This window comes from Colias eurytheme, chromosome 32 (assembly GCF_061535395.1).
Source record: "Colias eurytheme isolate Ceu_HAF_F1 chromosome 32, ilColEury1 Martin Lab GWU primary, whole genome shotgun sequence".
Classification (NCBI taxonomy): Eukaryota; Metazoa; Arthropoda; class Insecta; order Lepidoptera; family Pieridae; genus Colias; species Colias eurytheme.
This window is the reverse complement of record NC_143011.1, coordinates 1,743-64,018: the sequence shown is the minus strand read 5'-3', so window position 1 is coordinate 64,018 and position 62,276 is coordinate 1,743. Positions and strand designations below refer to the sequence as shown.

General features: G+C 38.3%; 1 protein-coding gene across 1 annotated transcript; it reads left to right on the top strand.

The window, feature by feature from the left end:
• Positions 1–47,215: 47,215 nt before the first annotated feature.
• On the top strand, positions 47,216–56,128 carry LOC149895079 (uncharacterized; the record flags this gene model as incomplete). The annotated part of the gene is made up of 5 exons (XM_090119141.1): positions 47,216–47,276; positions 51,749–52,477; positions 52,802–52,914; positions 53,053–54,425; positions 56,030–56,128. Coding segments are annotated over exons 1-5 (2,375 nt in total), but the record flags the coding sequence as incomplete, so codon positions are not given.
• Positions 56,129–62,276: the final 6,148 nt, after the last annotated feature.

Below are 62,276 nucleotides of genomic sequence, written 5' to 3'. Positions count from 1 at the left end.
AAATGCTCGGAACTGGTGGCGATTACCAGGGGTGGTGGAAAAATGGCGATTTTCGCGAAAACAAGATGGCCGCCGTACTTTGCCAAAATCGCCGTTTATGAATCCTTACGTCTCAAATTTGGCACACGTGCTCTGTTCGAGCCGGCGAATCGATCGGTGCCCCGTTCGAGTGGCTCCGGGCCCCAGTTTCCGACTTCCATACAACGTAAAATCCAACGGCCCGCGGAAACGGTGCGAGTTGGGTGGGGGGTGTCGGAACTAAAAATGATCACCACCCTGGGACGCTACCAGGGAGTCATAGTGGGTCGCTCGATTTTGAAATTTTTCCATTTTTGGCGCAAACATAAAAACGTAAATTTAGACGAGGTGGCGCAACGGAGAAACACACCAATGATGCATTCATACTCGCCCAGCTCCCAGGATATCCAGAAAAATCCGAAATCTTGAACTTTCTCACAGCCCGCGGAGACGGTCAACGGCCCGCGCAAACGGTAGCAGCTACATCTGGGGTGCTCAAACTAAACTTGTAGTAGACCTCGAGCAATTACCACAGATAGTGAAAAAAATTCAAAATGGCGGAAAAAATGGCCGCCGCCATACAAATGCTAAAATGGCCATCGCTGGTCCGATCGCGCTGAAACTTGGCACAGGGTCTTTAATCGAGCCGCACATTAAGTTGGCATACTCATAATCGAGTTTCCACCTCTGGTTTCCGAGTTTCATACAACGCGAAATTCGACGGCTCTCCGAAACGGCGCCAGATAGGTGGGGGGTGTAGAACTAAAAAATGATCAGAAACATGGGGCGCTACCAGGGCAATCGAGAAATTTCAAATTGGACGCAATTTTTTTTTCAAAAATGGCCAATTTTTCAAAGCAAGATGGTGGCGCCGGTTACTTTACGATCGGTCTGAAAATTGATTTCTGTGCTCTAATCGGCCAGATTTACAAAACTGCATACTCAGAATTTCTCTCCGACCCTCGGTTTCCATTTTCCATACATCACGAAATTCAACAGCTCTCTGAACGGGTGGCAGGTAGGTCGGGGTCGCCGAAGTAAAAAATGCTTCAAAACCTGGTCCGCTTCCAGGCATATAAAAATTTTTGGTAAAAAGCGAAATTTTTTTTTTCGAAAATTTTATATGGAAATTTCCATAGTAGGAAGGGTAATTGAATAGCAACGGCAAAAGACGGCGCCGCGGGCTGCTTGCTGCCCGCGCACCGCGCAACCTCGAAGGTCGACAGCCTCCCGGAGTAGAAAATATTTATTAACTTTTGAACTACCGCACGAGCCAAGCGAGCGAAGCGAGCGAATCACGGCAGCGGCTGGCGTAAATTTTCAAATAGGTAGCGAGGAGCGAAGCGACGAGCGAGTTAGGTTAACTTTTAAACTACTGCACTAGCCAAGCGAGCGAAGCGAGCAAGTCACGTCAGCGGCCGGCGTAAATATTCAAAGAAGTAGCGAGGAGCGAAGCGACGAGCGAGTTAGGTTAACTTTTGAACTACCACACTAGCCAAGCGAGCGAAGCGAGCAAGTCACGTCAGCGGCCTGCGTAAATATTCAAAGAAGTAGCGAGGAGCGAAGCGACGAGCGAGTTAGGTTACTTTTGAACTACCGCACTAGCCAAGCGAGCGAAGCGAGCAAGTCACGTCAGCGGCCGGCGTAAATATTCAAAGAAGTAGCGAGGAGCGAAGCGACGAGCCAGTTAGGTTACTTTTGAACTACCGCACTAGCCAAGCGAGCGAAGCGAGCAAGTCACGTCAGCGGCCTGCGTAAATATTCAAAGAAGTAGCGAGGAGCGAAGCGACGAGCGAGTTAGGTTACTTTTGAACTACCGCACTAGCCAAGCGAGCGAAGCGAGCAAGTCACGTCAGCGGCCGGCGTAAATATTCAAAGAAGTAGCGAGGAGCGAAGCGACGAGCCAGTTAGGTTACTTTTGAACTACCGCACTAGCCAAGCGAGCGAAGCGAGCAAGTCACGTCAGCGGCCGGCGTAAATATTCAAATAGGTAGCGAGGAGCGAAGCGACGAGCGTGTTATGTAAACTCTTTAACAGTTTATTATGAAAAGTCACTGCCCACTATCGATTAGACACCTCAAAATGATGAAATTCGGGGATCACGTTTCAAGAATTTAACCAATATTTGAATAAGTAATTTATAAACAGTTTCGACTGACTGTAGAATCGCTGTTAGCAGATGTAACAAATGGACAGGAAATTCAAATGCATTTTCAAATGACTGAAGATTTCTGCCCTGGGATGAGCCGCGAGCTGCTTGCAGCTCGCGCACCACGCACCCTCGAAGGTAGACAGCCCCCCGGAATAGAAAATATTTGAATGGGAAATTTATAAGCACTTCCGATTGACTGTGGAATCGCTGTTAGCAGATATTAACAAATTGACGGGGAATTTTTATGCATTTTCAACTGACTGAAGATTTCTGCCCTGGGATGCTTCGCGGGCTGCTTGCAGCCCGCGCACTATGCACCCTCGAAGGTGGGCAGCCTCCCGAAGTGGAAAATACTTGAATGAAGAATTTATAAGCATTACCGACTGACTGTAGAATCGCTGTTAGCAGATGTAACAAATGGACAGGAAATTCGAATGCATTTTCAAATGACTGCCCTATTGCTTAAACCCAGAGGCAAAAGAGGCTCGCGGGCTGCTTGCAGCCCGCGCACAACGCACCCTCGAAGGTCGACAGCATTCCAGAATAGAAAATTTATGAATTGGGAATTTATAAGCACTTCCGATTGACTGTGGAATCGCAGTTAGCAGAAAATTATAAATGGACTTGGAATTCTAACACATTTTCTAATGACTGCCCTATTGCTTCAACCCAGGGGCAAAAGGGGCTCGCGGGCTGCTTGCAGCCCGCGCACAACGCACCAGCTAGTTATAATATATAAAGCTACACTACCACTGACTGACTGATTGACATCGGGTTTCTCGGAAACTACGGGGAAAGTTGGGGGGATTTCGACGTGGACGTGTAGAGGTGCTCCCAGTGACCACCGGAAAAATATTGACATCTCCAACACCCTGGACAAGAGAGTGGACCCCTGGAGGTGCGCAAAAACGGTGGCACCTGGAGGGGGGGTGTCTGAACAAAAAATGCTCGGAACTGGTGGCGATTACCAGGGGAGGTGGAAAATGGGGATTTTCGCGAAAACAAGATGGCCGCCGTACTTTGCCAAAATCGCCGTTTATGAATCCTTACGTCTCAAATTTGGCACACGTGCTCTGTTCGAGCCGGCGAATCGATCGGTGCCCCGTTCGAGTGGCTCCGGGCCCCCGTTTCCGACTTCCATACAACGTAAAATCCAACGGCCAGCGGAAACGGTGCGAGTTGGGTGGGGGGTCCGGGAACTAAAAATGATCACCACCCTGGGACGCTACCAGGGAGCTATAGTGGGTCGCTCGATTTTGGAATTTTTCCATTTTTGGCGCAAACATAAAAAGGTGCCTATAGCCGAGTTGGTGCAATGGAGAAACACACCAATGACGCATTCATACTCGCCCAGCTCCTATGATATCCAGAAAAATATGAAACCCTGAACTTTCTCACAGCCCGCGAAGACGGTCAACGGCCCGCGCAAACGGTAGCAGCTACATCTGGGGTGCTCGAACTAAACTTGGAGTAGACCTCGAGCAATTACCACAAATAGTGAAAAAAATTCAAAATGGCGGAAAAAATGGCCGCCGCCATACAATTTCTAAAACGGCCATTTCTGGGCCGATCGCGCTGAAACTTGGCACAGGAGCTTAAATCGAGCCTCACATTACGTTGGAATACTCATCATCGAGTTTCCATCGCTGGTTTCCGAGTTTCATACAACGCGAAATTCGACGGCTCTCCAAAACGGCGCCAGATAGGTGGGGGGTGTAGAACTAAAAAATGATCAGGAAGATGGGGCGCTACCAGGGCAATGGAGAAATTTCAAATTGGACGCAATTTTTTTTTCAAAAATGGCCAATTTTTCAAAGCAAGATGGTGGCGCCGGTTACTTCATGATCGGTCTGAAAATTGATTTCTGTTCTCTAATCGGCCAGATTTACAAAACTGCATACTCAGAATTTCTCTCCGACCCTCGGTTTCCATTTTCCATACATCACGAAATTCAACGGCTCTCTGAACCGGTGGCAGGTAGGTCGGGGTCGCCGAAGTAAAAAATGCTTCAAAACCTGGTCCGCTTCCAGGCATATAAAAATTTTTGGTAAGAAGCGAAATTTGTTTTTTTCGAAAATTTTGTATGGAAATTTCCATAGTAGGAAGGGTAATTGAATAGCAACGGCAAAAGACGGCGCCGCGGGCTGCTTGCTGCCCGCGCACCACGCAACCTCGAAGGTCAACAGCCTCCCGGAGTAGAAAATATTTATTAACTTTTGAACTACCGCACTAGCCAAGCGAGCGAAGCGAGCAAGTCACGTCAGCAGCCGGCGTAAATATTCAAAGAAGAAGCGAGGAGCGAAGCGACGAGCGAGTTAGGTTAACTTTTGAACTACTGCACTAGCCAAGCGAGCGAAGCGAGCAAGTCACGTCAGCGGCCGGCGTAAATATACAAAGAAGTAGCGAGGAGCGAAGCGACGAGCCAGTTAGGTTAATTTTTGAACTACCGCACTAGCCAAGCGAGCGAAGCGAGCAAGTCACGTCAGCGGCCGGCGTAAATACTCAAAGAAGTAGCGAGGAGCGAAGCGACGAGCGAGTTAGGTTACTTTTGAACTACCGCACTAGCCAAGCGAGCGAAGCGAGCAAGTCACGTCAGCGGCCGGCGTAAATATACAAAGAAGTAGCGAGGAGCGAAGCGACGAGCCAGTTAGGTTAATTTTTGAACTACCGCACTAGCCAAGCGAGCGAAGCGAGCAAGTCACGTCAGCGGCCGGCGTAAATACTCAAAGAAGTAGCGAGGAGCGAAGCGACGAGCGAGTTAGGTTACTTTTGAACTACCGCACTAGCCAAGCGAGCGAAGCGAGCAAGTCACGTCAGCGGCCGGCGTAAATATTCAAATAGGTAGCGAGGAGCGAAGCGACGAGCGTGTTAAGTAAACTCTTGAACAGTTTATTATGAAAAGTCACTGCCCGCTATCGATTAGATACCTCAAATTCGGGGATCACATTTCAAGAATTTAACCAATATTTGAATAAGTAATTTATAAACAGTTTCGACTGACTGTAGAATCGCTGTTAGCAGATGTAACAAATGGACAGGAAATTCAAATGCATTTTCAAATGACTGAAGATTTCTGCCCTGGGATGAGCCGCGAGCTGCTTGCAGCTCGCGCACCACGCACCCTCGACGGTAGACAGCCCCCCGGAATAGAAAATATTTGAATGGGAAATTTATAAGCACTTGCGATTGACTGTGGAATCGCTGTTAGCAGATATTAACAAATTGACGGGGAATTTTTATGCATTTTCAACTGACTGAAGATTTCTGCCCTGGGATGCTTCGCGGGCTGCTTGCAGCCCGCGCACCATGCACCCTCGAAGGTGGGCAGCCTCTCGAAGTGGAAAATACTTAAATGGAGAATTTATAAGCATTACCGACTGACTGTAGAATCGCTGTTAGCAGATGTAACAAATGGACTTGGAATTCTAACACATATTCTAATGACTGCCCTATTGCTTCAACCCAGGGGCAAAAGGGGCTCGCGGGCTGCTTGCAGCCCGCGCACAACGCACCAGCTAGTTATAATATATAAAGCTACACTACCACTCACTCACTCACTGACATCGCTTTTCTCGGAAACTACGCGGAAAGTGGGGGGGATAACGACGTGATCGTGTAGAGGTGCGCCGAGCGACCAGAGGAAAAATATAGCGATCTCGATCACCTTCGAAAACCGAGTGGACCCCTGGAGGTGCGCAGAAACGGTGGCACCTGGAGGGGGGGTGTCTGAACAAAAAATGCTCGGAACTGGTGGCGATTACCAGGGGTGGTGGAAAAATGGGGATTTTCGCGAAAACAAGATGGCCGCCGTACTTTGCCAAAATCGCCGTTTATGAATCCTTACGTCTCAAATTTGGCACACGTGCTCTGTTCGAGCCGGCAAATCGATCGGTGCCCCGTTCGAGTGGCTCCGGGCCCCAGTTTCCAACTTTCATACAACGGAAAATCCAACGGCCCACGGAAACGGTGCAAGTTGGGTGGGGGGTCCCGGAACTAAAAATGATCACCACCCTGGGACGCTACCAGGGAGCCGTAGTAGGACGCTCGATTTTGGAATTTTTCCATTTTTGGCGCAAACATAAAAACGTAAATTTAGACGAGGTGGCGCAACGGAGAAATACACCAATGATGCATTCGTACTCGCCCAGCTCCCAGGATATCCAGAAAAATACGAAATCTTAAACTTTCCCTCATCTCTCGAAGACGGTCAACGGCCCGCGCAAACGGTAGCAGCTACATCTGGGGTGCTCAAACTAAACTTGTAGTAGACCTCGAGCAATTACCACAGATAGTGAAAAAAATTCAAAATGGCGGAAAAAATGGCCGCCGCCATACAAATGCTAAAATGGCCATCGCTGGTCCGATCGCGCTGAAACTTGGCACAGGGGCTTTAATTGAGCCGCACATTAAGTTGGCATACTCATAATTCAGTTTCCACCGCTGGTTTCCGAGTTTCATACAACGCGAAATTCGACGGCTCTCCGAAACGGCGCCAGATAGGTGGGGGGTGTAGAACTTAAAAATGATCAGGAAGATGGGGCGCTACCAGGGCAATGGAGAAATTTCAAATTGGACGCAATTTTTTTTTCAAAAATGGCCAATTTTTCGAGGCAAGATGGTGGCGCCGGTTATTTCACGATCGGTCTGAAAATTGACATTTGTGCTCTTATCGGCCATATTTACAAAACTGCATACTCAGAATCTCTCTCCGACCCCTGGTTTCCATTTTCCATACATCACGAAATTCAACGGCTCTCTGAACCGGTGGCAGGTAGGTCGGGGTCGCCGAAGTAAAAAATGCTTCAAAACTTGGTCCGCTTCCAGGCATATAAAAATTTTTGGTAAAAAGCGAAATTTTTTTTTTCGAAAATTTTGTATGGAAATTTCCATAGTAGGAAGGGTTATTGAATAGCAACGGCAAAAGACGGCGCCGCGGGCTGCTTGCTGCCCGCGCACCGCGCAACCTCAAAGGTCGACAGCCTCCCGGAGTAGAAAATATTTATTAACTTTTGAACTACCGCACGAGCCAAGCGAGCGAAGCGAGCGAATCACGGCAGCGGCTGGCGTAAATATTCAAATAGGTAGCGAGGAGCGAAGCGACGAGCGAGTTAGGTTAACTTTTGAACTACCGCACTAGCCAAGCGAGCAAGTCACGTCAGCGGCCTGCGTAAATATTCAAAGAAGTAGCGAGGAGCGAAGCGACGAGCCAGTTAGGTTAACTTTTGAACTACCGCACTAGCCAAGCGAGCGAAGCGAGCAAGTCACGTCAGCGGCCGGCGTAAATATTCAAAGAAGTAGCGAGGAGCGAAGCGACGAGCCAGTTAGGTTAACTTTTGAACTACCGCACTAGCCAAGCGAGCGAAGCGAGCAAGTCACGTTAGCGGCCGGCGCAAATACTCAAAGAAGTAGCGAGGAGCGAAGCGACGAGCGAGTTAGGGTACTTTTGAACTACCGCACTAGCCAAGCGAGCGAAGCGAGCAAGTCACGTCTGCGGCCGGCGTAAATTTTCAAAGAAGTAGCGAGGAGCGAAGCGACGAGCCAGTTAGGTTAACTTTTGAACTACCGCACTAGCCAAGCGAGCGAAGCGAGCAAGTCACGTCAGCGGCCGGCGCAAATACTCAAAGAAGTAGCGAGGAGCGAAGCGACGAGCGAGTTAGGGTACTTTTGAACTACCGCACTAGCCAAGCGAGCGAAGCGAGCAAGTCACGTCAGCGGCCGGCGTAAATATTCAAATAGGTAGCGAGGAGCGAAGCGACGAGCGTGTTAAGTAAACTCTTTAACAGTTTATTATGAAAAGTCACTGCCCACTATCCATTAGACACCTCAAAATGATGAAATTCGGGGATCACGTTTCAAGAATTTAACCAATATTTGAATAAGTAATTTATAAACAGTTTCGACTGACTGTAGAATTGCTGTTAGCAGATGTAACAAATGGACAGGAAATTCAAATGCATTTTCAAATGACTGAAGATTTCTGCCCTGGGATGAGCCGCGAGCTGCTTGCAGCTCGCGCACCACGCACCCTCGAAGGTAGACAGCCCCCCGGAATAGAAAATATTTGAATGGGAAATTTATAAGCACTTCCGATTGACTGTGGAATCACTGTTAGCAGATATTAATTAACAAATTGACGGGGAATTTTTATGCATTTTCAACTGACTGAAGATTTCGGCCCTGTGATGCTTCGCGGGCTGCTTGCAGCCCGCGCACCACGCACCCTCGAAGGTGGGCAGCCTCCCGAAGTGGAAAATACTTGAATGGAGAATTTATAAGCATTACCGACTGACTGTAGAATCGCTGTTAGCAGATGTAACAAATGGACAGGAAATTCGAATGCATTTTCAAATGACTGCCCTATTGCTTCAACCCAGAGGCAAAAGAGGCTCGCGGGCTGCTTGCAGCCCGCGCACCACGCACCCTCGAAGGTCGACAGCATTCCAGAATAGAAATTTTTTTAAGTGGGAATTTATAAGCACTTCCGATTGACTGTGGAATTGCTGTTAGCAGAAAATTACAAATTAACTTGGAATTCTAACACATTTTCTAATGACTGCCCTATTGCTTCAACCCAGGGGCAAAAGGGGCTCGCGGGCTGCTTGCAGCCCGCGCACAACGCACCAGCTAGTTATAATATATAAAGCTACACTACCACTGACTGACTCACTGACATCGGGTTTCTCGGAAACTACGGGGAAAGTTGGGGGGATTTCGACGAGGACGTGTAGAGGTGCTCCCAGTGACCACCGGAAAAATATTGACATCTCCAACACCCTGGACAAGAGAGTGGACCCCTGGAGGTGCGCAAAAACGGTGACACCTGGAGGGGGGGTGTCGGAACAAAAAATGCTCAGAACTGGTGGCGATTACCAGGGGGGGTGGAAAAATGGGGATTTTCGCGAAAACAAGATGGCCGCCGTACTTTGCCAAAATCGCCGTTTATGAATCCTTACGTCTCAAATTTGGCACACGTGCTCTGTTCGAGCCGGCGAATCGATCGGTACCCCGTTCGAGTGGCTCCGGGCCCCCGTTTCCGACTTCCATACAACGTAAAATCCAACGGCCCGCGGAAACGGTGCGAGTTGGGTGGGGGGTCCGGGAACTAAAAATGATCACCACCCTGGGACGCTACCAGGGAGCCATAGTGGGTCGCTCGATTTTGGAATTCTTCCATTTTTGGCGCAAACATAAAAAGGTGCCTATAGCCGAGGTGGTGCGATGGAAAAACACACCAATGACGCATTCATACTCGCCCAGCTCCCAGGATATCCAGAAAAATATGAAACTCTGAACTTTCTCACAGCCCGCGAAGACGGTCAACGGCTCGCGCAAACGGTAGCAGCAACATCTGGGGTGCTCGAACTAAACTTGGAGTAGACCTCGAGCAATTACCACAGAAAGTGAAAAAAATTCAAAATGGCGGAAAAATGGCCGCCGCCATACAAATTTCTAAAACGGCCATCGCTGGTCCGATCGCGCTGAAACTTGGCACAGGGGCTTTAATCGAGCCGCACATTAAGTTGGCATACTCATAATCGAGTTTCCACCGCTGGTTTCCGAGTTTCATACAACGCAAAATTCGACGGCTCTCCGAAACGGCGCAAGATAGCTTGGGGGTGTAGAACTAAAAAATGATTAAGAAGATGGGGCGCTACCAGGGCAATGGAGAAATTTCAAATTGGACGCAATTTTTTTTTTCAAAAATGGCCAATTTTTCAAAGCAAGATGGTGGCGCCGGTTATTTCACGATCGGTCTGAAAATTGACTTTTGTGCTCTTATCGGCCATATTTACAAAACTGCATACTCAGAATTTTTCTCCGACCCCCGGTTTCCATTTTCCATACATCACGATATTCGACGGCTCTCCGAAACGGCGCCAGATAGGTGGGGGGTGTAGAACTAAAAAATGATCAGGAAGATGGGGCGCTACCAGGGCAATGGAGAAATTTCAAATTGAACGCAATTTTTTTTTTTCAAAAATGGCCGATTTTTCGAGGCAAGATGGTGGCGCCGGTTATTTCACGATCGGTCTGAAAATTGACTTTTGTGCTCTTATCGGCCATATTTACAAAACTGCATACTCAGAATCTCTCTTCGACCCCTGGTTTCCATTTTCCATACATCACGAAATTCAACGGCTCTCTGAACCGGTAGCACTTAGGTCGGGGTCGCCGAAGTAAAAAATGCTTCAAAACCTGGTCCGCTTCCAGGCATATAATAATTTTTGGTAAAAAGCGAAATTTTTTTTTCGAAAATTTTGTATGGAAATTTCCATAGTAGGAAGGGTAATAGGAATAGCAACGGCAAATACGGCGCCGCGGGCTGCTTGCTGCCCGCGCACCGCGCAACCTCAAAGGTGAACAGCCTCCCGAAGTAGAAAATATTTGAATAAGTAATTTATAAGCAGTTTCAACTGACTGGGGAATCGCTGTTAGCAGATACTTAATAACAAATGGATAGGGAATTGTAATACATTTTCAAATGACTGAAGATTACTGCCCTGGGACGCGCCGCGGGCTGCTTGCTGCCCGCGCACCACGCAACTTCGGTGGAAGATGGCCTCCCGGAGTAGAAAAAAAACTTGAATAGGGAATTTATAAGCATTTCGGACTGACTGTGGAATCGCTTTTAGCAGATAGTAACAAAATATGCACAGGAAATTTTAATGCATTTTCAAATGACTGAAGATTTGTAGATAGGTATTTATCTGTCTTTAATCCTCACGTTTATGGGACCATACTTCATAAGCTTTCATTATATGAATTTTAAAATAAAATTGGAGAAAAAGACGCCAATAAGTAGTTAGATATCTACAAAGGCTATTCAAATTCAATACGATACAGACACAATTCCAAATTTTGAACCAATTCGACCTTGGGAAGTTATTAACCGACTTCCTAAAAAAAATTAGCCAATTAGGTAATTTCTTAGTTAATTTTTGATAATGATGATGTCAATATAGACCTGCCTACCTAAATTGTTACTTACATCAAAAGTTTTAATGAAACTTGAAAACACTTGAATGTGATTTGTGAATAATTATAGTTAGGTATAAATTTTTATACTAGCTCTCCGCGCGCCAGCGTAGTTGAAGAATCCGCATAGTTGCGAATAATAATATAGGTAACGAACCGAGATGAGTAATTTCTATTGATGTTATTAAAACAAATGGTAAAAAATCGAGGTTAAACAACCATATTTTTATACAGATTCTCTACGGACGGTTCTCACACAACACTAAGATTTAAAGTTTAAGTATGAAACTTCAATATAAGACCTTGCCAAGATTGCTAATCTACGGTTTTTATTATTTTTGTTGTTGAAGCGACATCGACATCATGATCTCTGAAATTTTCAAATGTAGGTATCAAGGTTCATGAGACACAGCCTGGTGGCAGATGGACAAACAGTCAGCCAGTCAGCAATAGGGTCCCCTTTTTACCCTTGGGGTACAGATTCTTAAGAATAGAACATTTTTATTTTTAATTATAAATTTTTAAATCATTAATATTCAAGATCTGTAGAATAAGTGTGAAACCTATACTATCACATTAAACATGTATAGTAATAAGTATTTATCTATTAATAATTATTCATACAGATTTTTTATTTCATTTAGCTTTCACCAATGTTGTAATAAAAATTAAGTGTGAATAAAATGTACCTACCCACCCTCTTCAAATATTTATATGATTTCAAATCAAATTGGAATAATAAAAATTCATAATCAACAAGCATTCAATGAGAATTTTATAAATCAATACAGTTTACTTTAACATACATGCTATATGCAAATTTAACATTAAAATAAAGGTATTTTAAAAAATTATATGAAAGCAATTTAAATTATTTTTTTCTACTTTATGAATATTACTAAGAGACACTAGAGATTAATAAGAAAATGAAACACATTAAAAAGTTTTCGTTATAATATATTTACACTGAAAACATAATATCAAAACCATATGATAACTATTTATTTTATTTAATTTAATTATAAACATGACTTGGTGTAGGTATAGGTATTAGGTACTATGTTTAAATTAATATTTTAATGATACAGTAACTTTTATTTCATATTTTCGTCAAGACTTCTGCAGGGATCCCGAGTTACATTGTTCTTGAAAGATATTTTTTGGATAGATATATTAAATTTATGATGTTTGGTGAATTAAAATTGATAAAGACTAAAGAGTATGGCCAAATTAATATACTCGGTTCCTTTTTTCTTATAGCAAACAATGTTGTTTAAAATGTAGACGGCTTTCACTTATTAGGTATATTTTGTATAATATTATAGTAAGAAGTATAAAATGTACAGTAGCAATAGCTATCAAGTTTTCAGAGATATCATGGTTATTCAAATTGAAGTTTATACACTTTATTACTATTTTTCATCTATAATACAATGGGTCAATATAATAATAATGAGTTATTCAATATTAATAATACATAACTTTCTGGAATCTTAGACAGACACCTCAAATAAATGAAATTCGGGATCACGTTTCAAAAATTTAACCAATATTTGAATAAGTAATTTATAAGCAGTTTCGACTGACTGTAGAATCGCTGTTAGCAGATGTAACAAATGGACAGGAAACTCGAATGCATTTTCAAATGACTGAAGATTTCTGCCCTGGGATGAGCCGCGAGCTGCTTGCAGCTCGCGCACCACGCACCCTCGAAGGTGGACAGCCTCCCGGAATAGAAAATATTTGAATAGGAAATTTATAAGCACTTCCTATTGACTGTGGAATCGCTGTTAGCAGATAATAACAAATTGACGGGGAATTTTAATGCATTTTCAAATGACTGAAGATTTCTGCCCTGGGATGCTTCCGCACCACGCTCCCTCGAAGGTGGACAGCCCCCCAGAGTAGAAAATATTTGAATGGGGAATTTATAAGCACTTCCGATTGACTGTGGAATCGCAGTTAGCAGAAAATTACAAATGGACTTGGAATTCTAACACATTTTCAAATGACTGCCCTATTGCTTCAACCCAGGGGCAAAAGGGGCTCGCGGGCTGCTTGCAGCCCGCGCACAACGCACCAGCTAGTTATAATATATAAAGCTACACTACCACTCACTCACTGACTGACATCGGTTTTCTCGGAAACTACGCGGAAAGTGGGGGGGATAATTATGTGATCGTGTAGAGGTGCGCCGAGTGAGCAGAGGAAAAATATAGCGATCTCGATCATCTTCGAAAACCGAGTGGACCCCTGGAGGTGCGCAAAAACGGTGGTACCTGGAGGGGGGGTGTCTGAACAAAAAATGCTCAGAACTGGTGGCGATTACCAGGGGGGGTGGAAAAATGGGGATTTTCGCGAAAACAAGATGGCCGCCGTACTTTGCCAAAATCGCCGTTTATGAATCCTTACGTCTCAAATTTGGCACACGTGCTCTGTTCGAGCCGGCGAATCGATCGGTGCCCCGTTCGAGTGGCTCCGGGCCCCGGTTTCCAACTTTCATACAACGCAAAATCCAACGGCCCGCGGAAACGGTGCGAGTTGGGTGGGGGGTGCCGGAACTAAAAATGATCACCACCCAAGGACGCTACCAGGGAGCCATAGTGGGACGCTCGATTTTGGAATTTTTCCATTTTTGGCGCAAACATAAAAACGTAAATTTAGCCAAGGTGGCACGACGGAGAAACACACCAATGATGCATTCATACTCGCCCAGCTCCCAGGATATCAGGAAAAATCCGAAATTTTGAACTTTTTCACAGCCCGTGGAGACGGTCAACGGCCCGCGCAAACGGTAGCAGCTACATCTGGGGTGCTCAAACTAAATGTGTAGTAGACCTCGAGCAATTACCACAGATAGTGAAAAAAATTCAAAATGGCGGAAAAAATGGCCGCCGCCATACAAATGCTAAAACGGCCATCGCTGGTCCGATCGCGCTGAAACTTGGCACAGGGGCTTTAATCGAGCCGCACATTAAGTTGGCATACTCATAATCGAGTTTCCATCGCTGGTTTCCGAGTTTCATACAACGCGAAATTCGACGGCTCTCCGAAACGGCGCCAGATAGGTGGGGAGTGTAGAACTAAAAAATGATCACAAACATGGGGCGCTACCAGGGCAATCGAGAAATTAAAAATTGGACGCCATTTTTTTTTTCAAAAATGGCCAATTTTTCAAAGCAAGATGGTGGCGCCGGTTACTTTACGATCGGTCTGAAAATTGACTTCTGTGCTCCAATCGGCCAAATATACAAATCTGCATACTCAGAATTTCTCTCCGACCCCCGGTTTCCATTTTCCATACATCACGAAATTCAATGGTTCTCTGAACCGGTGGCAGGTAGGTCAGGGTCGCCGAAGTAAAAAATGCTTCAAAACTTGGTCCGCTTCCAGGCACATAAAAATTTTTGGTAAAAAGCGAAATTTTTTTTTCGAAAATTTTGTACGGAAATTTCCATAGTAGGAAGGGAAATTGAATAGCAACGGCAAAGGACGGCGCCGCGGGCTGCTTGCTGCCCGCACACGGCGCAACCGCGAAGGTCGACAGCCTCCCGGAGTATAAAATATTTATTAACTTTTGAACTACCGCACGAGCCAAGCGAGCGAAGCGAGCGAATCACGGCAGCGGCTGGCGTAAATATTCAAATAGGTAGCGAGGAGCGAAGCGACGAGCGAGTTAGGTTAACTTTTGAACTACCGCACTAGCCAAGCGAGCGAAGCGAGCAAGTCACGTCAGCAGCCGGCGTAAATATTCAAAGAAGTAGCGAGGAGCGAAGCGACGAGCGAGTTAGGTTAACTTTTGAACTACAGCACTAGCCAAGCGAGCGAAGCGAGCAAGTCACGTCAGCGGCCGGCGTAAATATTCAAAGAAGTAGCGAGGAGCGAAGCGACGAGCGAGTTAGGTTAACTTTTGAACTACCGCACTAGCCAAGCGAGCGAAGCGAGCAAGTCACGTCAGCGGCCGGCGTAAATATTTAAAGAAGTAGCGAGGAGCGAAGCGACGAGCGAGTTAGGTTACTTTTGAACTACCACACTAGCCAAGCGAGCGAAGCGAGCAAGTCACGTCAGCGACCGGCGTAAATATTCAAATAGGTAGCGAGGAGCGAAGCGACGAGCGTTTTAAGTAAACTCTTTAACAGTTTATTATGAAAAGTCACTGCCCGCTATCGATTAGACACCTCAAAATGATGAAATTCGGGGATCACGTTTCAAGAATTTAACCAATATTTGAATAAGTAATTTATAAACAGTTTCGACTGACTGTAGAATCGCTGTTAGCAGATGTAACAAATGGACAGGAAATTCAAATGCATTTTCAAATGACTGAAGATTTCTGCCCTGGGATGAGCCGCGAGCTGCTTGCAGCTCACGCACCACGCACCCTCGAAGGTAGACAGCCCCCCGGAATAGAAAATATTTGAATGGGAAATTTATAAACACTTCCGATTGACTGTGGAATCGCTGTTAGCAGATATTAACAAATTGACGGGGAATTTTTATGCATTTTCAACTGACTGAAGATTTCTGCCCTGGGATGCTTCGCGGGCTGCTTGCAGCCCGCGCACCACGCACCCTCGAAGGTGGGCAGCCTCCCGAAGTGGAAAATACTTGAATGGAGAATTTATAAGCATTACCGACTGACTGTAGAATCGCTGTTAGCAGATGTAACAAATGGACAGGAAATTCGAATGCATTTTCAAATGACTGCCCTATTGCTTCAACCCAGAGGCAAAAGAGGCTCGCGGGCTGCTTGCAGCCCGCGCACCACGCACCCTCGAAGGTCGACAGCATTTCAAAATAGAAAATATTTGAATTGGGAATTTATAAGCACTTCCGATTGACTGTGGAATCGCTGTTGGCAAATAACAAATTGACGGGGGATTTTGATGCATTTTCAAATGACTGCCCTATTGCTTCAACCCAGGGGCAAAAGGGGCTCGCGGGCTGCTTGCAGCCCGCGCACAACGCACCAGCTAGTCATATATATATAAAGCTACACTACCACTCACTCACTGACTGACTGACATCGGGTTTCTCGGAAACTACGCGGAAAGTGGGGGGGATAATTATGTGATTGTGTAGAGGTGCGCCGAGTGAGCAGAGGAAAAATATAGCGATCTCGATCATCTTCGAAAACCAAGTGGACCCCTGGAGGTGCGCAAAAACGGTGATACCTGGAGGGGGGGTGTCTGAACAAAAAATGCTCGGAACTGGTGGCGATTACCAGGGGTGGTGGAAAAATGGCGATTTTCGCGAAAACAAGATGGCCGCCGTACTTTGCCAAAATCGCCGTTTATGAATCCTTACGTCTCAAATTTGGCACACGTGCTCTGTTCGAGCCGGCGAATCGATCGGTGCCCCGTTCGAGTGGCTCCGGGCCCCAGTTTCCGACTTCCATACAACGTAAAATCCAACGGCCCGCGGAAACGGTGCGAGTTGGGTGGGGGGTGTCGGAACTAAAAATGATCACCACCCTGGGACGCTACCAGGGAGTCATAGTGGGTCGCTCGATTTTGAAATTTTTCCATTTTTGGCGCAAACATAAAAACGTAAATTTAGACGAGGTGGCGCAACGGAGAAACACACCAATGATGCATTCATACTCGCCCAGCTCCCAGGATATCCAGAAAAATCCGAAATCTTGAACTTTCTCACAGCCCGCGGAGACGGTCAACGGCCCGCGCAAACGGTAGCAGCTACATCTGGGGTGCTCAAACTAAACTTGTAGTAGACCTCGAGCAATTACCACAGATAGTGAAAAAAATTCAAAATGGCGGAAAAAATGGCCGCCGCCATACAAATGCTAAAATGGCCATCGCTGGTCCGATCGCGCTGAAACTTGGCACAGGGTCTTTAATCGAGCCGCACATTAAGTTGGCATACTCATAATCGAGTTTCCACCTCTGGTTTCCGAGTTTCATACAACGCGAAATTCGACGGCTCTCCGAAACGGCGCCAGATAGGTGGGGGGTGTAGAACTAAAAAATGATCAGAAACATGGGGCGCTACCAGGGCAATCGAGAAATTTCAAATTGGACGCAATTTTTTTTTCAAAAATGGCCAATTTTTCAAAGCAAGATGGTGGCGCCGGTTACTTTACGATCGGTCTGAAAATTGATTTCTGTGCTCTAATCGGCCAGATTTACAAAACTGCATACTCAGAATTTCTCTCCGACCCTCGGTTTCCATTTTCCATACATCACGAAATTCAACAGCTCTCTGAACGGGTGGCAGGTAGGTCGGGGTCGCCGAAGTAAAAAATGCTTCAAAACCTGGTCCGCTTCCAGGCATATAAAAATTTTTGGTAAAAAGCGAAATTTTTTTTTTCGAAAATTTTATATGGAAATTTCCATAGTAGGAAGGGTAATTGAATAGCAACGGCAAAAGACGGCGCCGCGGGCTGCTTGCTGCCCGCGCACCGCGCAACCTCGAAGGTCGACAGCCTCCCGGAGTAGAAAATATTTATTAACTTTTGAACTACCGCACGAGCCAAGCGAGCGAAGCGAGCGAATCACGGCAGCGGCTGGCGTAAATTTTCAAATAGGTAGCGAGGAGCGAAGCGACGAGCGAGTTAGGTTAACTTTTAAACTACTGCACTAGCCAAGCGAGCGAAGCGAGCAAGTCACGTCAGCGGCCGGCGTAAATATTCAAAGAAGTAGCGAGGAGCGAAGCGACGAGCGAGTTAGGTTAACTTTTGAACTACCACACTAGCCAAGCGAGCGAAGCGAGCAAGTCACGTCAGCGGCCTGCGTAAATATTCAAAGAAGTAGCGAGGAGCGAAGCGACGAGCGAGTTAGGTTACTTTTGAACTACCGCACTAGCCAAGCGAGCGAAGCGAGCAAGTCACGTCAGCGGCCGGCGTAAATATTCAAAGAAGTAGCGAGGAGCGAAGCGACGAGCCAGTTAGGTTACTTTTGAACTACCGCACTAGCCAAGCGAGCGAAGCGAGCAAGTCACGTCAGCGGCCTGCGTAAATATTCAAAGAAGTAGCGAGGAGCGAAGCGACGAGCGAGTTAGGTTACTTTTGAACTACCGCACTAGCCAAGCGAGCGAAGCGAGCAAGTCACGTCAGCGGCCGGCGTAAATATTCAAAGAAGTAGCGAGGAGCGAAGCGACGAGCCAGTTAGGTTACTTTTGAACTACCGCACTAGCCAAGCGAGCGAAGCGAGCAAGTCACGTCAGCGGCCGGCGTAAATATTCAAATAGGTAGCGAGGAGCGAAGCGACGAGCGTGTTATGTAAACTCTTTAACAGTTTATTATGAAAAGTCACTGCCCACTATCGATTAGACACCTCAAAATGATGAAATTCGGGGATCACGTTTCAAGAATTTAACCAATATTTGAATAAGTAATTTATAAACAGTTTCGACTGACTGTAGAATCGCTGTTAGCAGATGTAACAAATGGACAGGAAATTCAAATGCATTTTCAAATGACTGAAGATTTCTGCCCTGGGATGAGCCGCGAGCTGCTTGCAGCTCGCGCACCACGCACCCTCGAAGGTAGACAGCCCCCCGGAATAGAAAATATTTGAATGGGAAATTTATAAGCACTTCCGATTGACTGTGGAATCGCTGTTAGCAGATATTAACAAATTGACGGGGAATTTTTATGCATTTTCAACTGACTGAAGATTTCTGCCCTGGGATGCTTCGCGGGCTGCTTGCAGCCCGCGCACTATGCACCCTCGAAGGTGGGCAGCCTCCCGAAGTGGAAAATACTTGAATGAAGAATTTATAAGCATTACCGACTGACTGTAGAATCGCTGTTAGCAGATGTAACAAATGGACAGGAAATTCGAATGCATTTTCAAATGACTGCCCTATTGCTTAAACCCAGAGGCAAAAGAGGCTCGCGGGCTGCTTGCAGCCCGCGCACAACGCACCCTCGAAGGTCGACAGCATTCCAGAATAGAAAATTTATGAATTGGGAATTTATAAGCACTTCCGATTGACTGTGGAATCGCAGTTAGCAGAAAATTATAAATGGACTTGGAATTCTAACACATTTTCTAATGACTGCCCTATTGCTTCAACCCAGGGGCAAAAGGGGCTCGCGGGCTGCTTGCAGCCCGCGCACAACGCACCAGCTAGTTATTATTATTATAATATATAAAGCTACACTACCACTGACTGACTGACTGATTGACATCGCTTTTCTCGGAAACTACGTGGAAAGTGGGGGGGATTTCGACATGCTCGTGTAGAGGTGCGCCGAGTGACCAGAGGAAAAATATAGCGATCTCGATCACCTTCGAAAACCGAGTGGACCCCTGGAGGTGCGCAACAACGGTGATACCTGGAGGGGGGGTGTCTGAACAAAAAATGCTCGGAACTGGTGGCGATTACCAGGGGGGGTGGAAAAATGGGCATTTTCGCAAAAAAAAGATGGCCGCCGTACTTTGCCAAAATCGCCGTTTATGAATCCTTACGTCTCAAATTTGGCACACGTGCTCTGTTCGAGCCGGCGAATCGATCGGTACCCCGTTCGAGTGGCTCCGGGCCCCCGTTTCCGACTTCCATACAACGTAAAATCCAACGGCCCGCGGAAACGGTGCGAGTTGGGTGGGGGGTCCGGGAACTAAAAATGATCACCACCCTGGGACGCTACCAGGGAGCCATAGTGGGTCGCTCGATTTTGGAATTTTTCCATTTTTGGCGCAAACATAAAAAGGTGCCTATAGCCGAGGTGCTGCAATGGAGAAACACACCAATGACGCATTCATACTCGCCCAGCTCCCAGAATATCCAGAAAAATATGAAACCCTGAACTTTCTCACAGCCCGCGAAGACGGTCAACGGCCCGCGCAAACGGTAGCACCTAAATCTGGGGTGCTCATACTAAACTTGGAGTAGACCTCGAGCAATTACCACAGATAGTGAAAAAAATTCAAAATGGCGGAAAAAATGGCCGCCGCCATACAATTTCTAAAACGGCCATTACTGGGCCGATCGCGCTGAAACTTGGCACAGGGGCTTTAATCGAGCCGCACATTAAGATGGCATACTCATAATCAAGTTTCCACCGCTGGTTTCCGAGTTTCATACAACGTGAAATTCGACGGCTCTCCGAAACGGCTTGAGATAGGTGGGGGGTGTAGAACTAAAAAATGATCAGGAAGATGGGGTGCTACCAGGGCAATCGAGAAATTTCAAATTGGACGCAATTTTTTTTTCAAAAATGGCCAATTTTTCAAAGCAAGATGGTGGCGCCGGTTACTTTACGATCGGTCTGAAAATTGACTTCTGTTCTTTAATCGGCCATATTTACAAAACTGCATACTCAGAATTTCTCTCCGACCCCCGGTTTCCATTTTCCATACATCACGAAATTCAACGGCTCTCTGAACCGGTGGCAGGTAGGTCGGGGTCGCCGAAGCAAAAAATGCTTCAAAACCTGGTCCGCTTCTAGGCATATAAAATTTTTTGTTAAAAAGTGAAATTTTTTTTTTTCGAAAATTTTGTATGGAAATTTCCATAGTAGGAAGGTTAATGGGAATAGCAACGGAAAAAGACGGCACCGCGGGCAGCTTGCTGCCCGCGCACCGCGCAACCTCGAAGGTCGACAGCCTCCCGGAGTAGAAAATATTTGAATGGGGTATTTATAAACATTACCGACTGACTGTTGAATCGCTGCTACCAGATAGTAATAAATGGACAAGATATTCGAATGCATTTTCAAATGACTGAAGATTTCTGACCTGGGATGGGCCGTGGGCTGCTTGCAGTCCGCGCTCCACGCACCCTCGAACGTGGACAGTTTCACGGAGTAAAAAAACCAGCACGCTCACCAAGTGCCGGATTACCTCACGATCTTCTCTGGTTGAAAGGCTGAATAGTGTGCAGAAAAGATTGATTTTGTTGCATTGGTACTTAGGCAGTTGCTATTCTATCTGGAATTTATCTTAAATTTGTTTAATGTATTCATGTATTCCTCACGTAGGGACCATACATCATAAGCTTTTAATATATGAATTTTAAAATATTATTGGAGAAAAAGACGCCAATAAGTAGAATGCTATTCAAATTCAATACGATACTGACACAATTCAATTTTTGAACCAATTCGACCTTGCGAAGTTATATATGTAAAAAGTATATAAACAGACTTCCTAAAAAATTTTAGCCAATTAGGTAAATTCTTAGTTAATTTTTAGGCGTTACGTAAACTACAAAATATTACATATATCAATATAGACCTGTCTACCTTAATTGTTACTTACATCAAAAGTTTACCTACATGAAACTTCATAATACTTGAATGTGATTCGTGAAAAGGTATATATTTTTTATACTAGCTTTCCGCGCGCCAACGGCTTCGCCAGCGTAGTTGAAGAACCCGCATAGTTGTGAATAATATAATATAGGTAATTAACCGAGAAGAATGATTGCTATTGATGTTATTAAAACAAATAGTAAAAAATCGAGGTAAAACAACCATATTTTTATACAGATTTTCTACCGACGCATCTCACGGATACCAGTTGCAGTGTTGAGATTTCGTCTCGACATAACGTAAATGACACAGTTATACACGACGTATAAAATATATATGTAGGTACCTACTGAGTTACTGACTATTGCCACACCATTGCTATGGGGTCTATAAAACCAGCGTATATTCGCAAAACAATAATTGTTCTTTGTAATAAATATTAAATGTGTAGAAATGGACAGTTGATTTACTATGAAAGTTGGTATAGATTTAAATTAAAATGAGTTAAGTGCGAGTTGGACTCACAACACTAAGGTTTCCGTATAGGTACCTACATATGCAACTGCAATACAAGACCTTGCCAACATTACTTATCTACGGTTTTTTTTATTAAGCTATTGATGCTATTGCATAGCTTCTATCGCGGGCCTTGAGCGCGGGGACCGAATCGAGAAATTCCGTAACGAAAAGACCTCACGCTCCCCACTCCGACGGGCTCAGAGGTGTGGCTTGAAGGCATGCTATTTACCGCGGCAGTCACCGAGTGCTACACGTTATTTTTGTTGTTGTACCCTACCCTACCCTACCTATACTATTCCTTTATTTAAACGTGTACCTGTACATAGTAATAAGTATAGATCTATTACATAATAATAATTATACTGGTTTTTTATTTCATTAAACTTTCGCCATTGTTGTAATAAAAATTAAGTGTGAATAAAATGGAGGTACCTACCTACCCTCTTCAAATAAGTAACTATGATTTCAAATTAGAATAATAAAAATAAACGTGAAATAATAATAATTATCAACAGGCATTCAATGAAAATTTAATAAATGAATACCTACTCACTTTAACATATTGTGCAATACATATGCAAAGTTATCTAACAGTAAAATATATTAAAAAAATTATAATATGATTTGTATAGCAATATAAATCATTTGTTTCTACTTTATGAATATTATCACTAACAGACACTAGATTAATAAGAAAATGAAACACATGAATAACTTTTTTTAACATATATTTATTTACACTGAAAACATAATATTCAAACCATATTTATTTAATTTAATTATTGACATAACTTGGTGTAGGGATAGGTAAGTACCATGTTTAAATCAATATTTTAATGACAGTAACTTTTATTTCATATTTTTGTCAAGACTTTTGCAGGGATCCCGAGTTACATTGTTCTTGAAAGATATTTTTTGGATAGATATTAGATATATTAAATTTATGATGTTTGGTGAATTAAAATTGATAATCAGTATGGCCAAATTATTATACTCGGTTCCTTTTTTCTTATAGCAAACAATGTTGTTTTTAAAATGTAGGCTTTCACTTATTAGGTATATTCTGTATATTATAGTAAGAAGTATAAAATGTACAGTAGCAATAGCTATCAAGTTTTCAGAGATATCATGGTTATTCAAATTGAAGTTTATACACTTTATTACTATTTTTCATCTATAATATAATACCATCAATGGGTCAATCAGTCTGAGTTATTCAATATTAATAATACTAATAACTTTCTGGAATGTTCAATAAATGTAAAATGTGAGCATCTGCAAATCATAAAACATTTCCTTTATGTTGGGCAAATTAAACTTATTATGTTTTTCTTCATCTTCATACTCTCTGATCTTATTAGATTTCACTTGTTTTACACTTGGCATTGTAGTGTTCTTTCATCACAAAAATATATGTTTTAATTCATTGTTAATCGTTGTTTTATTTTTATAATAACTTATTGGAAACAAACGTTATTAGTATCGACACGTCTTATTAGAATTACATAATATAATAGTAAAACGAGTAAGTACATAGATCAATTATTACATGAAAACTTCTTATCCTCTTCTTACTTTTGGACTTTGGAGTGATAAATTTACAAAACATATTTTTGATATGCATAAAAAACACTTAATATTTTACATTCTATACAAGAAGCCGTTTTCTTATTTGTTTTCGGAAAGTTGTTTGTTGACATAAATATTCATTTGACGTTACAATGATCATTTAAAATTTGACATTGACATTAGTATCAATAGTAAAAAAGTACATTAAATTAACAATTGAAAGACTTTAATTCATTCAATCTTTAAAAGAAATATAATGACATAAAAATAAAACAGATTTAATGAAATGAAAAATTACGAGCACATATAACTTTTATTCAAGTGCATTAAAATTAAAATCATTGCTATTATGACCAAAATAAATATAATGTTGGCAGCATTGGATATGTTTTTCTTAGATTAGAAAAAACTTGAATAAAATTAATTATTAAGCAATTTAATCAAGACGTTACATTTTTTGTCTACTTTAGAATAATTTCATAAACATTATAGTTGTGTTTAATAATTATAAAAATATTGAATTCTTGATTATGTTTATAAAAGGCATTAATTGACTTTGATATTTATTATAGGTATAGACACAATCTTCTATAATTATTTGAATAATAATTGTATAAATTAAATTAAACATTAGTTACTACCTATTTATTTAAAAAATATTATTAGTACTCATTAATAATAATACATAGGTATTATAATATATTTTCGTAAAAAAACTTCTAAATATGAAAAAAAATAGGTATGAATTATATTTATACCATTAGCTTAACGGTTACAATATATTAATATTAAACAGATGTTTTGAAATTATTTTTTTGTTATAATATATAATAAACATAAGAGATATTCAAAATACCTACGTAATCACAAAATATTAATTGAATTTTTAATTATGAAAAAATTACAAAACTGTGAAATTGTCTATTCCCACTTTTTCGTAATGTTTGCAATATGTCGCGTCTGGATTTTTACTTCCGGTGAATTTCGCGCTTTCCCCTGAGTATATATTCTGTGCCCGCGCCATTCCTCCTTCTTTACCATTTCGCCTGTTCTCAGGGTAAGTCGATTTACATATTATCATTAATTATTGCTCAGTGCTCTCATATTGTACTTGGAGTGAATAATGATTTGAGTTTGTTTTCTTTATATATTTTACTAACTAACGATTAAATATATTAATTAGTTTATTTATGTAATTAGGTACCAAAAGTCTTCACTCTTATTCATAACGATTTATTCTTTTGTTTTTTCTATGGATTTAATGAATTGATGATTAAGTATTTTAGTGAAAACAATTGATGTTTGTTTAATGCTTTGTTTTTAAATATTCATGTATCGTTTTCAGTAACTTTTCGAGATTCTACGTGATCTCGTGCCCTCGACATGTTCCAAGCATCTTCTTGCAATAATGGCGGCAACGCAGCGGCAATGGCGTGTATCGCTACCGGTAAGCTTTATTCAATTTATTAGAACTAATTATTAACATAGGTACATATTTTCATAGGGCTCTATTAGGTAATCAGGTTAATCTTTTTTGTGCAAATTGAAATGTTCTAAATAAGTAGGCAAGTAGATATTTCTTATTCTTATTCAAAGATTTTTTATGAAATTGGTACCTATCTAATGCTTATGATCCTAATACGTAATTGCCGTTGTCAAGTAGTGTTAAAAAAACATTTTTCATTATGTAGTTGCGTATGTACCTAATCGATAACAGAATAAAGTAATTTTCTTTAACAAGTATAAATATAGTAGGTACTAGGTAGGAAAGTCAGTACTATATTTTTTCCTAATTGTAAAAAAAATGCGCGGGAATCGTAGACCGGCAATGTCGCGCGATGAGCGGGCGCAGCCGCGGTTGTCGGCGTCGGTCGCCATTTTGTGTTCGGTATATTAATAATTGTGAAAATAAATTAAATATTAGGTAATTCCTTCAATATTATATTCAAAATTGTAAATATCCTTAAATATTAAAAATAATGATTATTATAAATCATGATAATATTGTCTCTGACATGTTACGTAGGTACTGTTCTGTATTAACTTGCGTTATAAGTACTGAATTAGTGATACATACCTACCTATTTTCTTTTAATGGAATTGAACGTAGGTATAATATTTATTTTGTAATGTAATGCTTATATGTATAGGTAAGATAGCTTTCAGCCCGCGGCTTCGCCCGCGTTTTCAAAGAAACAGTAGGTACTATATTTTTTTTCCCTAATTCGTTGTAAAAAAAATGTGCGGGAATCGATCGAGGACCGGCAATGGCGTGCGATGAGCGGGCGCAGCCGCGGTTGTTGGCGTCGGTCGCCATTTTGTGTGTTAGGTATATTGTGAAAATAAATTAAATATAAGGCAATTCCTTCAATATTATATTCAAAATTGTAAATATCCTTAGATAGTAAAAATAATGATTATTATAAATCATGATAATATTGTCTCTGACATGTTACGTACTGTTCTGTACTAACTTACGTTATAGTGATATATACCTACCTTTTTTCTTTTTATGGAATTGAACGTATTATATGTATTTTGTAATGTAATGCTTATATGTATAGATAAAATAGCTTTCCGCCCGCGGCTTCGCCCGCGATTTCAAAGAAAAACCCGCATAGTTCCTGTTCCCGTGGGATTTCCGGGATAAAACCTATCCTTTGTGTTTATCCAAGTTACCTCTTGGCTCTTATATGTGAGCTAAATTTCATTGTAATCGGTTCAGTAGTATTTGCGTGAAAAAGTAACAAACTCACACACATCCTCACAAACTTTCGGATTTATGATATTAGTAGGATTATTGAAATTTTCGGTTAAATTTCAATTGTTTAATAATAATTAAATAAAATCAAATAATTTCAATTCATTTTTCTCATTCTTCAAATTTTGTAGCGAAATTAATTTACACTTAGATCAATAATTATTGTAGAAGCAAGATTTATATAAACAATATTTTAGAATAGTATTGGAGGCGGAAGAAAGACTTTAAATTGTATCGTATAGTACCTATAACTACTAGAATTTTAATTGCTAGGTAATAATTAAGAATTGATTTTGATTTCATACGGTTAATTATACCTATATTATGACTTAATAAAAGAATAGGTACACCATATTACGTAAGTACATAGTTTTAAAATTAACATGTCAAATAATTCTAGATATGTTTGATTATTTATACGAGTATAATATTATATCATAACTGCTACGTCTCAGTATCGTTGCGAGTATTTTTTATAGATTGCGGGGTAGGTACCTAAATGACGCCACATTTTCTTGTAGCGAGTTACGTATTTTTTTTTTATTTTTCGTATGTTTATGTTTCGACTCCTTGGACATCTTGGATCTCAACCGATAGTTACCTATCTAATCGATTTGATATTTTTGTGTTAAGAAATTTAAGAGAATGGTAATTTCTCTAGATACTTGTTGTACCTATGTCATAAGGATTGTTATTTTATAATCATACAATGCATTCTTTGTTTGGAACATTTCAATTTGCTTAACATATAATATTATAAATATGTTTCTACTTTCTATATTCATATAAATGTTTTTTCTGACCTGATAAAATGTCATTTTGTTTTTATTATTATTTTAATCGGTTAAATTATTCTTAAAGGGTCAACGCATCAAGCCGATCCCAGGTTTAAGGGTAATAACGCACAATGTGTCGCGATGGCAACATGCGCGGCTGTTTATTCTTCTATTCTAAATAGGGCCGTATTTTCTCAGGAAAATATAGACACTATTTTAGACTTTGGTGATATGTTATATATTCAAATAAGACCACTTGGGGTTGCGCACAATCACCCTCATTTATACCCTGAAGAATTGCCTTCTGATATACGTGTAGGGACCTATTTGGCTAAAATTAAATCGATGGCAGACAACGATAGTTGGATCGACAACGGGCTGTTTCCCACATGTGACAGTGACACAGCCACTTACACTTTACAATTAAAATTAATCCTAAAAAATAAAATATTTCACACTTCACACAATGACTCCACACATAGCTACCTCTTCACCGGCGCTAATAATACAATATCTTTTTGGAGGTCAAATAATAAATATTTTATTTTTAATAGCCATAACGTAGACGCGAATAATAAATACGTACATAACCCGCATTCGGTAGGAGCCGCACGTCTTTTTCAGTGCAACAATTTAGATACTCTTGCAAAATTTTTGTTTTGGAATCCGTCGTTTGGTAGTCAATATCAAATTCATAAAATTATTTTAAATCATTTCCATAGTGTAGATATTATTAATGAATTAGTTAGTGTAGACGACCAATTAGTTAGTGTAGACGACCAATTAGTTAGTGTAGACGAACAATTAGTTAGTGTAGACGACCAATTAGTTAGTGTAGACGACCAATTAGTTATTGTAGACGACCCTAAATTATCTATTTTAAAGCCAGTCGTTTTAGTTAATAAAGGTATACCCCCAAAATATGACCCTAAATTAAATTCCCTCAAACCAATAATTTTACTAAAAAATATTCGCGACCCTAAACTAACAACACTCACACCCGTTGTCTGCATCACAAAATTACCCGACGTTAGTAATGTAGGTAGGAAACGACGGTCCCGAGATTCATAGGCAGGCAGTTCAAAAATATAACGAGAGCAATCCCGAGATTCATAGGCAGGCAGTTCAAAAATATAACGAGAGCAATCCCGAGGTTCATAGGCAGGCCAGTCAGAAGTTTAGTCAAAGTAATCCAGAAGTTAATAGGCAAGCGGTAGACAAGTACAATAAAATTAATCGAAATCTAGACGTTGAATTGCGGAATTCAAATAATTTAATAGGTACAAAGAGTGGCGACGGCTTAACTGTCGTCAAATTGTATAGTTTTAAAAACATTTCATTATTAGATAGGGAAGCGTTTTTGTGTAGGTACTGTAATGCTAGATTGTTCTTTGAGGAAAAGAATCGTATTAAGTGGTGTTGTGGGGCTGGCGCTTATAACGTTCAGAATTTCCCGCCTTTAAATGAACCATTTTATAGCTTCCCTTCCTTTTTGCATAAACCAAGGGCTTATAATAATTTATTTGCTTTTAGTGCGTTAGGTGTTTCACACGGATTTCAACATCCAACAACGGGGGTATCATTTTTAAAAATTCAAGGGAGGGTTTATCACAGAGTTTTCGATCTTGCGTACTCAGAAACTACTAACCCGGCTGGACTTTATATTTATGATAACAGTGAGCGAGAGAGCATCGCTTCAAATTTAAATCTAGATTTAACAGTCATTCGGTCCATCACTAATTTCTTGCATAGTCATAACCCTTATATAGAGTGCTTCAAGCGGCTGAGCCAAGAACCATCCGACCACGCACACCTCATTTTTGAACACACCACACGACGCACACATGGCAACATTCTCGGTGATATGCCTTTGGGCAACGAGATTGCTGCCATTATTAGTAATGAGCAGGAGCGCTATATTCCGCGCGCCATTGCAATCTGGAAAATTGGCGACAAAAAGCCTCACACAGTAGATATAATGCACCCCTTATATGAAACTTTTCAATATCCATTATTGTATCCGCACGGTAACCCTGGATGGTTTCCTAACAAAACGGACAATAATGGAGCAAAACTAACCCAGAACAAATACGTTAGATGCCTCCTTCTGAGCGAACCCCGTTTCAACGATTATAATCGTTTGTCCGAAGAGTGGTTAGTTGATATGCAATGTAGGATTTTAGAAGAAAGACTTCGTTACCTGTATAACATCCAAAAAGGTAACACGGATAATGCTCTCCGTTCCGCTCCATTAAGAGAAGTAGAGTCAGTTTTACAGCAAATCAGTGTAGATGAGACTATTCGAGGAGAGGGTGGGGTTGTGCCTGGTAGAGTTTATTTGCCGAGTAGTTACACGGGGGGGCCTAGATATATGAAGCAAAAGTATATGGATGCTATGGCTGTAGTTAACAGATTAGGATTGCCATCTTTTCTTTTAACTTTAACATGCAATCCCAAATGGCCTGAAATACAAAATTCAACAACAGGTCATCATAATACGCCTTCAATTTGTGCTAGAGTTTTTAATATTAAATTACAACAACTTTTGAGGGATCTTCGCACAGGGGTTTGGTTTGGTAAAATTGTTTATATTTTATATGTAATAGAGTTCCAAAAACGGGGATTACCACACGCTCATATTTGTTTTGCAGTCGAGGGTGGTGGCCCCGTTCACGGTACTGATGTAGATAAATTTATTAGAGCAGATATTCCTGACGCTTCAGAAGCTGATGGAAAATTGAGGAAAGCCGTTTTAGATTATATGGTTCATGGTCCATGCGGTCCACCGCATAGGACAGATTTAAAATGTTGGGATAGTGAAAAAAAAAAATGTACAAGCTATTTCCCAAAACCAGAGACAGAGGTCACACACTGTAATGATAAAGGGTTTATAAATTTAAAGCGTAATAGTAAAAATACAGCCACCATTAAATACAGAGGGAGGGATGTAGAAATTAGTGATTTGTGGATAGTACCATACAACGCTGCCCTTCTCCTTAGATACGATTGTCATTTAAATTTAGAATCAGTGTCCACTCGAACTGTAATTAAATATCTTTTCAAATATATGACCAAAGGTCCAGACGAGGCTCGAGTCGCCATTGTTCCAGATGAACACAAAAATAACGAAATAGAACAGTACGTCACAAAACGATACATCGGTTCTGGTGAGGCTGCTTGGAGAGTTTTTGAGTTTGACGTCACGGGACGTGAGCCTACTGTAAAAATGTTAGATGTTCATTTAGAAAATCACCAGTCTGTTTTTTTTAAGGCGGGAAATGAAGAACGTGCGGTTAAAAATTCAGATTCAGATCTCATCACGTATTTTAATCGTCCCCTCGGTGAAGAATTTGATAGGTTAACATATTTAGATTTTTACGAGAGGTACATAGTTCATTCAAGCCGCCCCTCAACAAAAAATACAATCATTTACGAAATGAATAACGGAAAATTTTTGACTAAAAGACAGAGGGGAGAAATAGTGACGCGTTTATTTTGGGTCGCGCCCAACAGAGGTGAACAATTTTATTTAAGATTACTGTTAGCTTTACACCCCTGCCGTAGTTACAGGGATCTTTATAATTTGGGTGGTCCAAATTGTAACACATTCCAGGAAGCCGCTAAAGCCGTTGGGATCGCCAACGATGAAGCCGAATACGAGATAGCTATGCAGGAAGCTTCATGTTTTTTGACCGGACCACGCCTGCGTAACTTTTTCGTATTATTGGCTGTTAACGGGGTAGCAGTAGCGACACTGTGGGAAAAATTTAAAAATGAGCTGGCTGAAGACATCCTTAACCGCGTAGATAACGATCCGGATAGAGCGTACACCCAGGCCTTGGTTCAAATTGACCGTCTATTGCGAAAACATGGTACGTGTTTGTTAGAGCAGGGTTTGCCTGACGCGCGCGATGACACTACCGAATTAGGCCGTGAGAAGGCTCTACACGATGCAGACGGGTTACGCGAATTTGTAGATATTTGGACACCCAAGCTGTCTCATGACCAGCGGCAAGTGTTCGAATATGTGCAAAATTTGCTAACTGATGATGTTTTTCGCAATAGTAACGAAAGTGCTATTTATATAGACGGTCCGGCAGGCACTGGTAAAACGTTGCTTTTAAATACGATAGCAGCGTACGTGAGGGGCGTACTCAACGGTGTAGTTTTGTGCACTGCGAGTTCAGGTATTGCCGCGCAGAACTATGTAGGCGGTATGACCGCGCACAGTATGTTTAGGTATCCGTTGAGCGCTATTGACGATTTAGGGTATTGGTATGTAACAAACGGAACCCAGAGAGCTGAACTCATACTACACTCCGATTTAATTATTTACGACGAAGCGCCGATGGTACACAAGTACCTCATTCATTTGTTAGATAGGTCTTTGCAAGACTTGACAAAGTCTAATAAAAGTTTCGGGGGAAAGGTTATCATCTTTGCCGGAGACTTTCGTCAGATTCCACCAGTAGTTACCAACGCCAAGTGTCATTCCGATATATTTAATGCCTCAGTTAAATCATCGCCCTTATGGCAGAGTTTAAAGACGTTTTCACTAACTACACCTCAGAGGTGTAGTGAAGATAGTGTATTTTCCGATTTTTTGCTTCAAATAGGTTCTAACAATTTGCCTTTACATTCGGTAAAGGTCGGCAGATCTTGTCAAAATTTAATAGACCTTTCACTTTTATCATTTACTACAGATTTAAATGAGTTAATTAATTTTGTTTTTTCGGATTTCCTTTTAGAACACGAGCCAGAAGTATGCATAGGTAGAGCCATTCTTTCAACTCACAATTCTAATATTAGGGAAATAAATAGAACTGTATTAGACCGTTTGCCAGGCGATCTTTTACATTTCTATTCAGTAGATAAAACGGCCACGGATGACACTGACGAATTGTATTTAGGCGTGGACGTGTTGAATAGTATGCACCCTAAAGGTATACCAGAACACGATCTCACATTAAAAGTAGGATGCATTTGCATGATAATACGTAACCTTAGTTTTTCGGATCATTTAGTTAATGGTACGAAAGTTATAATCGTAGGGACTTCACCTCGATTGATAACAGTTCAGAAACCGGGAATAGCCGAATTGTTTTTTATACCGCGAATCATGTTCAAAGCCCCCATTGATCATAATAGTCCGATAGAAATGTGTCGATTGCAATTTCCCCTTCAGGTGTGCTATGCAATGACCATTCACAAGAGTCAAGGCCAAACCATTAATAGGGTTGGCATTGATTTAAGATCGGATGTCTTCAGTCACGGACAGTTGTACGTGGCATTAGGTCGCGTACGGGATAGGAACGATTTAATGCTTCTTGTACATAGGGAAAAATTAATAGACGGTAAACCTTACGTTAATAACGTCGTCATTCCACAGTTACTTTAGGGATTTCCCACCACGCATTACACTATTCACTTTGCAATTCATTGGTAGATTGACACGAGTTACACTTGCAAGCATTACACACTCGGCTTCCTGGAATGAAATTGTTCACCTCCGTTCTATATCAGAAAAATCAATTATTAAAATCAAATCATGTTGCCAACGTTTACATTGTGCGTATTTTTTATGAACTCTTTTATCATCACGACACTTATATTAAAAAAACGAATTGATTCTACGTTAAAGTTGAAACACTGTGTAACACATTTATTTGTATTAAAGTAAAATACGAGAGCGAATGTATGAGTTTGTTATTGGTTTAAAGGTTGTATGCGCATTGTCAATTATTTATTTCAGTGGCGGTGACACTAATTTATAAAATTGACTGAACATTTCTTATATCTTATAATGCCATGGATATGTAAGTCATAGCAGCTGCTTGGTTCATAGGAATTTAATTGGATTTCAATGGACCTTATCGGCTCGGTGACAGGTGGAAATGCGTGTCCACCTCGGGGGCCGCTTGCGCGCATTTCCGCTCGACACCGACCCGGTACCGTCCGCGGATCTCATACCTTCCGTGGGACTAAAAGTGTCCGCTATTGTCTTTCATGATCCATCGTTATTCTATTCGGAGGGCTGTAATTTCATTTTTATGAATTGCATCACATCCGACGTATATTTACAGTACAACGCGCTACATCATTACTTCTAATATCGTACTTTTACATTCGCTAAGCGCATTTTACAGTAATATTTAAATATTTTGTCTCGCTATGCTTCAATTTTCTATGTAGATCAATCAATTTTGTTTTTTAACATAAACTTACATGCACAACACAAATTATATTTGTTGTACATAAAATCAATTACTTAAGTTTAGTTTTATATAGACTAGAGTAAATTAATTTAGATCGTGTAAATTATTATGTAATGTAGATATTTTATTCATATATTTTATTTACGTGTAAACATAATATGTATTTTTGATAGAATCATGGACCATATTTATTTAATTTTATTTTATTACATGCATAACGCTTTACACGTGTCATTCATAACACACTTTACAATTTTTTTTCTTTTATAGTTAGTATAATAGTAGTGATTAGTGTATATTGAGTAGTTAGAAAGTAGTTAGGTAACTCCGCCTGTGTTTGAGGGTGAATAGAATAAATTTTATCATATTATTTTATTCTACCTCATCGCAGCCAGTCCCAAGCCTGGATAAAGGAGGAGGTGGTAGTTTTGCATTAATACAGAAAGTTTCAGATCTCATTTGCTCAGTATGATGTGAAGCACCTCACTGCCAGTAAGAAAATTGAAAAGTGTTCCTTTTGCGGATATTTGTCATAGGTTTTTATAATATATCTTTTATAACCTTTTAATTTTCTTTCTAAAATTATGAAACAACTTGATATAATTTATATTTTCCAGATACATAGGACAACAATATGACTAGGTACATTCAATCACAAGTTGAGTATATTATATTTGTTGGCATAATTCCTGTTTGTGTAAAATGAAGAATTAAAAAAACATATTTTGATTAAATTTAGACAAAACTATGGATTCATAACTCACGTTTAAATTGATTGCCAGTGATAAAAAATGAGAATAATCAAATTTATATTTTTTTTTCAGAAACGCCACAATGATTCCCAGCAGAAATTAGGAAAATATAAAAGACCAGTTTCATCCATAGGAAGAAAGACACTACTTATTTTACCAATAAAAGGATTTCGAGGGCAAAATATTTTACATATAAGGTATAGAAAAAGTCTTTAATTTTGATGAAAAAATGACACCAAGTTGAATCACAAGTTAAGAAATTGGCCTAATTCCTGTTTGTAAACTGCATAAACATCATGATTAAATTTACATTTTAATCGATTTCGAAACAAGAGGAAGTTCTCAATTGGCTTTTCAGTGGGATAACCGATTTTGAGAATTCTTTTTTTATATTTGAAAAAAAAGCTGCCTGCATTGTGGTCCCAATTATCAAATCTTTACGATTTAGTTTTGACAAATTGAATTGAAGGTTTTAAATAAATGTGGATTTTTTTTTTCAGAAATGCTGCAGATTGCTCGTACATAAGAAATATTCATCAGGAGGAGGAATGACACTGCTAATAAAAGGAAATTAATTCAAAATATTCTTCATATATAAAACAAGCTTTGATAGTATATATTATGTATATTCGTAAAAAATGGAATCACCAGTTAAGTATATTAATTATATTTTTGGCCTAATTTATGTTTATGAAACAATGAAACTACATAAAGTACCTATTGATACCAAAATAGTTTCTTCAATGTGAATATGTTCTTCAATGTGTTATTACGCTTTGTTAAATTATTTTGTATAATTAAATGCATTGTATTTTGTCAGAAATACAAATATATATATAGAAGATAAACTATTGATATTTTGTAACTATTAGAAACCTAATTCTTTATTAATTAATTTATACTATTACACAAACAATGAGTTTTATAATAAACATTATTGTTAAAAACAAGGTCGAGTCTTGCAAGAATTTATATATCTATTCATAAATTAAATTTTAATCGAATCTTTACTATGGGACTATTCTTGATTTTTGATTGATACTCATACTCATGCATGTGAAAAAGGATAACAAAAATATTCATATTTTAAACAATTTCAGCCAGACGCACCAGGCGGTCAAAGCAGCGTCACTAAGAAGAAACACGTGAAAGCACGAAACAGCAGACCACCAGCTTGCCCCGCGGCTTTACCCGCATTGCTACGCTCCATGTTATTTATATGTATAGCCTATATTATGTTGATCCGACCTGTTCATAATATTTGTTCAAAATTTGCAAGTTAATCAATGCAGTACTGTTTGCGTTTAGCTCGGGGTAGCGTATTTTCTTCGATTATTATTTTGTAGATCACGCCCCAAGTGTTAAAAAATATTCAGTATATTTTCCTACGTTTTTTTATGTATAGATTTTATTTAAGTTATTCGTTTTTTGTTATTTTGATTTTGTATAAATTTATATTTTATACCTATAGATTTTCTTTAAAAATGAAAAAAATGTATTACTTATGTACTGTCACCATTAGTTGAAAAATATTATAGTCATGTTAATTAATAAAATAATTTTAGTTTCAATTATTGTTGTTTTATTCGCAATTCAAATTCAAAAATAATTATTAATATTAATATTATGAAACTTAATATAATTAATCTATGTAGATTTGATTAGATAATTGCCTACCATCTACTACACAAGATAATGTTTAGTACCTACTTAAAATTAGCTTTTTCTTATGCCATTTAATTAATGATCATGAATCATTTTTCACATGTTCGATTCAAAAACAGTGTAAGATGAAATGATGGCGATGTAGCATTACCTACATTATATTTATAAGTTATAACTTTATTTTTTTATAACGTACCTAGGTATTAATAATAAAGGTAGGTAGGCTTCGTAACACCTAATTCCGTAGGTAGGTAGGTACCTATACTACCTTATCATATAAAAATTTTAAAATGATAGAATCAAAAAAATAGCACTGATGAATGAATAAAAGAAAACTAAACTACAGATAACTACCTACCTAATTAATAGTCCTAACTATTTAAATTGTTGGCTTGCAGCTAAATCACTAAAATACCTAAGGGATTAGAAATATTGAGAAAACAACTTCAATAAAAAATCAACAAAATTCAATTTAATGTAACTAGATAAAGAAAAATGACGATATCAATTAACTATTTATTAATTTCGAGCTTTTACATTTTAATATCAGCTACACTCGACAGGGGGACTTATTTATATAATTCAGTTTTTTATTAGTTTATAAACAAAACAAGAGGTAACCATTTTTATTCAAGTAGGTATATGAACATATTCAATGAAATTAAAACACATTATTTAGGTATCCTATTTTGTATTGTATCTTTTAAAAACACGTTTTGCAAATTTCGAAATCATTTTTTTCATTAAATAATTTCAATCTTCTATTTTCATTAGGTATTGCTTCGGTTAAAAAAATCGCTTTCTATATCGAAGGCGTTCAAAACTGAAAGAGAAATTATTAGTGATAAGTATATAAATTTTGTATTATAGGTACTGTATAATCTTTGATTATATAAGTATAATCAAAGTGTATAATATAATTAGAGACAAGTAATTTATTGGCTGGGATCTTAGAGACTGGGCTGCTCGAAAACTGAGCATTGACTTATTCATTTTTTCTTATATTGCGCATTTTTATACTTTTAAATAAGAAAAATAGGTACATAGTATAAAATGATTTATGAATATCGATCAAATTATGAAGTACCTACATGGTGTAAGATTTTCAATTTCAATTATTTATTCTTGAATATAATATATCATTATGACAATAATATTATAGATTGATGTAACACATAAATATACATTATACAGGTATTATGTGTATGTTAAAAAAATGTGTCAGTTTGCTATTTTCTTTTTAGTTGGTACAACAAAAAAAAACACAAATTTCATCGCCAATTACATTGTTTTGTTGAAACATGTGACATGGGTAATGATTATAGTAGACATACAATATCGGTGTATTTTTTTTTACATCAATGATCTCTTCTTAGCGTTTTTTGTCAGTCATATACCCTATATATTTTTTATGATTATGAAACGATGAATTGCGATTAAGTACTTGTTTGTTTAATTGAGTAAGTGTTGTCTTGAACTTTTTTTTCTGACAAAATAAAAATTAGAAATTATATTCCTATAGTCCAAGAGCTGATGATAGCTAGAATAATTTAATTATAGATAAAAAAAAAACAACATCGTTTGTTAAGACTCTTAGAGCACACGGAAGCTCGCGGGCTGCTTGCAGCCCGCGCACAACGCACCAGCTAGTTATTTATTTATATATATATAAAGCTACACTACCACTCACTGACTGACATCGGTTTTCTCGGAAACTACGCGGAAAGTGGGGGGGATAATGACGTGATCGTGTAGAGGTGCGCCGAGTGACCAGAGGAAAAATATAGCGATCTCGATCACCTTCGAAAACCGAGTGGACCCCTGGAGGTGCGCAAAAACGGTGATACCTGGAGGGGGGGTGTCTGAACAAAAAATGCTCGGAACTGGTGGCGATTACCAGGGGTGGTGGAAAAATGGCGATTTTCGCGAAAACAAGATGGCCGCCGTACTTTGCCAAAATCGCCATTTATGAATCCTTACGTCTCAAATTTGGCACACGTGCTCTGTTCGAGCCGGCGAATCGATCGGTGCCCCGTTCGAGTGGCTCCGGGCCCCCGTTTCCGACTTTCATACATTGGAAAATCCAACGGCCCGCGGAAACGGTGCGAGTTGGGTGGGGGGTCCCGGAACTAAAAATGATCACCACCCTGGGACGCTACCAGGGAGCCATAGTGGGTCGCTCGATTTTGGAATTTTTCCATTTTTGGCGCAAACATAAAAACGTAAATTTAGACGAGGTGGCGCAACGGAGAAACACACCAATGATGCATTCATACTCGCCCAGCTCCCAGGATATCCAGAAAAATCCGAAATTTTGAACTTTTTCACAGCCCGTGGAGACGGTCAACGGCCCGCGCAAACGGTAGCAGCTACATCTGGGGTGCTCAAACTAAACTTGGAGTAGACCTCGAGCAATTACCACAAATAGTGAAAAAAATTCAAAATGGCGGAAAAAATGGCCGCCGCCATACAAATGCTTAAACGGCTATCGCTGGTCCGATCGCGCTGAAACTTGGCACAGGGGCTTTAATCGAGCCGCACATTAAGGTGGGATACTCATAATTGAATTTCCACGGCTGGTTTCCGAGTTTCATACAACGCGAAATTCGACGGCTCTCCGAAACGGCGCGAGATAGGTGGGGGGTGTAGAACTAAAAAATGATCAGGAAGATGGGGCGCTACCAGGGCAATGGAGAAATTTCAAATTGGACGCCATTTTTTTTTCAAAAATGGCCAATTTTTCAAAGCAAGATGGTGGCGCCGGTTACTTTACGATGGGTCTAAAAATTGACTTTTGTGCTCTTATCGGCCATATTCACAAAACTGCATACTCAGAATTTCTCTCCGACCCTCGGTTTCCATTTTCCATACATCACGAAATTCAACGGCTCTCTAAACCGGTGGCAGGTAGGTCGGGGTCGCCGAAGTAAAAAATGCTTCAAAACCTGGTCCGCTTCCAGGCATATAAAAATTTTTGGTAAGAAGCGAAATTTTTTTTTTCGAAAATTTTGTATGGAAATTTCCATAGTAGGAAGGGTAATTGAATAGCAACGGCAAAAGACGGCGCCGCGGGCTGCTTGCTGCCCGCGCACCACGCAACCTCGAAGGTCGACAGCCTCCCGGAGTAGAAAATATTTATTAACTTTTGAACTACCGCACGAGCCAAGCGAGCGAAGCGAGCGAATCACGGCAGCGGCTGGCGTAAATATTCAAATAGGTAGCGAGGAGCGAAGCGACGAGCGAGTTAGGTTAACTTTTGAACTACCGCACTAGCCAAGCGAGCGAAGCGAGCAAGTCACGTCAGCAGCCGGCGTAAATATTCAAAGAAGAAGCGAGGAGCGAAGCGACGAGCGAGTTAGGTTAACTTTTGAACTACTGCACTAGCCAAGCGAGCGAAGCGAGCAAGTCACGTCAGCGGCCGGCGTAAATATTCAAAGAAGTAGCGAGGAGCGAAGCGACGAGCCAGTTAGGTTAATTTTTGAACTACCGCACTAGCCAAGCGAGCGAAGCGAGCAAGTCACGTCAGCGGCCGGCGTAAATACTCAAAGAAGTAGCGAGGAGCGAAGCGACGAGCGAGTTAGGTTACTTTTGAACTACCGCACTAGCCAAGCGAGCGAAGCGAGCAAGTCACGTCAGCGGCCGGCGTAAATATTCAAATAGGTAGCGAGGAGCGAAGCGACGAGCGTGTTAAGTAAACTCTTGAACAGTTTATTATGAAAAGTCACTGCCCGCTATCGATTAGACACCTCAAATTCGGGGATCACATTTCAAGAATTTAACCAATATTTGAATAAGTAATTTATAAACAGTTTCGACTGACTGTAGAATCGCTGTTAGCAGATGTAACAAATGGACAGGAAATTCAAATGCATTTTCAAATGACTGAAGATTTCTGCCCTGGGATGAGCCGCGAGCTGCTTGCAGCTCGCGCACCACGCACCCTCGAAGGTAGACAGCCCCCCGGAATAGAAAATATTTGAATGGGAAATTTATAAGCACTTCCGATTGACTGTGGAATCGCTGTTAGCAGGTATTTACAAATTGACGGGGAATTTTTATGCATTTTCAACTGACTGAAGATTTCTGCCCTGGGATGCTTCGCGGGCTGCTTGCAGCCCGCGCACCACGCACCCTCGAAGGTGGGCAGCCTCCCGAAGTGGAAAATACTTGAATGGAGAATTTATAAGCATTACCGACTGACTGTAGAATCGCTGTTAGCAGATGTAACAAATGGACAGGAAATTCGAATGCATTTTCAAATGACTGCCCTATTGCTTCAACCCAGAGGCAAAAGAGGCTCGCGGGCTGCTTGCAGCCCGCGCACCACGCACCCTCGAAGGTCGACAGCATTTCAAAATAGAAAATATTTGAATTGGGAATTTATAAGCACTTCCGATTGACTGTGGAATCGCTGTTGGCAAATAATAACAAATTGACGGGGGATTTTGATGCATTTTCTAATGACTGCCCTATTGCTTCAACCCAGGGGCAAAAGGGGCTCGCGGGCTGCTTGCAGCCCGCGCACAACGCACCAGCTAGTTATTATAATATATAAAGCTACACTACCACTCACTGACTGACTCACTGACATCGCTTTTCTCGGAAACTATGCGGAAAGTGGGGGGGATAACGACGTGATCGTGTAGAGGTGCGCCGAGCGACCAGAGGAAAAATATAGCGATCTCGATCACCTTCGAATACCGAGTGGACCCCTGGTGGTGCGCAGAAACGGTGCCACCTGGAGGGGGGGTGTCGGAACAAAAAATGCTCGGAACTGGTGGCGATTACCAGGGGTGGTGGAAAAATGGGGATTTTCGCGAAAACAAGATGGCCGCCGTACTTTGCCAAAATCGCCGTTTATGAATCCTTACGTCTCAAATTTGGCACACGTGCTCTGTTCGAGCCGGCGAATCGATCGGTGCCCCGTTCGAGTGGCTCCGGGCCCCAGTTTCCGACTTTCATACAATGGAAAATCCAACGGCCCGCGGAAACGGTGCGAGTTGGGTGGGGGGTGTCGGAACTAAAAATGATCACCACCCTGGGATGCTACCAGGGAGCCATAGTGGGACGCTCGATTTTGGAATTTTTCCATTTTTGGCGCAAACATAAAAACGTAAATTTAGACGAGGTGGCGCAACGCGGAAACACACTCACACCATGTCTGTACTCGCCCAGCTCCCAGGATATCCAGAAAAATACGAAATCTTAAACTTTCCCTCATCTCGCGAAGACGGTCAACGGCCCGCGCAAACGGTAGCAGCTGCATCTGGGGTGCTCGAACTAAACTTGGAGTAGACCTCGAGCAATTACCACAGATGGTGAAAAAAATTCAAAATGGCGGAAAAAATGGCCGCCGCCATACAAATGCTAAAATGGCCATCGCTGGTCCGATCGCGCTGAAACTTGGCACAGGGGCTTTAATTGAGCCGCACATTAAGTTGGCATACTCATAATTCAGTTTCCACCGCTGGTTTCCGAGTTTCATACAACGCGAAATTCGACGGCTCTCCGAAACGGCGCCAGATAGGTGGGGGGTGTAGAACTAAAAAATGATCAGGAAGATGGGGCGCTACCAGGGCAATGGAGAAATTCAAATTGGACGCAATTTTTTTTTCAAAAATGGCCAATTTTTCAAAGCAAGATGGTGGCGCCGATTACTTTACGATCGGTCTGAAAATTGACTTCTGTGCTCTAATCGGCCAGATTTACAAAACTGCATACTCAGAATCTCACTCCGACCCCTGGTTTCCATTTTCGATACATCACGAAATTCAACGGTTCTCTGAATCGGTAACAGGTAGGTCGGGGTCGTCTAAGTAAAAAATACTTCAAAACTTGGTCCACTTCCAGGCATATAAATTTTTTTGTTAAAAAGCGAAATTTTTTTTTTCGAAAATTTTGTATGGAAATTTCCATAGTAGGAAGGGTAATTGAATAGCAACGGCAAAAGACGGCGCCGCGGGCTGCTTGCTGCCCGCGCACCGCGCAACCTCGAAGGTCGACAGCCTCCCGGAGTAGAAAATATTTGAATAAGTAATTTATAAGCAGTTGCGACTGACTGTGGAATCGCTATTAGCAGATAATAACAAAAATGGATAGGGAATTCTAATGCATTTTCAAATGACTGAAGATTTCTTCCCTGGGATGCACCGCGGGCTGCTTGCTGCCCGCGCACCACGCAACTTCGGTGGAAGACGACCTCTCGGAGTAGAAAATATTTGAATTAGGAATTTATAAGCATTTCCGACTGACTGTGGAATCGCTGCAGATAACAACAAATGGACTGGGAATTACAATTAATTTTCAAATGACTGCCGCTTTCTGCCGCGGGCTGGGCTGGTTGCAGCTTCGATATTGTTTTTCGCAAATTACCTACAATAAACAGGTTATGGCAATTCATTATGAAGTGACTAAAAATTATTATGCACTTAACATGCTGACTTAGTCATCTTTTTTGCAGTAGGTTACTAAACAACCTAAAACATTAACATTCACATTAACAAAATAAAACATTAATTAGTATAAATTAATGTACTATCAAATGAATATCACATTTTTTGAACGATTATAAGTAATTCAATAAAATGATATCAAATTATAGAAGTCCGCTGCGGTAAGTTCGGTCATATTTTTTATCATAAACATGCTGGATTCTTTCGTTTTCGCTCACCAAGTGGAACCAGCTGGGATTCGAAAATGGACATGTAGTCGAACTTTTGACTCTTCGGTATTCTGATTAGGTACCTCACGATCTTCTCTGGCTGGATCAGTGGTCGTGTGAATACTCACGATTGCTTTGGGGCTTATAAAACAAGCGTATTGTATTAGTAAAGCAATTGCTCTTTGTAAAAAATATTTGATGTGCAGCTCAAATAGACTGTTTAATTTTTATTTTATCTTAGGTGTATATTTAAAAAAAGCGTCAAGTGCGAGTTGGACTCAAAACACTAAGGTTTCCGTATAAATATGAAACTGAAAAAAAAATGGTCACACATTCAATATAAAACCTTGACAACATTGCTTAACTACATGAACCTGGTGGCAGATAAACAAACAGAAACAAAAGTCAGTAATAGCATAGTATAACTTTTTATAGTAATAGGGTCCCCCTTTTACCATTTGAGTACAGAACCCTAAAATAAAACAAATTCAACATTTAGGTACTTATACATTTTTTAACCGACTTCAAAAAAAGGAGGAGGTTATTAATTCGGCCGGTATGTTTTTTAAATCATTAAGAGCAAACAAAAGAGTAGTTTTTTCCATACAAACGTAGTCCCCTGTTTTCTCGCTGGATTGTGCCACTAGAGCAATATATTTTTTACTATACAAACGTAGTCCCCTGTTTCCTCGCTAGATTGTGCCACTAGAGCAATATATTTTTTACTATACTACTAGCGGTCCGCCCCGGCTTCGCCCGTGGTACCTACATGTTTAAATCAACCTATCTCTCAAGTTGGATCGAACTGCACATGGTGTGCGAATTTTATTATAATCGGTTTAGTGGTTAAGGAGTCCATTGAGGACAAACATTGTGACACGAGATTTATCATATTAAGATTAAGATTAATCTATGGTAACTTTAGCCATATTTTCTACGTTATTCTTTTTGTCAAATTATCTTAATTGTTTATTTTATTTAATTCTCTCACTCATTTTGTTGGCTCTTAATATTAAAATTTCTAAAATATAATATATACTAATTACTAAGTAGGTATATATATCATTAAACATGTCTAATATTTACCTATTATTTATTACTAGCAATGCCCTGCGGTTTCACCCGCATAGATAGCGATATCGTGACGGTGAAAAGTCTACTATAGGTACGACTATAGGTTTAATTTTTAATCACATGAAAATCACCTTTACCCCGTCCCGCACTACGCATGCTCATTGTACGTTATACAGTATACCTACTATTTTCTGTAGATTGACACTTAAAAATTCGTTATATCTTTTGAATGGAATATCCAATTTTTTTCATTTAAAAAGTATTTTGCTGGTATTGAAACAGTCTATAATAAAACATCATTTAATGGGATAAGGATTAATATATGTGTATGGATAACATGGTTTGATTACTGTCGACACTTCTATTTACTTTGAAAACGTAAAAAAGTTGTTGTAGTAACATAACTACTGACGATGGACACATGGTATCGCGGACTTTCTTGTAGATATTGATCCATTCTATAATACCGTAGAACATTTTTTTGTTCTATCTTCAATAGATTCCGCAGCGCACGCGATGACAGAAGTTTTATTGAGGAATTTTTGACACCTTGGGTTACATTATTGCATTTTTGGTAAGGATCTCTTATTTTTTTGAAAATGCAATATAGCCTATGTTGCTCAGTAAAGATGCAGCTTTCTAATGGTGAAAGAATTTTTGAAATCGGTCCAGTAGATTATGCGTCAAAACCATACATACATACATACATAATTACAAACCTTTCCACTTCATAATATGTATTAGTATAGATAACAGATTTTTATTTCATTAATTTATTTCATCAATATAAACAATGAATGAAATGAAGTGTGCATAAAATATACATACCTACTCACTTGAAATAACTATATATAATATATATATATGATTTCAAATTGGAATAACTATATTAAATAAACATAAAATACAATTTTTATCAAACATTCAATGAGAATTTCATACTTAAATTAATACTTTAACATGTACTACAGTGAAACCTGGTTAAGTGAGACATCAAGGGACCTGCAATGTCGTTTCACTTATAGAGGTATTCCACTTATCCAGTGTCTCAGATATACAGGTATAAATAAATATCTGTCTCATTTACAGAGGGTTCCATTAATTAACTTCAGTTTTTCACGTAATGATAACGATTGTAGCTTTCGTTTTGACATTTTTCTAATAAACATCTGTATGATAGTAAAGATAATAAGATTAATAACATAAAGGAAACTAAAACTGAAGGTAATTGAAGCTCAAAATTTGTACTTACGTACTTGGAATTACGTGTGGAATTTGTGGGTAGAATAAGAATGAGTAAACAAACAATGTTATCTCAGTTACAGAGGTTTATGCATATAAAATTTACTCGCTGTCTCAGTTATAGAGGTAACTATGATGATAAATCGAAAAAACAAATCCCAGATATAGAGGTTTACCTCGTCCCACTAACAGAGGTAATTCAGTGCCAAAGTGTTGGGACCTCAGCATGAGTTCCAGTTATGGAGGTTTCCCACTTATCCAGGTCCCACTTAACCAAGTTTCACTGTATAAGCAATGGTATCTAATATGAAATGCAATAAGATAAATTATATGAATAGCAATATAATACAAATAATTAAAAAAAAACATTCGTTTTTACTTTATGAATATTTAACTAACCAATAAAACAAGATTAATAAGAAAATGAAACACATGAAAAAGTTTTGTCATTATATATTTACACTGAAAACATAATATACAACAGTGATATTTATTTAATTTAAAGTTGGTACATATTATATTGTATTGGCATAATTATTATTAACATGACTTGGTATATATAATATCATGTTTTAATCAATATTAAATGACATAGTAAGTAACTTCTATTACATATTTTTGTCAATACTTCTAGGATCCCGAGTTACATTGTTCTTGCAAGACATTTTTTGGATAGATACATTAAATTTATTATGTTTGGTGAATTTAAATTAATAAAGAGGACGGCCACATTACTGGACTCGGCTCCTTTTTTTGAAAGCAAACAATGATGTTAAAAATGTAGACGGCTTCTACTTATTAGGTATTTCCTATATATTATAGTAAGAACTAAGAAATACAGTAACAATCGTTATAAAGTTTTCAGACATATCATGGTTATTCAAATTGAAATTTATACACTTTATTATTATCTTTTCATCTATAATAATTATGATCTACATAATACCATCAATGGGTCAATCAGTCTGTGTTATTCAATATTGATAATACAAATAACTTTCTGGAATCTTCAATAAATGTAAAAATATGTGAGCATCTGCAAATCATAAAACATTTCCTTTATGTTTGGTAAATTCAACTTTTGTTTTTCTTTATTTTCATACCCTCTGATCTTATTAGATTTCACTTGTTTTACACTTGGTATTGTAGTCTTCTTTGATCACAAAAATGTATGTTTTAATTCATTGAATCGTTGTTTTATATTTATTACTTGGAATCAAACGTTATAGTATCCACACTTATTAGAATTAAATATAATGAGTAAATCAATGACATGAAATCTTCTTACTTTTGGAGTGATAAAATTGCAAAACATATTTTTGCTATGCATAATAAACACATAATATTTTACATTTTACACACGAAGCCGTTTTCTTATTTGTTTTCGGAAAGTTGTTTGTTGACATAACTATTAATTTGACGTTACAATTATCATTTATATTTTGACAACTAATGAGTAAAGAAAGTGCAAAAAAAATTAACAATAATTTAGAGACTTTAATTAATTAAATATTTAAAAGAAATATAATAACATACAAAAAACCAGATTAAATGAAATAATAAATTACGAGCACGCATAACTTTTTTCTAAGTGCATTTAAATTAAAACATTGCTATTATGACCAAAAAATATATAATGTTGGCAGCATTGGATATATTTTTCTCAAATCAGAATAAACTTGAATAAAATTCTTGAATACAATTTAATTATGACGATACGTTTTTTGTTTACTTTAAAATAATTTCATAAATATTTTAGTTGTGTTTAATAATTATGAAAATATTGATTTCTTAGTTATGTTTATAAAAAGCATAATTTGACTTTTATATTTGAATTTTGAAAACAATATTACGTATTCAAGGTATTCATAGACAGTCTTCTATAATTATTGTGTAATAATAAAAATAAATTAAACATTACATAGTTAGTTGTTATTATTATTAAAAAAATATATATATTTGTATTGAATATATTCTATATAGCATATTTTCGAAAAATAATTAAATATGAAAATAATAAAACATAAATTAAACCCCTTACTAACAGTTGAATATTAATTTAATACAATATATTATGTTCCTAAATTATTTTATCGTTATATCAATATATTTTTTAGATTAGATTACGTATTTTAAATATCGCTTATTAATTAAAATATATTTTAATTAAGATAAGAAAAAAAAATACAAAACTGTGAAATTGTCTATTCCCACTTTTTTCGTAATGTTTGCAACTTCCGGTGGGAAATTAAAAATAAAACGCCCCGCGCCCGCGCCAATTCTCTTCCATTAACATTTCGTCTGTTCGCAGGGTAAGTCGATTAATATTTATTTTAATTATTGGTCTCATATTGTACTTGGAGTGAATAATGATTTGAGTTTTATTGTTGTCTTTATACATTTTTCTTACTAAAAATTAAATATATTAATATAGGTAATAGGTAATTATAAAATATAAAAAGACTTCATTTCAATTCATGACGATTTAAGTATTCTTTTGTTTTTTTTTCAATGGTTTAATAAAAACAAGTGATGTCTGTTATTTAATGCTTTGTTTTTTTAAATATTCATTTATCGTTTTCAGTAACTTCGAGATTCTACGTGACTTCGTGCCTCAACATGTTCCAAGCATCATCTAGCAATGGCGGCAACGCAGCGGCAATGGCGTGCATCGCTACCGGTAAGCTTTATTCAATTTATTAGGTTTAAAGTCAATTAATATACCTACATATATTTTCATAAGGCTCTGTTAGGTAGGTAATCAATCACTTTTATCTTTTTTTTGTGCAAATTGAAATGTTCTGAATAAGTTGATACCTACTTTTAATAATAACTCAAAGATTTTTTTTATAAAATTGGTATTCTAATGTTTAACATCTTAATACCTACATAATTACCGTTGTTGTCATGTGTGTCTATGTACCTTATAGGCTACAGAATAAAGTCATTTTCTTTAACATAAAATAGAATAGAAGATAATATTTTAAATATAATAATATGTATAAATGTAGTAGGTAATAAGTCGGGAATATATTTTTTTCCTAATTTGTTGTACTTAAATCGAAATGCGCGGGAATCGCGAACCGCAACGCGCGCGACGAGCGGGCGCGCCGCGCGCCGCGGACGGCGTCGGTCGCCATTTTGTGTGATAGATATTATATTTATTATAAAAATAAATTAGATATTAGGTACTTAATTCATTAAAAATTGTAAATATCCTTCAATAGTAAACATATTAATTATTATAAATCATGAAATTGTCTCTGATCATTCAAACACATGTTAGGTATATCAATAATCAATGTTCTGTATTTTAAGGTATGTTATAAGGATACCTACCTATTTTTTTTCAATGAAAGCTTTCTGCCAGTGAGTAGTTAAAATTGGTCCAGACGCTTTGAAAATTTGTATGTAATTGAACGTATATTATATATTTTATTTTATATTTATTTATTTTTAACTTATCTGTGGGTATAGATAAAGTATTGATATTTTCGGTTTAATTTCAATTAATTATTCACATTCTTCACATTATGTAGCGAAGTTAATTTACACTATTATATTAGAAAACCAGTGACCCCGGCTTCGCACGGGTGCAATGGCAGCCGGCCGGTAACGCTATGGCCTATGTCCCGCAATTTTTAAATCTGTAATATTTTCGAAAATATTCACTTACATCATACGGTGTAAAGGGCCATATAGATCTATATTAAATGTACAATGTATTCAAGGTATTTAATTGGTTAAGGATTAATGCTGTATTAGTTAAAATCGCTTCGAAAATTAACCATTATTTGTCGTAAAAAGTAAATGACAAAAAAAGTTTTTGTGGGTTATCCATATGAAATAGACATATACATATTATATATAACCATCACGGACTTTTCTATAGACCTTTTCAATGTTTACAATACTTAGTATATTATTTTGATAAAACTCGTAGGGTTCAGCCTGCGTTTGCAATGTAAGCGGAAAAAATGCGTTTGAAAAAATTATTTGCGACATCACATTAGAAACCTCAAAAATAACAGTACTTCTCCACTATTTAATGGATGTTATTATACACTAGCGGTCCGCCCCGGCTTCGCCCGTGGTACATATTTACGTTTTCTCTACATAAAAACCATCCTCGTACTTCAAGGATTATAATAAAAAAAGAATTATCGAAATCGGTTCAGCCGTTCTCGAGTTATGCGCTTACCAACACATTTTGCGATTCATTTTTATATATAAGACTAGCGGTCCGCCTCGGCTTCGCCCGTGGTACATATTTACGTTTTCTCTACATAAAAACCATCCTCGTACTTCAAGGAATATAATAAAAAAAGAATTATCGAAATCGGTTCAGCCGTTCTCGAGTTATGCGCTTACCAACACATTTTGCGATTCATTTTTATATATAAGATACATATAAACCTTCCTCTTGAATCACTCTATCTATTAAAAAAAACCGCATCAAAATCCGTTGCGTAGTTTCAAAGATTTAAGCGTACAAAGGGACATAAGGAAATAGGGACAGAGAAAGCGACTTTGTTTTATACTATGTAGTGATAGTGATGTAGGTAGGTACTTACTTTCAACATTAAAGCGAGATTTATAAACCAGGTTTTAGAATTACATAGGAGATGGAAGAACGACTAAGTTGTATCATATACCTACTAGAGTCTAGAATTTTACTTGATAAGTACCTAATGAGATTAATTTTGATTTGATATTACAAATATATAAATTATATGTATACCTATACATGATTTAATAATATTTACCGATAACAGTATGTAAACTATTTCCATAAAAGAATAACATTCCATCATATTACGTAAGTATAGGTCGGGTCATGTAAAAAGAACGCTGACGGTTAAGCTGCGCATTGGCGATTTATTGGTCTATTTGGTGTTATGAGGTGGTATAACTTTCGTGCTAAACTCGATACATGCCAAAACACACCCCATCACTTTCATCCAGCGTTCTTTTTACATGATTCGCGTTATACATAGTTTTGATAGGATTAAAATTAACATGATAAATAATTCTAGATATGTTTGATTATACGAGTATAATATTATACTGAAACGTAGATCGTCGCGAATATTTTTTTTTTATAGATTGCGGGGTAAGGTAGAATGACGCCACATTTTCTATTCGTGTTTCGTAGCGAGCTTAGTATTTTTTTAGAGTAGTTTCGACTCATTTTTCATCTTGGATCTCATTCTCAACCCATATCTAATCGACTTAATATTTTTGTGTTACGAAATTTTAGAAATGAAATAGTGATTTCACTAGGGATACTTTCTTTAACATATTTCATACGGATTTATATTTTATAATCATAGGGACAATGCATTATTCTTTGTTTGGAACATTTCAATTTGCTTAACAAATTATAAATAAATTGTGCAGCATTATATAAATATGTTACCTCTGATTTGATAAAATCTCATTCTGTTTTTATTATTATTTTAATCGGTCAAATTATTATTAAAGGGTCAACGCATCAAGCCGATCCCCGGTTTAAGGGTAACAACGCACAATGTGTCGCGATGGCAACATGCGCGGCTGTTTATTCTTCTATTCTAAATAGAGCCGTATTTTCTCAGGAAAATATTGACACTATTTTAGACTTTGGTGACATGTTATACATTCAAGTAAGACCACTTGGGGTTGCGCATAATCATCCTCATTTATATCCTGAAGAATTGCCTTCTGATATACGTGTAGGGACCTATTTGGCTAATATTAAATCGATGGCAGACAACGATAGTTGGATCGACAACGGACTGTTTCCCACATGTGACAGCGACATAGCCACTTACACTTTACAATTAAAATTAATCCTAAAAAATAAAATATTTCACACTGCACACAACGACTCCACACATAGCTACCTATTCACCGGCGCTAATAATACGATATCTTTTTGGAGGTCAAATAATACATATTTTATCTTTAATAGCCATAAAGTAGACGCGAATAATAAATACGTCCATAACTCGCATTCGGTAGGAGCCGCACGTCTCTTTCAGTGCAACAATTTAGATACTCTTGCAAAGTTTTTGTTTTGGAATCCGGCGTTTGGTAGTCAATATCAAATTCATAAAATTATTTTAAATCATTTTCATAGTGTAAATATTATTAATGAATTAGTTAGTGTAGACAACCAATTAGTTCATGTAGACGACCAATTAGTTAATGTAGACGACCCTAAATTGTCTAATTTAAAACCGATAGTTTTAGTTAAGAAAGGTATACCCCCAAAATATGACCCTAAATTAAATTCCCTAAAACCAAAAGTTTTAATTCAAAATATTCGCGACCCTAAATTAACAACACTGACACCCGTTGTCTGCATAACAAAATTACCCGACGTTAGTAATGTAGGTAGGAAACGCGGTAGACCGGCTAAATATAATAAATCTAAAGCACACAAACAAAACAATATAAACGTAGATTCGGATAGTTCATCAGTAAATTCAGTAGAAGTAGGACGTAAGAGGGGACGACCAGGTAGGCGATCTATTGATGCAGATTCTCATTTAAAAGCGGTCACAAAATATCATAAAAATCATCCAGAGGTTAATAGGCAGGCAGTTAAGAAGTATAACGAGATCAATCCCGAGATTCATAGGCAGGCGGTTCAAAAATATAACGCTATCAATCCCGAGATCCATAGGCAGGCCAGTCAAAAGTTTAGTCAAAGTAATCCAGAGGTTAATAGGCAAGCCGTTCAAAGATATACACAATCTAATCCGGAGGTTAATAGGCAAGCAGTAGATAGGTACAATCAAGTAAATCGAAATCTGGACGTGGAATTACGGGATTCCAACATTTTAATAGGTACAAAGAGTGGCGACGGCTTAACTGTCGTCAAATTGTATAGTTTTAAGAATATTTCATTGTTAGATAGGGAGGCGTTTTTATGTAGGCACTGTAATGCTAGATTGTTCTTTGAGGAAAAGAATCGTATCAAGTGGTGCTGTGGGGCTGGCGCTTATAACGTTCAAAATTTCCCGCCTTTAAATGAACCATTTTATAGCTTTCCAACTTTTTTGAATAAACCTAGGGCTTATAATAATTTATTTGCTTTTAGTGCGTTAGGTGTTTCACACGGATTTCAACATCCAACAACGGGGGTATCATTTTTAAAAATTCAAGGGAGGGTTTATCACAGAGTTTTCGATCTTGCGTACTCAGAAACTACTAACCCGGCTGGACTTTATATTTATGATAACAGTGAGCGAGAGAGCCTCGCTTCAAATTTAAATCTAGATTTAACAGTCATTCGGTCCATCACAAATTTCTTGCATAGTCATAACCCTTATATAGAGTGCTTCAAGCGGCTGAGCCAAGAACCATCCGACCACGCACACCTCATTTTTGAGCACACCACACGACGCACACATGGTAACATTCTCGGTGATATGCCGTTGGGCAACGAGATTGCTGCCATTATAAGCAATGAGCAGGAGCGCTACATACCGCGCGCCATTGCAATCTGGAAAATTGGTGACAAAAAGCCTCACACAGTAGATATAATGCACCCCTTATATGAAACTTTTCAATATCCATTATTGTATCCGCACGGTAACCCTGGATGGTTTCCTAACAAAACGGACAATAATGGAGCAAAACTAACCCAAAACAAATATGTTAGATGTCTCCTTCTGAGCGAATCCCGTTTCAACGATTTTAATCGTTTGTCCGAAGAGTGGTTAGTTGATATGCAATGTAGGATTTTAGAAGAAAGACTTCGTTACCTGTATAACATCCAAAAAGGTAACACGGATAATGCTCTCCGTTCCGCTCCATTAAGAGAAGTAGAGTCAGTTTTACAGCAGATCAGTGTAGATGAGACTATTCGAGGAGAGGGTGGGGTTGTGCCTGGTAGAGTCTATTTGCCAAGTAGTTACACGGGGGGGCCTAGATATATGAAGCAAAAGTATATGGATGCTATGGCAGTAGTTAACAGATTAGGATTGCCTTCTTTTCTTTTAACTTTAACTTGCAATCCTAAATGGCCTGAAATACAAAATTCAATAACAGGTCATCATAATACGCCTTCAATTTGTGCTAGAGTTTTTAATATTAAATTGCAACAACTTTTGAGGAATCTTCGCACAGGGGTTTGGTTTGGTAAAATTGTTTATATTTTATATGTAATAGAGTTCCAAAAACGGGGATTACCACACGCTCATATCTGTTTTGCAGTCGAGGGTGGTGGCCCCGTTCACGGTACTGATGTGGATAAATTTATTAGAGCAGATATTCCTGACGCTTCAGAAGTTGATGGAAAATTAAGAAAAGCTGTTTTAGATTACATGGTACATGGTCCATGCGGTCCGCCGCATAGGACAGATTTAAAATGTTGGGATAGTGAAAAAAAAAAATGTACAAGCTATTTCCCAAAACCAGAGACAGAAGTCACATATTGTAATGATAAAGGGTTTATAAATTTAAAGCGTAGCAGTAAAAATACAGCCACCATTAAATACAGAGGGAGGGATGTAGAAATTAGTGATTTGTGGATAGTACCGTACAACGCTGCCCTTCTCCTTAGATACGATTGTCATTTAAATTTAGAATCAGTGTCCACTCGAACTGTAATTAAATATCTTTTCAAATATATGACTAAAGGTCCAGACGAGGCTCGAGTCGCTATTGTTCCAGATGAACTAAAAAATAACGAAATAGAACAGTACGTCACAAAACGATACATCGGTTCTGGTGAGGCTGCTTGGAGAGTTTTTGAGTTTGACGTTACGGGACGTGAGCCCACTGTAAAGATGTTAGATGTTCATTTAGAAAATCATCAGTCTATTTTTTTTAAGGCGGGAAATGAATCGCGTGCTGTTCAAAATTCAAATTCGGATCTCATCACGTATTTTAATCGTCCCCTCGGTGAAGAATTTGATAGGTTAACATATTTAGATTTTTACGAGAGGTACATAGTTCATTCCAGCCGCCCCTCAACAAAAAATACAATTATTTACGAAATGAATAACGGAAAATTTTTGACAAAAAGACAGAGGGGAGAAATAGTGACGCGTTTATTTTGGGTCGCGCCCAACAGAGGTGAACAATTTTATTTAAGATTACTATTAGCTTTACACCCCTGCCGTAGTTACAGGGATCTTTATAACTTGGGTGGTCCAAATTGTAACACATTCCAGGAGGCCGCTAAAGCCGTTGGTATCGCCAACGATGAAGCCGAATACGAGATAGCTATGCAGGAAGCTTCATGTTTTTTGACCGGACCACGCCTGCGTAACTTTTTCGTATTATTGGCTGTTAACGGGGTAGCAGTAGCGACACTGTGGGAAAAATTTAAAAATGAGCTAGCTGAAGATATACTTAACCGCGTAAATAACGATCCGGATAGAGCGTACACCCAGGCCTTGGTTCAAATTGACCGTCTATTGCGAAAACATGGTTCGTGTTTGTTAGAGCAAGGTTTGCCTGACGCGCACGATGACACCACCGAACTAGGTCGTGAGAAGGCTCTACACGATGCAGACGGGTTACGCGAATTTGTGGATGTTTGGACGCCCAAGCTGTCTCATGACCAGCGGCAAGTGTTCGAATATGTGCAAAATTTGCTCACTGATCACGGTTTTCGCAATAGTAACGAAAGTGCTATTTATATAGACGGTCCGGCAGGCACTGGTAAAACGTTGCTATTAAATACGATAGCAGCGTACGTGAGGGGCGTACTCAACGGTGTAGTTTTATGCACAGCGAGTTCAGGTATTGCCGCGCAGAACTATGACGGCGGTATGACTGCGCACAGTATGTTTAAGTATCCGTTAAGCGCTATTGACGATTTAGGCTATTGGTATGTAACAAACGGAACCCAGAGAGCTGAACTCATACTACACTCCGATTTAATTATTTACGACGAAGCGCCGATGGTACACAAGTACCTCATTCATTTGTTAGATAGGTCTTTGCAAGACTTGACAAAGTCTAATAAAAGTTTTGGGGGAAAGGTTATCATTTTTGCTGGAGATTTTCGTCAGATTCCGCCCGTAGTTACCAACGCCAAGTGTCATTCAGATATATTTAATGCGTCAGTAAAATCATCGCCCTTATGGCAGAGTTTAAAGACGTTTTCACTAACTACACCTCAGAGGTGTAGTGAAGACAGTGTTTTTTCCGATTTTTTGCTTCAAATAGGTTCAAATAATTTGCCTTTACATTCGGTAAAGGTCGGTAGATCTTGTCAAAATTTAATAGACCTTTCACTTTTATCATTTACTACTGATTTAAATGAGTTAATTAATTTTGTTTTTTCGGATTTCCTTTTAGAAAACGAGCCAGAAGTTTGTATAGGTAGGGCCATTCTTTCCACTCACAATTCAAATATTAGAGAAATAAATAGGACTGTATTAGACCGTTTGCCAGGCGACCTTTTACATTTCTATTCAGTAGATAAAACGGCTACGGATGACACTGACGAATTGTATTTAGGCGTAGACGTGTTGAATAGTATGCACCCTAAAGGTATACCAGAACACGATCTCACTTTAAAAGTAGGATGTATTTGTATAATAATTCGTAACCTTAGTTTTTCAGATCATTTAGTTAATGGTACAAAAGTTATAATCGTAGCGACTTCACCTCGATTAATAACAGTTCGCAAACCGGGAATAGCCGAATTGTTTTTTATACCGCGAATCATGTTTAAAGCCCCCATTGATCATAATAGTCCAATAGAAATGTGTCGATTGCAATTTCCCCTTCAGGTGTGTTATGCAATGACCATTCATAAGAGTCAAGGTCAAACTATTAATAGGGTCGGCATAGATTTAAGATCGGACGTATTTAGTCACGGACAGTTGTACGTGGCATTAGGTCGCGTACGGGATAGGAACGATTTAATGCTTCTTGTACATAGGGAAAAATTAATTAACGGTAAACCTTACGTAAATAACGTCGTCATTCCACAGTTACTTTAGGGATTTCCCACCATGCATTACACTATTCACTTTGCTTGGTAGATTGACGAGTTACACTTGCAAGCATTACACACTCGGCTTCCTGGAATGAAATTGTTCACCTCCGTTCTATATCAGAAATCAATTATTAAAATCAAATCATGTTGCCAACGTTTACATTGTGCGTATTTTTTTATGAACTTATCATCACGACGCTAACATTAAAAAACGAATTGATTCTACGTTAAAGTTGAAACACTGTGTAACAAATTATTTGTATTAAAGTAAAATGCGAGAGCGAATGTATAAGTTTGTTATTGGTTTTAAGGTTGTATGCGCATTGTCGAGTATTTATATGTCAGTGGCGGTGACAGTAATTTATAAAATTGACTGAACTTTTCTTATATATAATAATGTTATAATGGATATGTAAAGTCATAGCAGCTGCTTGGTTCATAGGAATTTAAATGGATTTGAATGGACCTTATCGGCTCGGTGACAGGTGGAAATGCGTGTCGAGAGTCCTCTGCAAGGCGGTAGGTCGTGAGTTCCGGAGCCGGCGGCCGGCCGTGGAAGGCGCAGGAGCGACTCTGTCGCAGAGGTGAGTGCGGTGCCCTAAGTCGCTTTGCATTGGCGCTGCGTCGCGCCTGCAGCGATGGCGGTGACTAGATGTAGACAGTGTCGAAACAATAGAATATTACGATTGATAATGCGGGGCGTTTCTCTCAAGTTGTATGTATTAATATTTATATTACATCTCATATAATATGTCATAATTGTGCTAACCTAACCAAAATATTTGCGTATTTGAAAAAAAATGGACAGATCACGGATACACAAAATAAAAACAATTTTATGTTCCTATAAATAATTGTTATTTATTCTAAGTATCAAATTTGATAAATGTTGAGTGAATGTTATCACTATCATGTAAACAAAATTTAAATGGATATGATTATTAATATTATTTTATTAATATACCGAGAAATATTCACAAAACGAAAGATGTCGTTTACTTTAAAAGTCAAAGCAGTATCATGAAAGGTCGGGAACCTTCAGATGCTGGGAAATGTTACCCAGGCATTTTTTTTTCTTTTTCATATAAATCACATTTTACTTCTCCAAAAAGCTGGTACATCTCAGTAAAATGAGCATTCTTTCGATTTCTTTTGCTGCAAAGATTTCGTAGTGGGATTTTGTTGTAGGCAATAAAAAGACAAAAAAAGCAAAACAGAATATTGTTCATTGACTATTAAATAAAAATAATCATACTTTTACATTTAAGTTGTGCTTTAAATTCAGTGATTTAACTTTATTTATGGTTATTTCCGAGATACCAAATTAGGCTTATTTTTCCGAAATTAACCGAATAGAAATAATATTTATTAACTATCAAATTATGTGGTAATATAAAATGTGCTAACCCTAAGCTTCTTTTGATGCTGAGCAATGTTGTAAAATATAGATCGCTACATTATTAGGTAATTTTGCCCATCATTGTAACTTTTGTTTAAAACAACCTTCAGTGGTAGTTATAATATTTCAAACGTTATTTAATGACATATTATGAGTAAAAGAAACCTGTGTTTTCGCCATCATGCACAAACTATCAACTTGAATTTTCACCATTTTTTTTTCCCGCGAAATGACACATGATATTCAATGAGTTACAACAAGTTGCTGATTTAAATTAGCGACACACACAATAGGCAGTGTTGACAGACAAATTAACCAACTATTTTACACCAAATACTTTGAATGTTGCCAAAGTATGAAGGTATTTTAACAATTTAAAAATTTGCATGAAGTGTTCTTCAAAGCAAAGCTGATGACCCATTGTACGCCAATCATCACATTTTCAGTACCCAATCACTTTATTAATTTATCTATGAATATTTTATTCGTATTATTATTTATCAAAATACAAACTCGATGCCATAAAGCATTGGTAGCACATCTCGTCTCTCTTTGCTTGAAGTGTTCTTCAAAGCAAAGCTGATGACCCATTGTACGCCAATCATCACATTTTCAGTACCCAACCACTATATTAATTTACCTATGAATATTTTTTTTAGTATTAATTTATTATTTATCAAAATACAAACTCGATACCATAAAGCATTGGTAGCACATCTCGTCTCTCTTTGCTTGAAGTGTTCTTCAAAGCAAAGCTGATGACCCATTGTACGCCAATCATCACATTTTCAGTACCCAACCACTATATTAATATACCTATGAATATTTTTTTAGTATTAATTTATTATTTATCAAAATACAAGCTCGATACCATAAAGCATTGGTAGCACATCTTGTCTCTCTTTGCTTGAAGTGTTCTTCAAAGCAAAGCTGATGACCCATTGTACGCCAATCATCACATTTTCAGTACCCAATCGCTTTATTAATTTATCTATGAATATTTTATTCGTATTATTATTTATCAAAATACAATCTCGATGCCATAAAGCATTGGTAGCACATCTCGTCTCTCTTTGCTTGAAGTGTTCTTCAAAGCAAAGCTGATGACCCATTGTACGCCAATCATCACATTTTCAGTACCCAACCACTATATTAATATACCTATGAATATTTTTTTAGTATTAATTTATTATTTATCAAAATACAAACTCGATACCATAAAGCATTGGTAGCACATCTTGTCTCTCTTTGCTTGAAGTGTTCTTCAAAGCAAAGCTGATGACCCATTGTACGCCAATCATCACATTTTCAGTACCCAATCACTTTATTAATTTATCTATGAATATTTTATTCGTAATATTATTTATCAAAATACAAACTCGATGCCATAAAGCATTGGTAGCACATCTCGTCTCCCTTTCCTTGAAGTGTTCTTCAAAGCAAAGCTGATGACCCATTGTACGCCAATCATCACATTTTCAGTACCCAATCACTTTATTAATTTATCTATGAATATTTTATTCGTAATATTATTTATCAAAATACAAACTCGATGCCATAAAGCATTGGTAGCACATCTTGTCTCTCTTTGCTTGAAGTGTTCTTCAAAGCAAAGCTGATGACCCATTGTACGCCAATCATCACATTTTCAGTACCCAATCACTTTATTAATTTATCTATGAATATTTTACTCGTAATATTATTTATCAAAATACAAACTCGATGCCATAAAGCATTGGTAGCACATCTCGTCTCTCTTTGCTTGAAGTGTTCTTCAAAGCAAAGCTGATGACCCATTGTACGCCAATCATCACATTTTCAGTACCCAACCACTATATTAATATACCTATGAATATTTTTTTAGTATTAATTTATTATTTATCAAAATACAAACTCGATACCATAAAGCATTGGTAGCACATCTTGTCTCTCTTTGCTTGAAGTGTTCTTCAAAGCAAAGCTGATGACCCATTGTACGCCAATCATCACATTTTCAGTACCCAATCACTTTATTAATTTATCTATGAATATTTTATTAGTATTATTATTTATCAAAATACACTCGATACCATAAAGCATTGGTTGCACATCTTGTCTCTCTTTGCTTGAAGTGTTGTTCAAAGCAAAGCTGATGACCCATTGTACGCCAATCATCACATTTTCAGTACCCAACCACTATATTAATTTATCTATGAATATTTTATTGGTATTAATTTATTATTTATCTACTGAATGAACTATATACTGAAGCCCTATGCTTCTTGAGGAGATAAAGGAACAATCATCAACATTATTTTATTATAAGTATCGAAATATAAACTCAGCACCATAAAACATAAGAGGTACATCTTGTCTCCTCTTTTCTATTCAAAGCAAAGCTTATGATTGGGTATAATAATATACAACATTTTCAGTACTTAAATTGTAAATTATACCCGAATCCTCATAAATTGAAACTTTGATTACAGATAATATATTATAATAATCACACCTGCGCAAAGCATGCATATGCATTTACGAGTATTTTATGTAAAAAATATTGTTTATTTATTTATTTATTTATTTATTTATTTATTTATATTTTAGGAGAATCTACAGCTGTATCCTTAAAGATAGTCACATAATATAATACTTAAAATAAGCCATTTACAGATTCTCACGGCTAGAATAATGTTAATATATAACAATTACAAATGTGAGCGATTACGTACACGAATCAAATGCTTAAAAGTTAAAACCAATGCTATTGTAACACTAATCAAATTACATATCAACTTGACCACCAAACTGACGGAAGAACTCATTAGCTAACTGACGCTTAACGGAGTAAGAACTGCTGCAGAATAAGTCAAAATCGAACTGTTTTGATAGCTTGTTAAAATTATTGCTTACGCGTAGAATAAACGAGTTTTGACGATAGTTAGTGCTGACTGCGGAAGTAAAGATAGGATTATATTTACGAGATAAAATTGAGGGTGTGTATAAAGAAATTTTGGCTAGTAGTTCTGGGCAGTCTATTTTATTGGATGTAATGCCTAAAAGTAATAAAATATCAGAAATCTCCCGGCGATATGTTAGGGGTAGGAAGTGAAATTTGCTGCAGACCTCGTAATAATCCTCAGATTTGTACGGGACGTGTAATCGGTAACATAGGAATTTCAAAAATTTCATCTGTATTCGTTCAATTCTAGTTATATATTTATCGTATCGCGGATTCCATATTGGCGACGCATATTCTAGAATGCTACGTACGTAAGCACAAAACAGAATTTTAAACGTTTTGGCCTTTTTAAAATCTGACGAAATTCTCATTATAAATCCTAAAGCTTTAGAAGCTTTAGCTAGAATATAATCGATATGTTTATCAAACATGAGTTTTGGGTCATGTATCACTCCTAGATCTCTTATGTCAGGGCTAGTTCCAAGATCTTGATTTTTTATTCGATAGTTGAAACGCAGTGTTTGTTTTTTACGACTAAATGAGACGACTGTGCATTTACCAGGATTGAGATCTAATTTATTTTGAGTACAATAGTAGTCTAATTTATTAAGGTCATCTTGAAGCATAGCAGCATCAGCAGAAGATTTAATAGTCCTAAATATCTTCATGTCATCAGCAAAGCAAAGAAGATTTGAGTGTGTGAAGCAATTTGGAATATCATTTATGAATACGCAAAACATAAGAGGACCCAAAAGGGAGCCCTGAGGTACTCCACTTGGTATTACCACCCAACTTGATATATAGTTACTTATTACAACTGCTTGAGATCTATTGTTGATATACGAGGAAAACCATCTGAGTAAGTTACCTCTAATGCCCATTATGTATAATTTATGCAAGAGAATCTTGTGATCTATGCGGTCAAAACATTTACTGTAGTCCGTGTAGATTACATCGACCTGATGGCCTGTCTCCATAGCATCAGTAATGTAATCATTCAGAAGCACCAGGTTAGTCACGGTTGATCGACCTTTAAGAAATCCATGCTGGTAACTCATGAATGTGTTTTTAAATACTGCATAAACCTGGTCGTATACTATTCTTTCGAAGACTTTGGCTATGATACACAATTTAGATATAGGTCTATAATTGACAACTTCCAACTTAGAACCTTTTTTGTGGACAGGTGTAACAAATGCCCTCTTCCACATTGAGGGGAATTCCATAAGAGTAAGTGATTTCTTAAATAAATAGGCTAGTGGAATGGCTATTGAGTCGGCACATTTTATAAGAAACAGTGGACTGATTTCATCAGGACCTGCAGATTTCGAAGGATCTAGTTGGGATAATGCCTTTTTTATCGTTTTCAAGTCAATGTTTATCGAACAAAGGTCAAAATTAGATTCAAAATTACTTAATTCCAGTTCAGATACATAATTTGATAAATTTGTGTCAGTTTTGTCTAGGAATGTAGAATAAAAATATTCTGAGAATGCATTACAAATATTGTTTCCGGATGTGAGTAAATTGTTATTGTATTTAATATTGCTAGGTAAGCCTTTAGATTTCGATCTACATTTGAAAAAGGACCAGAAGTATTTAGGATTCTGTTCAATGGAATTTTCAACAGAATTTATATATTTTTGGTAACAGTCATTTTCTACATTCTTAACTCTATCCCTTAACAGTTTGTATGATTCTAAGCTACTTAGGTTTTTGTAAATCTTGTATTTGCGAAAATGTTTAAATTTTTCTTTAATAATCTTTTTTAAAGCTGGTGAATACCAAATAGGAAATTTATTGTCGACCACGGTTTTGCTTGGGATGTAAGTGTGAATTAGATTATTAACAATCGAATAAAAATAATTCACACATTCTTCAATGGAATGAGTCCTGTCAAACTCTTGTGACCAATTAATTTTAAACAATTCTGCATTTATTCCCTCGTAATCCCCTTTGTTGTATAATATTTTCTTCCTAGTATTCGATTTTAAATACGATATGTGAACAAATTCTACATCAATTATGAGTGCTTTATGGTAAGGGTCGATCGGTAAAAGCGGACGGACACATTCATACACAACAATAGAATCGTTCGATAACACTAAGTCGAGTATTCGGTTGCTAGCGTTATGTATGAAGTTGTACTGCTGCAAACCATGAGTGTATAATTCGTCAATAAACAAACATTCATCACCATTCGAATAGTTTGAAGGAAGAAGTAGACCTTCAGAATTTAAAATCCAGGATATATTACTCATGTTAAAGTCGCCCGCAATAATTATTTTATCCGAGGGGTGATTGAGAATTATATTATTTAGTGCTTCTAGAAAGTTATGCAATTGTTGAGAAAATGATCTGCCTAAGTTTTGTTTACAAAGATATAATACAC